This window comes from Cricetulus griseus, chromosome 3 (assembly GCF_003668045.3).
Source record: "Cricetulus griseus strain 17A/GY chromosome 3, alternate assembly CriGri-PICRH-1.0, whole genome shotgun sequence".
NCBI lineage: Eukaryota > Metazoa > Chordata > Mammalia > Rodentia > Cricetidae > Cricetulus > Cricetulus griseus.
Window position 1 is genome coordinate 20,849,381 of NC_048596.1, and position 72,089 is coordinate 20,921,469.

At 43.8% G+C, this 72,089-nt stretch overlaps 1 protein-coding gene and 1 long non-coding RNA gene across 2 annotated transcripts; both read right to left on the minus strand.

Moving 5' to 3' along the window:
* Positions 1-421: 421 nt before the first annotated feature.
* Positions 422-1,748, minus strand: LOC118238636. The gene is made up of 2 exons (XR_004769452.1): positions 1,556-1,748; positions 422-1,056 (listed from the first exon to the last, which is right to left on the minus strand). It is a non-coding gene; the product is annotated as an uncharacterized LOC118238636 (long non-coding RNA).
* Positions 1,749-9,526: 7,778 nt separating this feature from the next.
* On the minus strand, positions 9,527-38,057 carry Entpd1 (ectonucleoside triphosphate diphosphohydrolase 1). Its single transcript, XM_035441565.1, has 10 exons — positions 38,033-38,057; positions 37,665-37,870; positions 29,103-29,220; positions 26,143-26,293; positions 23,836-23,995; positions 21,562-21,801; positions 20,136-20,396; positions 14,632-14,751; positions 11,732-11,869; positions 9,527-9,806 (listed from the first exon to the last, which is right to left on the minus strand). The coding sequence occupies exons 1-10, from the start codon at positions 38,055-38,057 to the stop codon at positions 9,600-9,602; spliced, it is 1,626 nt and encodes a 541-aa protein (XP_035297456.1). The 3' UTR covers positions 9,527-9,599.
* Between the last annotated feature and the right edge of the window lie 34,032 nt (positions 38,058-72,089).

Consider the following 72,089-nt stretch of genomic DNA (forward strand, 5'->3'; position numbering starts at 1 on the left):
CTTAACATGCTTGTAACAGAACTTAGTTTATACTAGGAAATAGAACATTTTAAAACAAGTATACATAATTTACTTGAGAAATAAACAGGACGTTTTAAAAACAGAATTATCTTAATATGGTTAAAATTTTAACTTATGGTACCATTTTTAAAATTTATTATTTGTGGACATGAGAAGCCATAGCACAGTTTACAGTTTACATTTTTCTCTGACTTGTAACAACCTTTTCTCTGACCTTCTACAACTTGCTTTAACTCTTTATAAACTTTTAGTTCATTTCTCTGACTTTCTTAGACATTCTTAGACAAATTTTTTCCTTTCTCTCTTTATTATTTAAGTCTCCTACATTTTCCCTAATTTTTTAGTCAACATAAAAATTTTATCAAAGTCCCTTTTACAGTTCTTAATAACTTTAAGGCCGTTTTTTTTTTTTTTTTTTTTTTTTTTTTTTTTTTTTTTTTTAAGTCCGGATCAGGCCAGATAAGTTCATACGCTTGAGCTCCACGTGCTCAAGGTAGAGAGACCTGGGGTGGGGGTGCTGCTGGTAACCCCAGACCCTTGGCCAATGCAGGGGTGGGAAAAAGACCCCTGCAGCCCCCCTTCATACCATGTGCATGGGGCACAGAAAGACGGGCAGCCAGGCAGATGGCGGCCTCGCAGCCATGTTCCCTCAGAGCAGGCCTCAAGCCAGGACCCACGGCAGGACGGCAGCTGGGGCAGAAACAGCCCCACTTGGCATGCCTCATAGACCCGAAGGTGGGGATAGAAACGGGGTGGCGTGGTGGATCCTGAATTGAAAACCAATGATGATAACACAGAATAGACAGGAAAGAACAGACGCCAACCCAATCTTCGGGCGCTGCTTATAAGGCAATGGCGCCGGGAAGACGGGCGGCAGAACCCGGAGGCTAAATCACCACTAACTGAGGAGGATCCAAGTCCTTGGCCACCGTTCGTACCTCCTGGGTGTCCTCAGCGCAGCAGTCTGTCCTCCGGGCGCATCTGCCGATCACAGTTGAGGTGTCGCCACGTGCTCAGAGCATCAAGAAAAGACCCCTGACCCATGCATGCCATGTGCGTGGGCAGTAGGGACAGAAAGAGATGCTTAACAAACACACAGCACAAATATGAAACGTGGACAGACATTAGACAGCACAAACTGTGGCAAAGAAATGGTGCCCCAAACCAAAATTACAAACAACCCTTGGACTTTCCGTCCAGGGCGGAACCAAGGGTTCCAGAAATACGTCTATTTCTGGGCCCGAACGTCTGCTTACCCTATGGTTCAATTCAAGCAACCCTTGGACTTTCGTCCAGGGCAGGACTTCAGGGTCTGGAAGTCTGAATTACAAATTCCAAATACCAGTACAAATTACAAATACAAATTACAAATTCTGCGCAGGCTCAGATCAAATTCAAGTCATGGAACCAAACCAACAAAACAGCAAATTCAAATTCAAGTCATGGCACCAAACCAACAAAACAAAACAGCAAGAGACATAACAAGCAAACATATAACATTGAACATAGAAGTTGCGAGCTCGAATCATCTTACCTCCAAGATCGAATCCACTCAGGTGAGGGGTGGTTGCAAATCGCGGACGAGCCACCAAATGTTAGATCCCTGAAAACTCAAGTATCCGGGGTCCCAGGCCACGTTCAAGGTCACCCCAATCACCAGGCAGATTCGAGAGCTTGATGCAAACTGCACGAGGCTTTATTGTAATTTAAGGAGCTAACCCCACGTTAGCTAGGGTCTTTCACCCACCCGCCATGGTGGATGGCTAGCAAAAGACGGCTCCTAGGGGCTCCCGAGAGATCTTATAGGACAGCTTAAGGGGAGTGTCTAGGGTTATGCACAGACTCACGATTGGTGTGCCTCCAGGCTTGGAGGGCTTGCCCTGTGTTGATTGGTCAACTGGTTGTTATGGCCCATAAGCCCTCCCAGGGTGGTAGCTATGCTCTCTACGTCATTGCTGTGCGCTTGTCTGTAAAGCACACCCAGGGTCATAAAGCATAGAGCCACCAGCTAACTTCTGATTGGTTCCTTGTCACGAGACAGGCATCTGACTTTCTAGTGTCTAGGACAAGGTCATAGAAGCACATGTTCGGCCGTTATGGCTGCCAAAAGGGAAGCTGGTCCCTTCAGTCTCTCCATTTGACCTGAGCAAAATTTGCTCGAGTTCCTTCATGCCAGAATCTGTCTGTATCAGATTGCTCATTGGCATCCATATTTAAAAAGTTTAAGATAAACAGTGCATTCTTTAATGCACCATGTGGAGACTGGGGGCACAGCTCCCCCCTTTTTAACTTAAAAGCTGTGCTTTTAGGCCACTATGAGCCCACTCTCTTATTCCTTCTCTTTGGGGATATATAAGGAATACTTATTTTTTGATCAATTGTAGCTGGGCCACGACAAACATTCTCTTTCATCTTTGTTTTTTTTTTTTTTAATTTTTTATCCATTTTACAAACCAACCACAGTTCCTTCTCCCTTCCCTCCTCCTCCCTCCCCTCCTCCTCTCACTCCCCCTCATCTCCCCTCTCAATCAACCCCCCATCCACTCCTCCAAAATGGTGAGGCCTCCCATGAGAGTCAACAAAGCCTGGCACATTCGGTTGAGACAGGATCATCTTTGGAACTTTGCCTATGCCTTTTAAAAATTCTTATTTTGTGTGTGTGAGTGCTTTGCCTTCATGTGTGTCTGTGCATTACATGTGTGCCTGGTACACTCAGAGGTCAGAAGAGAGCCTTGGATCCCTTAGAGCCAGAGTCATGGGTGGCTGAGAGGCACCATGTGAATCCTGGGAACTGAATCTGGATCCTTTCAAGAGCAACAACTGCTCTTAAAAATGTGTCTGAGCATTTATCTGCATAAGTATCCGTTTGTTCAGAGTCCACAGAGGTCAGAAGAGGGTGTTAATATGCACACACTATGTATGTACAGAGTCCACAGAGGTCAGAGAGGGTGTTAATATGCACACACTATGTATGTACAGAGTCCACAGAGGTCAGAGAGGGTGTTAATATGCACACACTATGTATGTACAGAGTCCACAGAGGTCAGAGAGGGTGTTAATATGCACACACTATGTATGTACAGAGTCCACAGAGGTCAGAGAGGGTGTTAATATGCACACACTATGTATGTACAGAGTCCACAGAGGTCAGAGAGGGTGTTAATATGCACACACTATGTATGTACAGAGTCCACAGAGGTCAGAGAGGGTGTTAATATGCACACACTATGTATGTACAGAGTCCACAGAGGTCAGAGAGGGTGTTAATATGCACACACTATGTATGTACAGAGTCCACAGAGGTCAGAGAGGGTGTTAATATGCACACACTATGTATGTACAGAGTCCACAGAGGTCAGAGAGGGTGTTAATATGCACACACTATGTATGTACAGAGTCCACAGAGATCAGAAGAGGGTGTTAATATGCACACACTATGTATGTACAGAGTCCACAGAGGTCAGAAGAGGGTGTTAATATGCACACACTATGTATGTACAGAGTCCACAGAGGTCAGAGAGGGTGTTAATATGCACACACTGTGTATGTACAGAGTCCACAGAGGTCAGAGAGGGTGTTAATATGCACACACTATGTATGTACAGAGTCCACAGAGATCAGAAGAGGGTGTTGGATCCCTGAAATTCAATATTGTGAGCCACCCTATGTGTGCTGGGAACTAAATCTGAGTCCTCTACAAGAGCAGCCAGCTCTCCAGCCAGCAACAAATGTTCTTAACTGCCAGCTCCTCCTTCCCTTTTTAAATCGCCAACTTCATCAAGCCCAGGCCCGACCACAGTTTGTCACCATCAGCATCCACTGGACTGAGTTTCCTCCTCATCCACCATGCTACTTGGGTCTGTTTACTCAGAGTGAAGCTCTTCAACCCCAAATCTCCTTTGTTTCTCCCACCTTGTGGCTTTATTTAGTCCAGCCATTTGCCTTTTCATCTCACTGAAAAAGCAACTAGTTTTAAACTATTTTTTTATGTGTTTGTATGTATATGTGTCAGGTGACCTGGAGCTGGAGTTCGAGGCAATTGTGAACTGTTTTATGTGGGTTCTGGGAACCAAACCCCAGTCTTCTGTAAGAGCAGCAGATGCCCTTAGCTGCTAGGTCATCTACCCAAGCCCATGAAAAGTCACTAAATTGTCGTAGTAATGGTAATAATAATAATGATATGATGTGGGACAATGCTCTTGTTCACTGTGAAGATTTGTCACTTGTATGGTTTAATAAAATGCTGATTGACCAACAGCCAGCCAGGAAGTGTAGGCGGGGCTACCAGACTAGGAGAATTCTGGGAAGAGGAAGGCAGAGAGGAAGTTGCTAGCCAGATGCAGAGAAAGCAAGATGACAATGTCATACTGAGAAAAGGCACCAAGCCACATGGCTAAACATAGGTAAGAATTATGGGTGAATTTAAGTCGTAAGAGCTTGTTAGTAATAAGCCTTAGCAAAATACCAAACAGTTTATAATTAATATAAGCCTCATGTGTTTATTTGGGATTGAATGGCTTCAAGACCAGGTGGGACAGAAACTTCCATCTACAATAATATAAAAAATAAAACCACACAAGCAGAGCACACAGCACGGTCCATGGTGCAGCCCTGCCATCATTTCGTTCCCTGCCCACAGCTGCTGTTTAATTTCTATCACTCCTCAAGCCCACCCCACTGTCAGCCTTGACTTTTCAGTAGCTGGCTTTACTTTTCAGTAGAAGCAGCAGAGATCCAGACATGGATGCTAACCACCAGGCAAACTTACCATGAGCAGAGAGCTGTCTCTCCTGCTCCAAGAGAGCAAATATGCTGGTCCCATCACAGCTCATCTGTCCTGGGTCCCATCCATACTATCCCTTCTGGGTGCTTGTGTCATTAGGGAAATCTAAATCATCAGCTCACCCCTTCCCCACCTCACTGCACCGGTTCTGTCTCCCTCATCCAACAACAAAAGGAAAATGATTCTCAGGTTCCTTTCTTCTCCTTTATATCCAAACTTGTAGAAAAGCTAATCTTTTTCTTTTTCTTACATGTTACTGTCCTACCCAGTGTCTAAACTCCCACCACCCATCATGCCATCAAGGACTTTCTTTTTATTACATTTATTTATGCATTTATGTGTGTGTTTATTTATTTGTTATGTGGGCACATGCCATGACATGCATTTGGAGCCAAAGGACAAACTGTGGGAATCAGGTGACTTGCATATACATTTAAATGTTGTTAAGTATGGCCTTTTAAGGTTCATTTAAATCCTTACGATTCCATTTCAACAGCCACGAGCTGGAGGTGAACTGCTGGGTGGTGAACTACTCAGAAGCTAAATGATTTTCCCAGTAGGAAAATGTCCACGTGTGTAGGATAATTAAAGAAGGTTTCACTGTCCCATAAACTGAACAGTGGAGAAGTGTAGTTGTATCAAAGGCAAGCTCTAGGATGAGGTTTCTAGCTGGGGATTGCCTAGAACTGCTCCCTTAGGTTCCACTAAAATATCCCTGAGCCCTGCTTTTCAAGAAGGAAACAGGCTACACACTTTGTCTCAAGGAGCATATTCTGGCTAGAATGGTCTGAGCTTTCTAACGAAACTCTAAGACCCGGGCAGGACAGGAAGTGGCTTGGCCTGGAGACTTGGGGACAGTTTTGCATCAGGAAGGAAATCTGGGTTGAGCGTTGAAGGTGGAATGGAGTAAAGGTAGCCGAATCAGAATCAGCCTAGCTGGACAGAACACAAGGAACAACAGCAGGTGAAATGGAGTGTGAGCCCGAGCAGAGCTCAGAGCCAGGGACTGCCAGAGCCTCGGATGTTGCTAGGGATCTTACTGTAGGCAACAGAAAGCCACCTTTGACTTCAGTCAGGGATAATATGATTAAACTTGCAGTTTTCATTTCTAAAGTTAAACTTTTTGCTTTTTGTGAGAGTTCCATATATTGAGTACTGTATTTATACCATTTCTACTTTGTTTTTGTTTTGTTTTGTTACAGGGTGTCTCTACATAGCCCCAGTTGAACTTACTATGTAGACCAGGCTGGCCTCAAACTCATAGACATGCACCTGCCTCTGCTTCCCCATTGCTGGGATCAAAGGTGTGGGCTACAATACACAGGCTTAGTGGTTTCTAGCACTGGATGTTATTCCAGAGGACCCAGGTTAGATTTGTAGCACCAACATGGTGGGTCAAAACCACCTGCAACACCAATTTCAGGGGATCCGATGCCCTCTTCTGGCCTTGTTGGCCATTACATGAACGTGGGGCAGAGATATAATATGTAGACAAAATACCCATACACATAAGACTATTTTGAAAGTTCTAAAGAGGATCTTTGATTTTTATTTTGACATTCAAATTTACATTTTAAGAAATGCTAACATGAAGAATTAACTTTGAATCAGGTGGAATTTTATCCAGCTCACATCACATGTCTTGACCCAGTTGTCATACAAAGGCAGCAAAGCCATAGGAACACAGTAAAATGCTCGGCTGGGACTTAAACAGCTTGCTTAGGAATAACATTCATATCTATGTGTAATGGGAGAATGGCAGGAATATTTCAGTCTACCTAACCTACTTTTGTAATGCTCCCCAAGCAAAAGTCAGTGAGAGAGCTTACTTCTTTTTTGTTGTTGTTTTTTGTCTGTTTGTTTTTGTTTTTCAAGACAGGGTTTCTCTGTGTAGCTTTGGAGCCTATCCTGGCACTCGCTCTGTAGACCAGGCTGGCCTCAAACTCACAGAGATCCACCTGCCTCTGCCTCCCGAGTGCTGGGATTAAAGGCATGCGCCACCAACACCCGGCGAGAGCTTACCTCTTACCTACTTCGTAAGCTTCAGAAGTATTTCCAAACGTGCCAATATGCCAACATGTAGATAGTGGTGGGCACCTAAAATGTGGCCTATGGTGTGAATGCAATACACACAACAGATTTTGGATTTTGAAACATATATGAATAATTTTACATTGATTGATTATTGAAATGAGAATATTTTGAGTGTAGTCTCTTTTTAAAACTCTTCTTGGTTCCCATGTTGGAGTATACCACCTCTTTCCCGTATGGTATGGATCTTGGCTAACAAAACACTAAAATGAAATGTACTTTTGAAATTTTTGTTTATATCACGATATATTTCTTACTTATTTGGATGAATTGAAACTTTTCTCTTCCATACACACCCATGTGCACACACATTTAAAGCCTCGCTCTATAATTTCATGTTTTTATTTATATCAGATGAACCCATTTCTGCTCTTGTAGGTTCACAGAAAAAAAATCACCACCTTGCAAAGGAACAGGGTTAGCAGAACAGATCCTGAGTCCTGAGTAAAAGTCTAGAGATGAATAACAATTAACTATAACCAATGGATGGGCATTCCAATATTAAAATTGATAGTAACTCATTTTATTTGGCCTATTCCACCCAGAAGGACCCAAAGAAGACCCCTGAATTAACCCTTCCTCCAATAGAACTGAGATTAGGTTGTACCTAATTGTCTCCATTATTATTATTATTATTTGAATCTGGAAAATAAGACAAAAATGTGATTTTTATTCTCTGAAGGAAATTTGTTGTTTTGAATTCCAAATATTGGCAGTGGTGGTAGCAGGGAAGTGTTAAAAGGGGAGAAAATGACCAGTTGTAGAGGCCCATGCCTTTAATCCCAGGGAGGCAAGAGCAGGTGGAGCTCTGTGTTTCAGGCCAGCCTGGTCTTTAGAGTGAGTTCCAGGACAGCCACAGCTACACAGAGAAACCATGCCTTGAAAAGCCAAAAAAATGAAACAACAACAAATAACATAATAACAAAAACAAAAGAAAAAAGATAGACTTGAGGTGAGTTTGAGCATGCTCTACCATGAGCTTCAGGATTGGTAAAAGCTACCTTCTTCTGACTGTAGTGAGAACAGAATGGAAAGATGGACACAGCGCACCTAAGCACAGAACATAACCACAGATGCTCAGTCAATGGTCAATGGCAGCTGCACATTATCTGTGAATAACAGAAGAGACTCATGAAAAGGAAAAATGGCTTGACTACCCAAGAGATATGAGGGCACTTGGCTTCTAGTTTATGGGAAACTTTCCTTTCTGAGTGTCCAGTCCCCAGATCAGAGATGGATAGGCAGCTTGGGGGATAGGGTTAGAATACATCACTGCTCAAGTCTGCTCAGCAGTTAATTCTTGCAGCAATGCTCATAGGAAAGGTACAAGATCTCTCCACTCTTCCATAATAAAAGTCCATAACCACTTATTTGTTACCCATGAAACACTCCGTGAAGTAAGGAAACAATGCACGTGTTGCACAGCAGAGGGGTAGTAACAATTGATGTGTAAATACCCCAACAGGGCAAAAGCCTGCCATCCCTCACTAAATTCACTCTTGGGATAATAAGATGTGGTGTGACTCTCAAACCCAGTGAGCCTCTCTGTGGACCAGAGTCTACTTAGTGATCAATGGAACGGTTTGTGGTTTGAGAAAAACCATGTATGATCTTGTCCCCAGCCAACTTCTTGGTTATGGACTGTTATAAAATCCTGGCATAGGGGCCGGAGAGGTGGCTCAGAGGTTAAGAGCACTGACTGCTTTTCTAGAGGATCTCAGTTTGATTTCCAGCACCCACACTGGACAGCTCACAACTCCAGTTCCAAGGGATTGACACCCTCCTCTGGCCACCATGTTTGCTGTACTCATGAGCATAGACACACACATACACACACAATCAGAAACAGAATCTTGAAAATAACATTGTAAATGTACTAAATGCCATTCAGATGTACTGAGCTGAAGGTAAATATGGTGAAATTTGTGTCATATGCGTTTTTAACATAAAAGCCACAAACTCTAAAAGATGCACTAGAGGGTATACTTTCCCAGTCCTGAGTGGTAACTGTGATTTTCTTCCTAGCACATTCACTACCATCACATAGTATCCCCTAAATGCCTATGTGTGCATCTGCTTTGCAAAACCTCTGCCCAGTGTGTTCTACTTGAGAGCATTTTGGCATCACACAGGGACATACAGTGTGTTTCCACTCTTATTCTCAGCAGGTGATGAGCCACATAGGCTGCACAAGCACTTAGGCGCCTTTGCAAAAAGACAAAAACAAAAACAAACAAACAAACAAACAAAAAAACAAACTCTTTGGCTTTAGCACGTAATTTACCTACTTTAGAAAATTCCCCTATCCAAAGGGCAGGCTTGATTAGAATGGGTTTGTGTCTCCTCTCTGCAAAGGCACTGCATGGAGGTGGGGGAGGGGGAGTCCCAAAGCTCTGACCACCAGCTCACATAGGGCAGTGTGGCACTTGGGATTCTTAGTTCTTTGAGACAAAGTGGATAGATAGTGTTCTTTTTTGAAGCACAGACCATGAAAGTCATGGAGAAAGAAGGCAGCTGGGGATGACAAGGGAGCATCACCAGGAAGTCCCCAAGGAAAGCCTTCAGCAAAAGCCTCAGAAGCTTCACGCTGATTGAGACTGTCCCTGGAAAGCAGGGAAGGTGACTCTGGACTCACAGTAGGGAGGAACTGGCTCCCTGGGCAAGCTGCATTCTCACTCCAGACAGCAAACTTCAGCTGCTGCTGCTATACCGCCTCTTTCCAGAAATATGAAGGTTTGCTACAAATGAACAGGCCTATGATGGCCACAGCAAACAAGATCAGGGAGAAGAGAACCATGAGGGTAACGTAGGTGGAGTGAGGGAGAGGTGGGGACAGCGGCTGTTCAGCTGGGATCATGTTGGTCAAGTTCAGCATGTAGCCCAAAGTCCACCCTGCATTGCTGTCCTTGATCTGAAAACAGTAGGAAAAATCTTGTTGTTAGTGGTCCAGAAAGATGATCTGTAGGATTCATGTAACCCTCCCCAATAAACTGAGCAGCCTATAGAAAGAGAACACCTTGTGTAGTTGACACTACAGATTAACTCTATATGCTACTTTGGGAATGGTGTGTGTGGGTGGGGGGGAGTGGGGATCAAAGCAAATGATTAAAACAGAGTTTGGAGCCTCACCATCATATTCTAGAAGTTCAGGAAGTTTGCTGAATGCCTGTCCAGTTCACCTGCCTGGGAACACTTAATTCGAAGAGACCATGAGAGGTCTGCATTCTTTCTCCTTCATGAGTTAGGGAACTAAATGAGAAGTGACAGGAAATAGGCAAAAAGATAAGGGACTACTAACTGGCTCTAACCTTTTTCATCCTTGCCAGGCCAGAGAAGCCACACAGACCCAGGGCTTAATGAGGGAAAACTTAATAATTCCAGCAAGGCAACTCTATGAAGTTGGAAGGCTACGCCTCACTGCTAATAAAGAATTCCTATTAAGTTATAAGGTGTTCTCTGACCTTCTCACCTTTGAAAAAAATAATTTCCGGTCACTCAGAACTTACAGTAATATAGGTGATATTTGACTAATAGGTTTGGAAAGATTTTATTATAAGAACTGTCCGTGATGATATAGAGAAGTTAGCAAGTACAGGTAGGCCTAAAGAAGAAACCCAAAATTCTGCACACAGTGACACTCAGGACTTGCTGATGTCCTTTCTTTGTGACATTTCCTTCTGGTCCTCTGTGAACATGTTGCTGTTGCTTTTACAAAATAAGTAAGTAAATAATAAATGTATTCAGAATAATTCGCTTAGTAGTACTTTATCCCCGGTGTCTTAACATATTTCTGGATCATCATTTCCAGCATGGACTGCTTTCTCACCCATTTTAGCCAATGACTCAATACCCAAGTAATGGAATGATAGGACAAAATAATGTATACAGCCTTAAGGCTTTCAGTACCTATCAAAAAACCAAATCTCCTAAAAGGTTGTACCAACTTACAATACCCCTTTCTTCCAAACCGTAACCCATATTGACAATAATGTGTAAGAGGATTATTCTTCCCTCTCAATGTAGGATGGAAACCTTGTCTGACTGCACATCACCCGGACTTAGAGATATCAGATCATGAAGTACCATTCCAAAAATATAAATCCACACTGCCTTCTGTATCAACCAAATTTAACATAGATCCTTCTAGCAAATGAAATAGACTTATAGAATGGGAAGAAGCCTGGTATGCTAAAATAAGGAAAAGGTTTGTTTGAATGAGCAAGATCCCTAAGGAAGACAGTATTATCACATGAGTATCCCTAGAGCTGCCACAGTCCTGATTCTATGTTTTGGTTCGTCTGAGATCACTATATTTTAAAAGGTGGTAAAATACTTCAGGCGTTAGCAGTCATGGGGCTAGCAACACAGAGAACACTGTGGTATTTCCCTTCCAGCAAGGGTCGCACAGCTGCTTGCTTCTTTATTCCTGGAAGCCTGCAGGTGGCGCTGTGGCAGAGCACAGAAGGGGGGTTATTTCCTAGGTCTCACTCTGGGCCAGGTTGCCAAGCAACAGCTCCATTAGCAAGGCTGATGAGAAACCCATGACCATCGTTTCCTGGATCCAAAGGGGCACCTTTGGGGACTTCTGAAGTCAGGGCAGTGGCTAATGAAATACTAGTAAACGAATAAACTGGCTTTGAGAAGCACTAACAGCGGTGTGTGCAGAAGGTGAAATGTAGAGGGTGAATGCTGGTCATTAGAGACATAGCTGCTGCTGTTCCCAGAAGGGCTGGTGGGATGATGGATGGAACAGGACTCCCACCTTTTCTAAGTTCAAAACTACTTTGTCTCCAACTTCCACCCAACTTTTACACCTCCAACAGATTCCCAAGTTACCTTGCCCATAAAATGAATCTGGTTCCAGGAATTGGCTGTGAAGCTATAGCCTTGCAGAAGGAGGGTGAGGATGTAAGCCCCCGAGAAGCAGTATTCATTCAGGTACTTCTCCTTTACTGTAGGGCTAGCTGTTTTCACCTAGAAGTAAGGGAAGGAAATATCAAACCTGTAGAACAGACCCCACGTTGTGGCTCATTTTCACTGCTAGATGCAATAGAGACCAGGAAGTCCCCTACTCACACGGGCCTGAGGGTAGGGCTCTCCCACAGGCTGTGGGGTGGTGCTTCAGTCCTTAGGGGGTGCAGGGTTTTCAGTTAGGGTCTCCCAAGGAAGTTTTCCTCCTCAGGGCTCTCAGTGAGAACAGTAAGTATTCTAAGGAAAAGGTAATTCCTTCCTTCTTTTCCCCTTCCTTCCTTCCTTCCTTCCTTCCTTCCTTCCTTCCTTCCTTCTATCTAGGAGTTTCAGAAACAGCTTCAGTATCTCATTCCATCCCTTATCCTTGGAGTAACTTATCAATTGTGTTAGTGTATTAAAAGATGTGAAAGCATCGTCTGAAGGAAGTCCATTGGTCTCTGTTTAAACAGTCTCTGTTTACATACTGTTCACCTAGTCATTAGTGCAGAGCCTCTATAGGCATCTTAAGGAAATAATGTCCAACAAAGCCTTATCATTCAGGTTAGCCCATGGAGGACAGACAGCAATAGCATTAGCATCCCTTAGGAAGGCATCATTCTTCACCCCAGGGATACCAACTCAGGACCTGCATTTTCACTTGATTGTCTGTCTGTCTGTCTGTCTGTCTGTCTGTCTGTTTCTCTCTCTCTCTCTCTCTCTCTCTCTCTCTCTCTCTCTCTCTCTCTCTCACACACACACACACACACACACACACACACACACACACACACAGAGCATTTGACAATAAATAGCCTTGGAAGACGCCTTCAGAAGTATCCGGCTAATCAACGCTGAGCATGCTGACACCCTGCCTTCTGTCTTCAGTTCCTACTCTCCCTTTCACATCAACATTATACAAAGCAGCTGTCTTGTTGAGTCTTTTCATTCATCCCGTTCTCTAGAGAAAAGAGTAAGAGCTGCCTGCCACTCCTTAACCTTACCCACTCCAGCTGCTGAAAACAGAGCCAGAACGCTCACAGCCTGCTTGGCTCCTTTCCTACTGAGAGAGCAGGTGGCCAGGACACTGCCAGCTCAGCACATGGGTCTGTCTGCTGCTGTATTTCTCAGAGAGGCCTTTCCTTCTGGCCACCATGGGCTAAGAGACAACTACCATCTGATAACCATGTATAATGCACTCAGAAGCACGCTGAACATTCTATATGCAATACTCCCTTGCCTCATTGCTTTCAAGAGTTTGTCCACCAAACGAAATGTGCCATCAGTAAACCCTTTCAGACTGTGATCTACTAAGTGCAGGGGAAAACATTCTATAAGTTACAGTATTTCCTCATAATAAAAACTCTTAATAAATCAGGTACACAAGGAACAGACCCCAATGTAATAAATCTCTAAGGCAAACCAGCAGCCAACATCAGCCTGAATGAAGGAAAAGCTGAACAGTTTTTGCACCAGTGTTCATCAAGAAAACCGGCACCTCCCTCTCCTGCCTTCCTTTTTTTCTCTATCTAGTTTTGTTATCAGTGCCACACTGAATGTGCAGAATGAGTTTGGAAGCATCACTTCCTATTTATTGTATGGAGTGCTGCCTTTGGGTCTTCCTTAAAGGTTTAGTGGAATTCATCCTATGGCTTTTCTTGCAATTCAAATTCAATAATATACTGTAAAGATCATGTACCAGGGCTGGAGGAATGGCTCAGAGGTTAACAGCACTGGCTGCTCTTCCAAAGGACCCTGGTTCAATTCCCAGCACCTCCATGGCAGCTCACAACTGTCTTTAACCTCACACAGACATACAATTGGGCAAAACACTAATGTACATAAAATACAAATAAATACATTATTTTAAAAAAAGAAAAAGAAAGTTCATGTACCAGGATCAAATTTTGTTTCATTCCAGAGGTGTGAGAATGGTCCAATGTATGTAAACCAATAAGTATAATATAGCGTATAGACAAAAACAAGCACAAAAAGCCCACACAATCATCTTAGCAGATACATACAAACCTTTTGATAAATACAACATTCCATTCCCTCTGATACAATCCTGAAGGAATAGAAAGGATGTATCCCAACACATGAAGGCTGCTTACCACCAAGCCATAGTCTGCATTTTATTCAGTGGAGAAAAGCCGAAAGCCTTGCCTCTGTGCTCAGGACTGAGACAAATGTGTCCACTCTTTCTACTGCTGATCAACACAGTGTGTACATTCTTAGTGAAGCAGCATCCCGGAGCTGATAATTATGACCATTATTCTGATATGATAGGTTGAAATTGAAATATCTATTGTATATCATAAAATGTATCAATCAAAAATAAAACAATAGAAAAATCCACCTCTAAAAATAAAGGGATGCCTTTATCTTTTGTGAGGGTCTTCTGGGGTGGTCTTTGTCATCCTACAAAAGGATATGTGTATCTGCTTCTTCCTTCTGTTGACCTTAACTGTGAAGGCCACCCCAGCCATCCTGTATCCATGACAACTGAACTGAAGAAGCAATGGCTGAGTTAGAGAGAATCTACCCATGCAAGCAGCTGCTTGTTACAAAACTGTGTGTTAAGTAAGAAATGTAGGACAATGCTTGATAAAGCCATTATAAACCATCAGGGAATGGTGATAAAGACATTCCTAGGCCCACTCCACGGCCTTCTCTAACACATTTGCTGGCCATTTGTCAAATCAGCATGATGTCATGGGCAGATTCATACCCTCCAGGACATTGCGGGTACAGGGCCAATTTCACAGTTGTGGTTTCTGGTCACTTACCTCCTCCCAAGGCTTTGAGCAAAATTTTTTTAAGGTCTCCGTCGTCTTTTCCGGAGAGGAGACACTGTCTTTTGCCATCTTCCCAAAAAAATCCATCACAAAGTAGAAAGCTGAAAATGCCTGTGGGAGCAGAGTGCAGACTGTGAGGCTGTGTCCAATACATGGGGACATCAACCGGGACCCTTCCAGGGCTCAGGTCCCGCTCTAACGACAAGGGAGCCTCTACTGGCAGTCTCATGATGTGTTTCAATTTCAGCTAAGCTACACCCAATGGAAGTTTCTTAAAGACGCATGATTTTTAAAAGTTGGTTTTTAAAGCACGCATATCTAATGTAACAAAAACAAGTAACTGTGTGCCTTAGTCCATTTGTATGACGCATGGTCCATCTGTATGGAGTAAGATTTCTTTTCATTTTTTAACCTTGAATTTCCTTGCCTTTCCAGTCTAAGCAGATGTCTGGTAATACAGCTGACAGTCTACTTTTACCAACTTTCTAAGAAAACAAAGAAAGTGAACTCAATGTAAATTTGTCCATAAACCAATAAAAAGGTACAACAACCAAAATACTCTGAGAGGGCGCTGGCATTGTTTAGATGAAGCTGTGGTAGGCACATTTGTGGAAACAAAGTCCGGTCTCATATCTAGGATCAGGCTCTTGCCCCCAGACTGACCGACTGACACACCCCTACTACCTTCTGCTGTCTGTCTTCCCCATGCATTCCAACTTGCCTGTCCGCTTACCAAACACTAGGCGTTAGGTTGGCTCTGCCCCAATAGGAAGCGTTATAGAGGCAGGGGTGGTGTCAGGACTGGGTTCACATGTCCGGGCCCTTGTGTCTGAATCTGCCTTCCAAACTTTAATATGCCTGTGGGAGAGTTCATTCCTAGACACTGACCTGCTTAGTTGGGCTTAGGTTTGAACTTCAATCTCTATTCTCTGTGTGCCTTTTGGTGTAGCATAAGGGTCCCTAAACTGGGGATCACGGATCCACCACAGGGATTATATTATAAATTTTATGCTGATTTTTTCAGCTTACTTCTTGATGTCCGTTGTTCTAATGGGAAGACCCTTAGCTTTCATCAAGTTCTTCAGGAGCTTGTGGTCCCTTGAAGGGTTAAGCAAGACTGGACTGTTGAAGACATTATGCTAAATGAAATAAAGCAGCCACAAAAGTACAAATGGCTTTTGATTCTGCCGAGATGGTGGCACACGTGGAATAGCCTGGGTGGGGTGGGGTTGTCCTCATAGAAATGAAGACAGGGAAAGGGAATGGGGTCTGATCATCCCACCCCAGGACCTCCACCCTCTGACCTTCGGAGGGTGTTCAGCAGTCAAATGACATCATTCTGAAATCTGAGTCTCAGATCTCAGAGACTTTTGGACTGTGGAACATTGTGGATTTTGAAGATATTTCATCATTTACTACCACAAAACAGAGATAAACCTACGAGAAAAGATCACATTTTATGCACACTGACACTGATGTGTAACAGTACAGGACACTTTTAACATTCAAGGGAAACTTGAATGGTGCAGTATCAAGGCATAATCCCCAAGTCACTGGCCCGGTGTAACTGCTGTATGGTCCTTTGTGTTGCTTTATGGGGAGCTCCGGTGCTGCAAACCTCTGGCTGACAGACATGCCACATTGCGTTTTTGTTCTTCCCAAGAACTATTTATCTGTTTAGTGGAGTTTGTATTGCAGTAAAGAGCTATCTCTTGTTGTTCCTGCGTATTTCTACAGCATGTAATATTCAAAACATAGAAAATACACTTTACTTGACTGTCAAGGCCATTGGCAAGGCTTCTAGTCAACAGCAATATATTACTAGCAGCTAAGTTTTTTTGCGGGGAGCTCAAAGTCCAGTCAGTAGCAAGAACGGAGAATAGACTTCAGAGCACCTGACTGTCTAACTGTCATTATGGCCATCATGAGCATTGCCGCAAGGACCCAAAAGCCACCACTGCCCTCTAAACCAGCACTCAGGGTGTTCTGGCTCCGGTTGCTTCATATCAGTGGTGGTGGCAGCCGGTGGCCAAAAAGGACATTGTGAAAGACTCAGTGGCAATAAAATGGTTCCAAGTAATAAATGGATATGACTTTGTCAACAGAAGTGAGCAACATCAAGGATATTTGTACACCAGACGCCACCAAAGATAACAACCCATCAGGTAACTCATTGATGTTCAGACAGACAGACAGACAGAGTGTGGATCTTCATGTTGCTGGAGGAGAAAAGGGTGAGAGGCAGCAGCTGTGACAGGCTCTGTTGCAGTCCATCTCAGTGCAGGAAACATGCAGCAGACAGTAATTAGATGCATCCGCAAAACAGGGTTGCTCCACACTGTCCCCAAAAGAACCGCAGGGAATAAGCAAGGAAGACGTTGGAAAGTGCTCCTGGAGGACAGGCCCCACAGTACTAGCCCTGCAGCACAGGGGGTTCTGTTTCTTTCTTTCCAATTTTAGATTTGTTCAAATGTTCTGCCTGCATGTATGCTTTCACACCAGAAGAGGGCAGCAGATCTCATTACAGATGTTTGTGAGCCACCATGTGGTTTCTGGGAATTGAACTCAGGCCCTCCGGAAGAGTAGCCAGTGCTCTTAACCCCTGAGCCATCTCTCCAGCCCCTGCTTTATTTCTTATGGCGAGTCTATGAGCACTGACCACAGGAGTCCCACCCCGTGTGGGAATAAGTGAGAACATGTGACAGTGGGGTGCAGGACCTCAGAATAGACCAGTGCGGCAGAATCTCTACCGGGAATATGGGTTCACGGTCACTACTCCGCAGGAACCTTCTCGCCAGACACAAGCAGAGTGGGCAGCAGCAAAAATGATAAGAAAATTCCAGACGCGCCCCGAGATCAGCGAGCCCCTGCCAGGTCAGTATCACTTCATTTCAACCACTAACACAGGTAACCAGGAAACTCAGAACCACGGATGACAAAGAGACAAAATCAGCTGATCTGACAGCTGAGGATCCATGCATACCGAGGCTGGGCAGGGGTACAGCTGAGTAAGTGCCAGCCAGTCTTCTACACCATCCAACAGTCCAAACTCAGAGGGTGAACATAAAGCCTTGGCAGGAAAAAGCCAAGGGAGAGTGAAGCTGAGATCTTAGCTGTTGGATTTTGTCCCTTGACCAGATAAGGAGAACAGCATTATCTAGGCAGTGTGGGGCTTTGGACATTTTCTTAAGGATGTCTGTGTTTGTTAATAACAAATATGTCTCTGTAAGTCTTAATTTTCTCACTGTACCTTAAAAATATTAGGTTGTTTCATGTCTGTCACATTGAGATTCTTTCAGAACTTTTGTAATAAATATTTACAAAACTGACTTTTTTCAGAGGAGGAGGAGAAGGGGACATCTGGTGGCACACGTCTATCATCCCAACTAACTCCTTGGAGTTGGAAGCTTTCAAGAAAAAGGTCAGCCTGGACAACTTAGTAAATCCCAGATTCAAAATTAAAAGTCACCTGTCAATAAGTTCTCAAGTGACTTTTAAATTGCTGTATGTGGATTTTGAATCGTGTTGCTCATTGGCCAGCAGGGCACACATGTATGTAAAGCATTTTACATGAGCTTTTATTATACTTCTCTGTTTCTGCTCTTCCTTGTTTATGTAAGTTGTACAATGCGTTCTTAAGAAACAATTTCTAAATTACCTCATAAATAATTCTCAACAGATGTTCTCTCTCTCCTCTTGATGTTTCTACTTTGCTTTGACATTAGATTCGACGTAGATGCCAAGGCCACAGTGCAGCCAGACTAGAGAACACGGACTGATTTTAGTGCCGCACTCACAGGGTGAGATACAGAGCATCAGGCTGACTGCAACTGAAGCACAGCCTCCCTCCCTCTCCACAGATGCTCTGGGCTTCACTACTCCGGGCTAACTGGCTCTGAAAATGACAGGAACGAATTCTTCCCTACAGGAGTCCACTCGTTCCCTTAAATTTATCCTTCCTAGCTCCAACTACAATGAAAAGGTCCTTAGCTGGCTCCAGAGACCCTAGCCACACGCCTCCCTTTTGTATCTCCTTTCTTCCTCTTCTAAAAGTTTCTCTCAAGCCAGGGAAGGTCCCTCGGTCCCCCAAAAGCCCTATGGCAGGAAGCCAGTACCAGTTCAGCCACATGGTTTGGGGTTGGAATTGATACCAACAGCTGACCAGCTACTCAGCAGCCATTGCTGGTGCTGTACTCATCCCAGGAGCCTGCAAAGGGGAAAGCTGTGGTCTTGCCACAAGGCAGGCCTGGGTCCACGGCTCTCGCCATTGTTTCTTCAGAGGCCACTCAAACTGAGAGCACCTACAGTTCACAGAACAGGGGTTCAGTCAGGTCTGATGACAACAGACCCTGTGCTCTCTCCCTGGAGCTCTTTATGTGACAATATGTGACATTATGGGCATGTAGACCTTGCAAACAAACACATAAAACTCTTTCATGTGAGGTCCAGAGGCAAAACTGAACCTCCCCTTGTCAACTCTTCTGCTCTGAAAAGGGAGAAAGGAAGACAAAGGCCCTGGTCCTTCGATCAGTGCTGTGGACAATGGATGTATCTGTAGCCAGTGCTTTGCAATTGGCACTTGGTGGATGGTAGGTAACTCCTGCAATGTACTTCTCAACTGTAGTTACAGTCGTGTTGGGTCTCAGGAAACACACAGGCAGTGTGAATAATTAACAGGTCAAGGGGCATCTCTTTCTCTCAGCACCGGCACTTTATCTTGTTCTGGAGTGATTAGGACTAGAAGGAATGAGGAGTCAGGATCCACTAATCCCCCAGTCCTCCAAACTCTGAGGGATGCTTGTTCATTATTACTAATGAAACGGGTGCTTATTTAAGTTTTCTCTTGGTGGTTCCAGATTTTCTGCTTCCTAAATGCTTCTTAGAGAAGAAATCCCTCAGTGGCGTCGCCCCATGGCTGCTGCTACTCCGACACCCTTATCTGTGTGCTTAGCACTAAGAGCCCAGGTTTGCAGCCCACGCCTTGCAGTCAACTCTGAGGGTGTATATCGTGTAGCTAGCCTCTGTCTTCCTTGCTTATGGAACCTTCATTTTACCCAGGTAGAAAACACAGACAATAGTTAACCTAAGCCAAACATGCTATTAATTCCCTTTATCAGATGGCTTCAAGATGTGTGTTTCACCAAGGTCTGGCCAACAGACCCTGAAAGGTGTCTATTGTCTCTAGTACATGTCAGATGCATGAAGAGAAACCTCTGGCCGTCATTCTCTTTCCTACCTTGACTTGGCTGGTGAAGACGTGATGCTTGGAGCAGTAGCTCCACTCTTAGCACCATGACAAAATCAAGAAGACAGTGGAGAAAGTGATCCTGAACACTGACCATGGTAGGCCAAGCAACAAACCCTGAGTTGTAGCAAGACATTATTATGTGTAAGAAAAGAAGTTTATATTGTTTAAATACTTTATAGGCACATCTTGTACAACTTGTAACCCAAAACACTCTAACCAGTATGGCTTCTCGTCTTCACAAACTTACCCCAAAATTCCCATGGAGAGGTGGCAAGAAGACACCATTGAAGGCACAATGGGAGTAAGGGCAATAGCTATTGTTGAAGAGCTTGAGGATGCTCTGTTGGCACTGTTCGTAGTCTCCAGTGCCCTGGATTTGAAACTGATCAAATGGTAGCTTCTTTTCAAATCTCTTGGTGCAGGGGCTGCCGTAGAGTTCACTGACATTCACCACCTTCTTGAATCCCGGGTGAAAGCATGGGTCCCTGAGAATCCCGCCACTTGAAACCTAAATGGAAGAAGCATTTGAATGCCGAATGATCGTACCCAGAATGGCACCCCATGACCCTCTCCTGCCTTTATCACCCTTGAGAAGAAGTTTTTAAAATAAGCACACAGAGAAGGAGCAGGTTTGCAAGGACAAGAGTCCAGTGTCTCCAGCCTGGGTATAGCTGTTCCTGCTCCTCCCCAAGCAGATTGGGAGCTCCGGGAGTGGGAAGATGCCTTTGGGCTTTTATCCCAGCAATGAAAAATAGATTTTAGCCAGGAGGTGGTGGCACAAGCCTTTAATCCCAGCACTCGGGAAGCAAAGGAAGGCAGATCTCTGTGAGTTTGAGACCAGCCTGGTCTACAAAGAGCTAGTTCCAGGACAGCCTCCAAAGCCACAGAGAAACCCTTTCTTGAAAAATAAACAAAACAAAACAAAAAAAGAAAGAAAAAGGAAAACAGATTTTAATTCCCAAGAAAAAAGAGAGGCTGCGGTAGATAAGAGTCATGAGGACTTTGAGATGTGGACCACATCTCAGTTGTACCTGCTTCAAGATGGCAGTCTTGGTGGTGGTGGTTTTAGGGACAAGAAAGTGCATGAACGAGAGGGGAGGACTATCCTTTCTTAGAGACGGGACAGCTGGATGCGACAACTTCCCTCTGTGTATATTTGCCAGGGTGTGTCCGGTACTCTCATTACATCAAGTATTTATTCTTGAGTTGAAAATGCAGAAAACATCTGGGGACAATCTTTAAAGTGCTGATTGACAAATTCTGTATTTTCCCTGCAGTGTTTTCTCTCTCTCTCTCTCTCTCTCTCTCTCTCTCTCTCTCTCTCTCTAGTTAAAAAATGGTGTAGACAAACTTAGAAATGGGCCACTCCTCCCCCCAATAATACTCTAGCATGTATCTTGCATTATCAACACCACTGGGGCCAGAAATCAATTCCCAAGAAACAATCTGAGTGATGTCCTTGGAGATAGTGCAGTAAACAAACATGGGAGGGTTGTCCGGGTGGAACCATTCACAGGGGCCCACCAGATGGAGTTTGGTGTCCTGCTTGAGAAGTGTTGGAAAGTAGAATGACCAGCTTCAGACCAATTACTGAATTACAAAGGGGAAATAACAGGATGTGGGGGCTGAGGACCAGATGTGAGGAGAGCAGAACTGAATTCAGTTGTACTTGCCTGAATGTCCATGGCTAGTTTCTGCCAGAGTGCCTGGTCCTTCCCATAGCACAGGAAGCTGTGTGTGTACACACTGTAGTCCTCACCATAGAGGCGAAATTGCAGAGAGTTTTCTGGGGCCTCTATAGTGCTGTTTAGGGGTACGAAGGTGATTTGTGTAGAGGCGCCACCGAGATCCAAAGCACCAAAGGTTTCCTGTTTCTGGTGGTCTGTGGAGATGAGGGTTAGCCATCTCTGTTCCTGAAAGAAAGGACAGCGCTAGAAGTCTCTGGACATCGTATCTCCTAAAGATGGAGGACCAGGGTCAGAGAATGGGGCAAAGATCACTCTGGGTTCCCGAGTCTGTACCAGATTGACAGCCAGCAAGAGGGCTTTGAGGACAAAGCTCAGAGGACAACAGTGTAGTGCCAGGAAAGCCATGGCTCACAAACAAGAGCAAATCCCTTCCCAGTCACCAGCTAAATTCCCAGAGCCAGAAAAGATTCTATTTTAAGCATCATTATGGGACAGGGGTGACAATGTGCCGTGTGTGGGTGTCCTGAGAGTTGAGCTACACCATGGGAAGAATGCTAATCACTCCTTACTTAGCAAATACTATTTCATTTTGCTTTGTTTTAAACCTACTCTTACTATGTTACTCAGGCTGGTCAACAATTTGCCTCAGTCTCAATGGGTCTCTTCCCAGTGAGTCTTAAATAAGATTAAAATGATCTTAAATGAAATAGATGTGGGTCTGACAGAGGGCTGATCTCCAAAATATACAAAGAACTTAAGAAGCTAGTCTCCAAAACACCAAACAATCCAATTAAAAAGTGGGGTACAGAACTAAATATACAATTCTCAATAGAGGAATCTAAAATGGCTGAAAGATACATAAGAAAGTGTTCAACATCCTTAGCCATCAGGGAAATGTAAATCAAAACAACTCTGAGATACCATCTTACTCCTGTCACAATGGCTAACATCAAAAACACCAATGACAGTTTATGTTGGAGAGAATGTGGAGAAAGGGGAACACTCCTCCACTGGGTGGGAGTGCCAACTTGTACAGCCACTTTGGAAATCAGTATGGCTACTCCTCAAGAAAATGGGAATGAGTCTACCACAAGATCCAGCAATTCCACTCCTAGGCATATACCCAAAAGAAGCACATTCATACAACAAAGACATCTGTTCAACGATGTTCATAGCAGCCTTATTTGTAATAGCTAGAAACTGGAAGCAGCCTAGATGCCCCTCAACCGTAGAATGGATAGAGAAAATGTGATACATTTACACATTGGAGTACTACTCAGCAGAAAAAAACAATGGAATCTTGAAATTTGCAGGAAAATGGATGGAACTCAAAGAAATCATTCTGAGCAAGGTAACCCAATCACAAATAGACAAACATGGTATGTACTCACTCATATGTGGATTTTAGACATAGATTAAGGGATTACCAGCCTACAATCCACACTGCCAGAGAAACTAGTAAACAAGGAGGACCCTAAAAGAGACAAACTTTGTCCCCTGGAGAAGGGGAAAGGGTCACCATCCCCTGAGCAAATTGAGAGCATGGGAAGAGGGGGGAGGGAGCTAGGAGAATGAGAAGGGAAGAAGAGGAAGGATGCAGAGGTCATGAGGGAGCAGAAAGGTTGAGTCAGGGGAAGAATAGAAGAAAGGGTATGTGATGGGTAGGGTTTTAGATGGGTAGGTGGTAGGGGAGGAAGGGAGGGAGAAGGGATTGTCATGTAATTCAATCTTGTTTGTAATTCAAATAAAAAAATGATAAAAAAAAAAAAGAGAAATAGATGTGGTAGCTGGAGAGCTCAGTGACTAAGTGCACACACTGCTCTTGCCGAGGACTTGAATTTGTTTCCTAACATAGGGAGGCTCACAACTACGTGTAACTCCAGTTCCAGGAGATCCAACAGCCTCTTCTGACCTCCAAAAGCACATGCACCCATGTGCACGTGCCCACACAGAGGCACGTCATGCACTTAATTTTTAAAAATAAAAATAAAAACTTTAAAATAGATTTTCATTTCCTCTGTGTCTCCCTGGGATGAAGACACAGCTTCAATATTCTCCTGTAGTAACAGTAAATATACCTCTAGTGATGACTACAAATGTAGGAGTACATTTTGTTTGTTCACTCATTCATTCATTCATTCATCCATTCATCCATTCATTTATCTGCCCATCATTCATTTTGCTAAAGACCCAAATATTGCTTAAGACAGCAGTGGCATTGACCCTGTAGGAACCACCTCGTTGGTGTGAGGTATTTACCTGAGTGAATCTTCCCAGTAGGTAGTTGATAGTAATCCACCCGTAGGCACCTTCCTCTTGGCCAGTGATGATCTTGGCACCCTGGAAGTCAAAGGGGTACTTGCTAAGGCTTCTTGACACTGCAGCCAGGACCCTGTCTGCCGCTTGTTCACTTTCCATTCTACACAAAAGAAGAGGCGAGGTTATCATTTTTTGTTGTCATACCTACCCATTTCAGCTAGAGAACATACGTAACACACTGGTATGGGAGACACAGGGGCCCCTCGTGTGGCTTTCACAGAGGCTGTACATGGCTTTCACAGGAGCTGTGCATGGCTTTCACAGGAGCTGTGCATGGCTTTCACAGAGGCTGTACATGGCTTTCACAGGAGCCATCCTTTTGGCTCTGCCTCTCCAAAGTCCAAATCCTCCAGTCATTGAGTAGATGTATCTTTTCAAAGTACCAGTTTGGCTTTGCTCCCTAGCTCAAAAAGTATCAGAGGGTTTTAAACGACTGTGGTGGTAGCTTGGTGTTGTCTGGCCATATTAAGAGGGGGTATGTACTGCTTTAGCCATCACTGTGGTCCTTGCTTGCTTATACTTTAGACTCTGAGTGGTGTTAGTTAGGGCTGTAGAAATGAGTAACTGATGCCCCCAAAACCAACCTGGGAGAATCTTCCTCTAGTTATCATTCAGTTCTTAGGTCTGTTTGAAACGTTGAAACCTAAAGGGAGTCTTCAAGGTTGTCACATGAAGATGTGATTGTGCCCAAGACCCAGTCTGAACCCCCAAGAGCCCTGAGTGAGAGGATGCGCCTTCCAGCTGGGTCTCGCAAAGAAATAGTTTCCCAAGCCTTTCTGCTCCAGTCTGCCCTTTAGTACCAACAACTGTGTTATGTCCTAAAACAGCATCTTATTTCTCCAGCCTTCCTGGCATGGGCCACTTTCTAGTCTAGGTCCTGCCACTTTCCAGCCATGTGGCCTCAGGTGAGTGACGTCTCTAAATTGCAGCTTCACTCTCCAGTTAATTAATATCTTTGCTTCATAGTGACCTTGATTAAATAAATGCACATCAAGTACTTAGCAGGGTACTGAGAACACAAGCTTCTATTATTGTTTTACTGCTCCTCCCACCTCCTTCCTATGGAGACGCTTCCACAGATGACAGTTCTGTGATGATCCTTGCCTCTGCCCTGGTCTTGCTCATTTCCTTCTCTTTGCACATCCACTAGGGCACAAACCCCATGAAGTCAGGAGCTGTGTTTTGTTCGATAGTTTATCCGCGGCACTTAAAACCATCCCTGACACGTAATAGGTGCTGAATAGATGCCTAACTGAATGGATGCTGGGCTTTGCCAGCACCGCCCTTCCTTCCCCTCCGGCCCCTCCTTCCTGATTCAGCTCATGCAGCCCTGCTGTGGCCAGCCATTCTCACCACCTTCCATCTCGAGCAAGGCCAAGCACTCCCTCAGCAGCTTTGCCTGTTCCTCAAACAACACTGGCCCTGAATGGAAGTCTGATTTCCTTGAGGGCTGAGTCACCTACTCATAGATTGTGGACCGAGTAGGCAAGCACTCCCACACCCTGGATGAATGGAAGACGATATAAACAATTCACACAGATACTGATGGGGTGACCAACCAAGCTTTGTTACCTGCAATTACTTGTCTTAGGATATTGGTGGATCTTCTTTTGCCTTTTTCCTCCCAGACAAGGATTGATTCTATCTTCAGTCCCAAATCTCAGATTGCACACCCTTAATCTTGCTCTATAATACACTGTCCCCTTTGACTTCCCCAAGGGAGATACTTAAAACTTACCATATAAATACTTAATAAAACTTATTTCTTACCATGGGATTTGGTGTGAGGTAGCTATAAGTCCCATAACTCTAGACACCCTGCACTGCTTCTAAATTCTAGTACCCTATGATGGGGGATGTCCTTCTGTATATATTTTTCTCTTAATTGGTTGATGATACAACACTGTTTGGCCAACGGAGGCAGGAAAATAGGCAGGACAAGGAGACAAGAAGAATTCTGGGAAAGATAGGCAGAGAAAGACCGTGAGACAGTTGCCATGTAGACCACAAAGGAGTAATAGGTCCGGCCATTCTCCGGTAAGCCATGACCATGTAGAATTACATAGATTAGTAGTTATGGGTTAATAATTAAGACAGAGTTAGCCAATAAGAAGTCCTAGCCATCGGCAACCAGTTTACAATTAATATAGTGTCTCTGTGTGTTCATTTGGCGTTGAGGTGGCTGCGGAACCAGGCTAGCAGGACAGGAACTGTTAATCTACAACCCTTGTCTGTATGCTGCCCTACCTAAGTAAGCGCATGCCCGCTGTGGCTCCCAGGTAAACAGGTGTTTCACGATGCTTAGATGCTGGGATCAACTTAGTGGACATTTGCATGCATTCAGCTAGGTATGTGTCTATTTCATTTGTCTTCTGAGCATATTTTGAAATTCCAGGACCTAAGGAAAGATACAGAAGATGAAAAATAAATAAATGTATTTAAAATAAATAATAAATGCATTCATAAATGACTAAATAAATAAAGGTGTGGAGCATGCCTTGACCATATCACAGAGAAGAGGTTGCAAAGAAGATGGAAGGAAACACTTCTCAATATGACCTACACTGTGCTGTGCTACTTAGAGTTCTGGAACAGGCATTAATGTTGACTGTCAACTTAATTGCAGTAAGAAGCACCTAGAGAATGAAGGAGGCGCCTTTTGAGCATGTCTGTAAGGCTGGCTGGAGAGAGGTTTAACTGGAGGGGAAAGATGTGAGCAGCACTACTCTGGGGCTCGGGTTCAGGACTGACTGAACAAAAAAGGGGGAAGGAAGGAGCAAGCTGGGTGAAGCCCTTTCCTGCTTCATTTGCCCAGACGCAAAGAGCTTCTTCCCCAGGCTTCTCTGCCATGATGGACTGGTTCCCTCAGAACCAAGAGCCAATAGAAATACCTCTTCCCTTAAGTTGCTCTCTCAAGTATTTCATGATAGTCATGAGAGAGTAGCTAGTGCATATGGTATTGCTTATGATGTAGTTTTTAAACCTTGCCGGTAACACCTGGTTTTCAGCAATTTAGCCACAAGGTGGTGCAATTTCACATTCAATTGAGTAGTGTCTTCTTTCACTGCAGTGGCCTCTCTGTTAACCACTTTTGGGTGATCCCGCCACAGAGTTGTGATTAGCAACATAAGTTCCCAGAGGGCCAAGATAAAGATGACATTTAGCATAAAAGTTAAAGCAAAGCAACTTACACACTGGCTTTTCCTGAAAAGACAGAACATGTCACCAACAAGCTATGTCATACCTTATGCCCTAAAATTTATGTGGTTTCTTCCTTTGTTAGAATAAACAGAAACAGAATCTCCGTATCCTGAGAGCCCTTTCCCCTCCAGCACCGTGCCTCCCTACCAAGACTGTTATTCCAATTTTAGAGCAAACTAAGGTTGCTATGGAGAGTCCTGGAGCCAGACTCCTGAGTGTTAGGAGTTTAACACTGTCGTGTTTCCATCTCACGCTGAGGTGGATTCCAGAGTGCTTCCTAGCAAGAAGTTGCTTTCTAGGTGATTATTCAAATAGGCTTTTAAACAGCCTGTTTGCTTAACATAATGAGATACCCCATGCTGTGTTAGCAGCTCACTTCTGACTCAGGACATGGTCCTTTGTTTCATTAACTCTGTTTGGAGGAGAAACTCCAGCATTTGCTGGGCCAAACACCTGCATTTATGGGATGAGTCTCAGAAGAAAGGCATCTGCTGTAATAATTGTTTTTATTTTATTTTAAAATTGAAAGTCCGTGAAGTTAAGGATGGAATTTCTGGGACCTCAAGGAGCACTGCCTCACTGCAGCGAAGCCTAAGAGGCTCTGGGCAGAATGGCATTCTGTCTCTATCCCTGCCTAGTTCCTTGGCAAATTTGCAAACATGAGTGAAAGCCAGCGGATAAAAAGCCACTTCTCTTCTGGGATCTAGTTTACCTGTTTGAAAAGAAACAGTGTGTTCCTGGCTCAAAAGGCCAAGAGACAATGATCACAGAGATGGTGGTGAGATGTGGTGTCTGGTGTATGATGGAGAGCAGGGTAGAGGAAGCCAGGGAGCTGGGCATTCAGCCATCCTCTCATGTAACCTTAAAATTGACGTAGGCGGCGGGTGACGGTGAGGGTATGTAAAGCAGAACTTCTGAGTTGCATATAGTGCAGCTAGGGGTCTGGACCACCCACCAGATTCTTGCCACTTACGGGGCACTGATCCTCTAGGCTTTTGTTTCCTTCCCTGGAAAACAAGATTTAACCGTCCCCAGCCCTAAAAGCCTGTGATCTGCTCTTCCCAGAGACTGAAAGCATTTGAAATTTTCCTCCAAGTTGCAGATCTGAGTCTAAAAATAAGGAGAGCAGGAGATCGTGCTATCAAAATCACTCAAGGACTTTTAGAAACATAAATCCTCAGGCTCCAGCCCAGATATGTTGACTCAAGGAACTCTGGTAGTAGGGGGCCTACATCCATGCTCTGAGTCCCATCCCCACCCCTACCCCCACCCAGTAGTTCACTGGCTCCCATGTGGGTCTGACAGCCTGCTCCATCAGTTGCCAGCCTAAGTAGCTTTAAACAATCAATCGGCAAGGCCTGTCTTAATGTTACTGCCCTCATTTTTAAAACAGGGATGCTGGCTGCTTCTCACCCAACCAATCCTGCGAGGGAGAAAACACATGTTGCATTCTTAGTGCAGGACACACAGAAAAGTCCTATAGAGGAGAACTATTACTGCTCAATTCTGTGCGTGCACGAGTGTGTGTGGTGTGTGTTGCTGGAACTCTAACCTGGGACACCGTGACTATTAAGCCTGCACAACACCACTGAGCCATACCTTCTACACCTTTAGCTATTTTTAAATTTGCTTATTTTCCAAGGATTGGTTTCAATATTGTTGGTGTTGTTGTTGTTGGTAATAGGGATTGACCAGGTGAGGCGTATGTCTAATGCTGAGCTACAGCCACAACTTGTTTGAGGCAGAGTCCTCTACACTGTCCAGACTGGCCATGTACCCCCACCCTGTGGTCCAGGCTGACCAGAAGCTGTGAGCCTCCTGCTCACCAGCCTGTGCTCCTAGGCCTGGCTCAATGTCACAGTTTATATAGTGACAATAAAACACCAGCGAGAGCTCCACTGTGCTCCTCCCGTGGCTCTGTGCTGGCTCCTTCTGCTCTTGTGTAGCGTCGGTGCCTCCCCTGCTCTCGTGTCCCATTCTCCCCACTTCCCCGGCCTCCCTCATACCTTTCACTTGACATTCTTCCAACTGGTACACCACTCCTGTGTCATTCTCCTTTTCAGCCGGCCACTTGTAGATGTACAAGTTGGTGTGAGAGGACCCCGCGTCCAGCACAATCCCGTACTGAGGGTGAAGCACATTTAAAACGCTTATCAGCATGACACAGGCTTCTCCATAGTTAGCTTGCAAAGGAAATAGACAGGGACAGAAATGGTCAAACCATGAAGAGAAAGTACTCTAGCCGAGGGGGAACATTTGGTGCTGGGGACTAGAGTCACCCCAATCCCAAGGATTGCCAATGTACCATTCCTTTAGATAAGGACTCCTAATGCTGGCTGCACCTTACAAACATTTGGGCCCTGCGGGGGTTATTTAGAAAATGCTTGGTCATTCTGGTGCTGGAACAGCTGAGACACTGTGGAAGGATCAGAAAGTGGATCCAGTGCTCCTCAAACTTGTCCACACCCTGGGAGCTCCAGAGGCTGAGGTCCAGTCCCACCTTAGGTACTGGTTTCAAAGTGGTTTGGTCAAGATCGTATGGGAGCCTGGTGTGCAGACAAGCCTGCAAACCACTGAGTTAACCCATGGAGGCCACATAGATATAACAAATATGTTCATCTGATTCAGGTTCAGTGAGTCTGGAATTGTATTTTAAGAGAGAGAAATGCCAAGTGTGCTTGCTTTATTATTATTATTATTATTCAGAAAATAACTGTGAGCCAGGCAAAGGTGGCTTTAATCTCAGCATTCAGGAGACAGAGTCAGGCAGATCTCTGTGAATTCGAGGCCAGCCTGGTCTATAGAGCGAGTGCCAGGACGGGCTCCAAAACAATACAGAGAAACCCGGTCTCAAAAACAAACAAACAAAAACAAGCATGTGTAGTTGTATTCCATGTATTTTAAGACATATAAACTTGTTTGCAAAAAGGAAGAGGAGGTCACAGGAATAAATGGAATCAGGAGGAGGGGAGCACAGGAAAGAAGCTCAGGCAATAAAGCCCTCCGAGCCCCAGCACACCCATGAGAAGCAGGCCTGGTGGTGTGTGCTTGTGATCCCAACGCTGTGGAAGGAGGCAGAGGGCTGGGTCTGAGGCTCACTGGCCGGCTAGCCTGGCCTAATCAGCAATGCCTGGGCCCCAGAGAGGCCTCTGTTCAAAGAATAAGGTAGATGGTACCTGGGAGGAATGACACCTGAGGTTGCCTTCTGGCCTCCACATGCAAATGCACACATGTGTAGGTGTGCCCCTGCGCACGTGTTCCTGACACACAGAAAACAAGAGGAAACGGCAGTGTGAAGATGTGCTTGGTGGTTGGAGGAGAAAAGGGGAAGCGTAAAGTCCCCACACTGGGTTTCATGAGTGTGTGGATGACGTACCAAGCAGGGATCCTGTGAAGCACTGTAGATATGAATTATCTTATTTGAACTCAGAACAATGCCAGGGGGTAGGGGCTATTTTTATTCTTTCTGTATAGATAACAAACTACCAGGAGGTTAAACAATCTAGTTTGAATCAGACTCAGAATCAATGCCTTAGCCGTGGAGCATGGAGCAAAGGCTGAGTGCCAGGCTTCAGGGAGGTTCTCCGTCCTAAAGACAACCCGTAGGACAACTGGCATGGCATGCAGATGCGAGCATGGACCCAGTGAACTTCCGCACAGCGCACACTCATCTGACATCAGCAAAATCAAGATTCAGAGTGTTTGCTAGCCCCAGCAGACTTCCTAACACTCCTCTTAGTCATTTTCCCCAAGCGCAATCACTGTTTTGACGTTTGTCACCACAAATGACTTTTGCCTGTTGTGAACTGTAACAAAGGGAAATCACATGGCATGCCCACTAGGTGCAATCTCTTTTGCTCTACACCGTAAAATGCATCCAAACTGTGTCCTTTGTTCATGCTTTCCCATTTTTTTGTAGGGTACGCCTACACTATGTTTTTATTCATTCTAATGTTGATGGACATTTGGATTATTCATAATTGAGACTATTAGGAATATAGCTGCCTTGAACATTCTTGTGCATTCCGTGTTCATGGAATAAAAGCTTACATATATTGTTTTAGCTCTCTCTCCCCTGGTGTAGGCAGTCAAGTGTCCATTTTGATAAACTGATATTCAATTTTTATTATACTTCTAAGTTGGGGATAGATCTGATGTTGATTAGTGATGTCTGCCATGGGATTTGTGAGAATAACATGGCGGCACATAGAGTTTGTTTTCTTACATAACTATGTATAAGTGGTGTTCCGTGAGTATGTATGTTCATGTACATGTTGGCACATATGTGTAAGTACATGTGGAGGCCCAAGGATGACACCAGGAGTCTTCCTTAGTTGCTCTCCCCTTGTTCACTGAGGCAGGATTACCAATACAGCCAGTCTGTCTGACCAGTTTGCTATGAGGATCCCCTATCTCCACATTCTGAATGGTGGGACTATAGACAGGTTGCCATGCCCTCCAACATTTATGTGGTTCTGGGATTGGAACTCTGGTCCTCCTGCTTGCTAGCAAGTGCATAAACTAGAGCCATTTTCCCAGGCCTAGAACATGTAGGTTTTACTCATCTCTAATGGGGAAGCAAGAGAAGAAAAGCAGAGAAATGGTGCCATTTGAGCTGTGCAGTTCAAAATGTGGTCTTCCACTTGAAATATATATATATATTTGTAATATGCATTTATATTATGTAAGTCCATATTGTCTCATTCATTACTACCCAAGAGCTTACGGGCAAAAAAGACAGGAGAGAGTATGTAAGAGACCTCCCCGTGCCACTAGGAATAGCTAAAGGAAGAGACTCTTGGATACCTCGAGTCATTCCATTTCACTGTGAGGTACCACTGTACAGACCTCCTGAAGATTTTTGACACCCCCCTCCCCATCTCCTCAGTGTTTTCTGCCTCCTTGTGCACAGTGGGGGGTTTCTTTGATTATTAGCTCTTTGTGATCAAAAAAGTAGTATCTGTATACTTGCTCTAAGCATAACCAAGAAGGAAATAGGGCAGGCTCCTCTGGGTCATGGGAATCCAAGAACTGGCTTAGTTAAGTGATCACGGTGGGCGGGGCTGGGGGGTTTCTGACTGGGTTCTGGGGCCTTTAGACCCCAGGAAACCTCCCAGGATTTGAGAAAAGGCTCTCCAGTTATACAATAAAAAATTCCATTGCTCCCCAGCATGGCCCCTGAATTCTTCCCATGTTCCAGCCACGATGGTGTATGATAAAAGCTAGTGCGACAGCAGCAAGCAGCCTTTATATGGAACCAGGACATCATAGTCTTTCTATTTTTGTTATCACGAAAGCCTCCCTTCCAGGAGAGCCAAGGAACTGGCCTTGCTTCTGTCGGCCTGTTTCTCTAAGGCCCTATGCAGTGAGACAGTGGAGAGATGAAAACATTAGTACATTCACAAGTATTTAAGACGGTGACCCTGGGCATTCCACAAGGATGTGCACAGCACTGAAGGCTAACCTGTGAACCATGCCCACTGAGGGCTGGGTTAGGTTGCGTCTAAATTGTTTCATAGAACAGTTGGCATTCTGAGAACAGCTAAAGCTGGACAGTCCATGTGGTCAGTCTACACATTCGGGGGGGGGGGGGTTATCTCTTGTGGTTGCAGTGTCCCCCGGGAGACCAGATCACCCCTACCTCATGTCTGTGCACCACCACAGCATTCTCCAGAGTATGTTCCAGGAAGCACAGGGCCACAGGATCTCAGCAAATCAACCTTGCCACAAGTTCAGGGAATGTACCTTCTCACTCCCTCCTGGACGCACCATCCCATTAGCTAGTGAATACTTTAGGAAAATTTGACCATAACATGAGGGAAAAAAACAAACCAAAACAAAAAATTCCTGAGTATGACTTTTATATTAAAGAAAAGATTAAGATTCCAATGGTGAGGAAGAAATCTGGGAATTCCATTATTATTATCATTATTTTATTATTATTGTTTCAATAGTATTTTCCATTTTAAGAGTACCAAGGATCCATTAAACATCACCTAAAAAAAACTAGGGGAAAGGCATTTAAAATTCCTAGATGCTTTTATTATCACTTTATTACCAAATCTTTGCTTCCTTCCAGTCTTTTTAAACGTGCATTTTCCTGAGGATAGTGATCTTTCTGTGCAAACGACCTTGCTCTAAGCCACCTACAGCCTCATGCTAGAAAGCAAGGACACTGGGGCTGCTTTACACACTCTACCCCAAACCTCACTGCCCCGCTGCTGTGGCTTCATGGTTTCCTCTCCAGTGTGATGTGCCGGGAATTGACTCCCAGGTGAGTACACCGGGAGGTGGGGCCTGATGAGAGTGCGCGCTGCCTGCGTGCCTGTGGGACAAGAAAATGCTGCTTTGGTGAGTAAATCTGTGAGCCAATGAAGCGGGCTTTGGGAAGCAGACTGTCTTTTTCCTAGCCAATGCCATATGAAGAGGAGTGGTGTTCCCCTGCTGATAATGCAGAATCCAGGATATCATTTTGGAAACAGAGATTCGTACTTGCTAGACTTGAAGTACACAACTTCATGAACCTTGGACTTCCCACTCTCCAGAAGTTGGAGAAAGTGAATGTCTAGTCTTTACAAATTACACTTTTGTGGTAGTCTGTTAGAGCAGTTCAAAAGGAACTGTGACTCCAGCTACCAAGACAGCTTCACAGGGCCCCTTTAGAAATACTGTCTCTTTAAACCCTCCCCCTACCCCCTTTAAAGGTCTTTAACTTCAGCAGCCCTGTTGGTCTGGCTCAGGGAGCCTGGGTTTATAAACAAAGCTTATCTTTTACAATGTGTTTCTAATCCCTATAAACAGGCTAAGCTAGTCACAGAGACTCCAGCAGAGCTGATAAACATCTAGAAATTATTCTTTTCCTTTTTCTTTAGTTAGAGTTATTAGTTCTTGAATAGGAACGCTTATTTTGTTGTTGTCTTTAAACCTGTGGTAAAACATGCCTAATACAACATGTACTATGCGAACTGTTTTATGGTTGGCGATTACATTGTTTGTGCACCAATCATCCCCATCAATTTCCGTGTGCCGGCTTTAAACCTGGATAATGTTAAATTACATTAAAGTAAGAAATAATAACAGGTATTTTACAACGAGCCTTTAGGAGTGCAAGCCAAAGCAAATTCTTTTAAACTCTCCATAAAAAGATAGAATCACAAATGCCAATTCCAGAGCACCATTTTAGTCTGCTGTGGAAAAGCAGATCTGGGGAAGTGCACCAGCCTTCACCAGCAGTGAGAATCCCTGCAGAGTGCTGCCTCAGAAACCCCCGAGGCCCTAAGGGGGAAGGGGCTTCCACCAGTCCATCTTCTGTAAAGAGGTGTCCACAGGGGACCACCACTCACAGCTCGTGTTTCCAGCAATGTTCTGACAAGCCATCTCTTGCTTTGTTCCATTTAAGTCCAATCCATCCTGCAAATAGGTGTTACCACCATTCACTTGACATGTAGGGAAGATGAGGTTTAGAGGAAGGAATGAACCTGTTTAAACCCACTGTTACTGTGATTGAAATAAAGTGTCCTGACCCTTGAGCCTACTTTGCACAGTAAGGGCATCTTGAACACGAGTCTGAAGTTTGGTATAGAGCTAGCTAGCATATCAAATTGTGGGTGCTCGTGCTAAAAGGCACACCAATGGCCAGGGGATTCAGGAGTGGTGGACAAAGCAAAATTCAAAGCATTTTCCTCACCTAGACCCATGGAGACAAAAGCATTCTCTCAAGAACAAAATTAGACATGGCTATTGAGTGTCCACTCCACTGAGGTCTTTGTTTTTAGAAGCATAGATCGATCATCTAAAAGTGCATACTTAGTACTGATACTCAGTAATTCACTGACTTCCGTGGCAAGAGAATGCCTTAGGATGTCTGTGGAGGGTAGATTCCTGAACCTTCTTTTGGAACATTCACACGGAGGGGAAACAGGATGTCTGGAGGGTCCTGGGCTGGTGGTTTGCCACCTCCATTGACACACCCCTACGTCCAGGAAGGAAGCAGTTTTTTTCTGCAGATCCTGTTCACTCTACTGAGTCAGCGAATTTCTATAGTATCACCATTCGATTCGAGTTCTGAACTGGATGTGAGCTAACACTTACACTGTGATTATTTGATCAATGGTTATTTCTTCCCCCTCAGTGTATATATTTTTCCAGTGTTGCTCACTGGTGTATTCCCAGAACCTCAAACAAGGCAAACATTCAATGACTGTCTATTAATTGAATGAGCACATAAAATGTATGCAAAGACAGATGAAACCCGGTCCCTGTCTTTAGTATGCTTAGAACCGAGTAGTAGCTGGCCAAATAAGTGTATGGACACAATAAAGTGCTCTTGATGTGCTATGTGCCCCAGGCATGAGCAAGACTGAACCCAAACCACGGTAAGCAGAAATAAAACAAGGGTAGCTCACCTGCAGAAAACAAAGAGTCTGGGTACAAACAGTCAAATAAGTGCCTTTTTTTATATGGTCATTTTAGAAGTGAATATAATCAGTTCTGCATGTCTGTAGATTCTGCACTCAGGGAGAATGGCAGAAAAAAAATATGGCAGATGGCAAAGCCAAAGTATCAAACAGAAGAGCAAAAATATTTCCTAAAATTTGTTCATACTAAACCTGCACAGTTTCTTCTTGCCATTGTTCCCTAAACAATACAGCATGACAACTATTGTATTATATTGGGTTTCATGGGAAATCTTGAGATGATTAAAAAATATAAAAATTGTATCTCAGAACTTGATGGGTTTTATGCAAATGGTACCCTTTGGGTATCGTAAAGGGCTTGACTAGCTACAGATTTTTTTAAAGTATAATTTTTTATTGATTATTTGGGAATTTCACATCATGTACCCCAATCCCACTCATTTCCCAGTCCTTCCAAATCTACTATTCACCCTTGCAACCCCCCAAAAAAGAAAATAAAAATTTAAAATTAAAAAAGAAAGAAAAAAGGCTTGCCAACCCTTCTGGACAACGACCTGTTCCCTCCATCAATCACAACCTTCTCTCACAGCTGTCACAGCATCTCCAGTCCTCTCCATCACCACTCCTGCCTCTCCATCACATTTTTGTTTATCATAGTAGCATTGGGAACTGTGGTGTGTCATGCAGTAGACCCTCTTTTGCCCAAACAGCTTTACTTGCCAATGTTCATTGCAATGAGTCCTTGTTCAGGTTCAAGGCCTCTGGCTTCTGCTACACCATAAATACTAGACCCTCTTGGAAACTCCTCTCAGATACCCTGCTGTTGCCCAGAGTCATGGAGATCCTGTGCCTGTGGTTCCATGGGGCAGGGCCAGCTCTCCCACGTCCACACCATGAGGCTAGCCACAGATTGATACTCAAGGTGGGTATCTTGGAACCCATGGACTCTGAGGGCCAACTGTGCTTTTACAAATAAACTTCTCAACATAGTTTAGTAAGTTGTAATGTATCGACCACACAATAAAAATGGTTCCATTTTTGTTTCTTGTTTTAGATTTTAAAAATGTTGTCTCATACTCCCTATTCATTCAACTGAGGTTTGAACCATTTCAGAGATGTCATCAGAGAGTACTCTCCAAAGTAGCAATGTCCCTAGTCCCTTTGTAGTGGTGAACATCTGTCTGTATTGTCCAACATTTCGTTCCCAATATGTGATAGAAATCTTACTGAAATCAGTAAGGAACTTCAACAAATGGCCAGCTTTTGTATGTAAAATTATCTTTGTACAAAATGAAGCAGCAACATTTACTTATCCACTTCGATGGCAGTAGCTGCTCTTGCGATACTATTACCTTTTATTTAATAAATACCAAAGACCCGGCTCCCTTTTTCCAAACAACATAACAACACAGAAGCACAATAGACTTGAAGACCACTGCGAGTAAAGGAGCCAGCCCTGACCACAGCAAACACTGGGAACACAGAGCTCAAGTGGACCTCCTCAGCAGTCCTTTTCCCTTTATATGCAGAATATAGAGTCTACTCTGCATGCAATACTCAACATGCAGAAAGGTCAGATCAAGAAGGCACCCACTTGCTCTTGGAGCTGGTAAATAGCAAAACCAAGATGTCATGAGGCTTCAACTGCGAGTGAAGTCTTGCCAAGAGAACCAATGCCACTAAACATTAAAAGGCAAGAGACCACCATCAATGAGACAGCGCCAGCTTCTGTCCGGACAAAGCAGCTGCTGTACACAGCACAACTGGGATGAACTTGTGTGACAAACAGATGCCAATGGAACACCCACGCCTTTCTACACAGCAAGTGATGTGGGTGGGTGGCAAAGGTTTCAGAAGCAGGGTGAGCATCTGACTTTCCAGGCTCATAGGTCATCATCTTCTCATCAGTAGAATGAATATACTTCAAAATGCGTGTTTCAGGACTTCACTTCTGCACATGTCATTTCCCATATATACATAGGTGCTCACTGGCTCACTCATATGAGGTGGGCCCCCTATAGATATATTTACTGTCTTTTCAGCTTAAATGTAAAACGGTATACTTACAATGTATATATAAATTTACCACCTTTTAAATTAAAAGATAAAACAAAATAATGACTGATTACAAATATTTGTGATTTCACTTGCCTTAACATTTTCTGGCAATGGTTTGTTCTGGGTCAATCCCACAGCAAGCAAAGCTATCACGGCCAAGACAGAGGAGAAACCGAGGATGATCAGGATATTTTTGGAGCAAAATCTCTTCACCTTAGAATCTAAAACCAAAAATAAAACATGAGTAAGAAATCTATAAACAATGACCTTCCTTGCCTTTTTGTCTGGTTTTAAGATGGCTATCCAGAAACACCAGAGACATTAATAAGAAGCCTAACTGTATCACAAGATACTTCCAAACAATTGGAAATAATTCAAGAATAAAAGGTTTTGTGTATACCATGAAGACTAAGCCAAGCTGGTGATAAGGAAGGAAGAATGGGCAAAATTGGGCCCCTCACAGGGGTGGGACGAGGAAGACATCATGGCTGCCTTATTTAATGGACCTGATGTATCTATAAAAACAAGTCACAACTAACAGAAGACAGAATAGACATCTTCACCCTTAAAATATACACATACACATAAAATATTTAATTTTCTAAAAAAAAAAAAGACATCAAGCATAGGTACACCATCAAACATCAAATACCACCATTGCAGAACATTTTCTAGCTTGACACAGTTTTTGGATCCCAACACCTTTATATGGTAAGATGGCAGTCATCTTAAGACTGAGGAGTTTTGAACTCTTTAGACTGTCATTCCATTAGGTAATCTATTTTGGTTTTAATCATACCCTAATAAAGGACATTTTAAAAGCTCCACTAGAAGAATTACATAGGTAATTCACCTGGACTTAAATAGACCACAGAGAGGACATGAATCAGAAATGGAAGTTTGCATCAAGACTCGACCTCTTCTTCAATCAATTTCTCAAACTATCTGCAAACTTTTCCTTTGACTTTGGGGAAGGATGGGAACACTTAATACAGAATTATCTGAAAAGGAGATGGGTTCTCCAAAGAAGTTTACCTTTCTCTGATGACAGAGTGAGAACAAGAGAGGTGAGAGAGAGGCCCAAGCCTCCCTTTCCTCGATTCCCCTCTTTGTCAGCAGCAGCTGGCTAGGCCCTGACATAGGAATTCTTCCTTATGCTCTTGAGCAGAAACCTAAACTTTTTGAAGACTATAATGTGGGTGCTTAGTCTGCCTCAAACCCCAGAGTCTTCAAGAAGTCTCAATCCATCAGGCCAAACAGCACAAAACTCAGGACAAAAATGTTAGCAATACCATTACCTTTTACTCCCAAAGAAGGAACAGTAAATTAAACCCACAGCACTTCAGTCCTCTCTTCCAGAATAAACATACACCTTATTTAGATACCTGCCCCACCCCCTAAGCTAAGGGATGGCATCTCAGGTTGTGTGATCACACATCTCTACCAGTGAAGCTTTCTACAGTAGGTCGATACCTAATCACTGCTCCTGACAACCTGGCATCTGCTTGAGAGTGAAAAAGTGGGAACTGCCCTGCCTGGATGAGGTCACAGACACTGATGGCAAAGTTGAGAGATGGAGGGAACCTGAGTCTCGGTCATTTTGAGATGCTAAAGTGACCAACCTTGAGCTCATCTTCCCATAAAATTACAGTTTGACTCAATGCTAGATATTAACTAACTGAAGCTAAAACATCCATGCACAGATGCTGTAGCAGAAAAAACTGTCTCTTTGATGCCAGAATTCTAGAGTCTGGGGATCAGGAGGGATATCTCTGTGAGCAGTCCTCTTCTTCATTTCCAAAGTTATGAAATTAAAACAGTGCTATCAAGCATGGACTCTGGTCTATCAGTTATAAAGTGGATGGGTAGCATTTTGTAGCTATGTGTCACTTGTAATAGAATTTTAAATGGTATTTTTCCAATCCTGAGGCTGCTGTAAAAGGACTGACTACCCATACAGTTATTTCCTTTTCATAAATACAGTTTGGGTAACTCATTTTCCTACCATATCTATTATAAACATTATTCTTAGCATCTCAGCTACTACAATGAAAGAAATCAACATGATCTCTACTCTTTAGAATTAGCCTTTCATCGAGAGAGACAGACAAACCAAAAAAAGAAAAAAGAAAAAAAAAAGAGATTACGTGAATAAATGATTTCAGGTTATAAGTGCTAAAAAGAAACTAAAACCAAGAAATGTGGTCAATTGATTGCTGTAGAGTTGGGGCTTGAGGTAGATAGTGTTAGATTATATGTCAAGAAAAAGTCTCTGATGTTTGTGTTAAGAACAGGGTGATGGGAAAATACCAGCTATGAGAAGGGATAGGAACATTCCAGAAAGAAGGCACAGGAACTGCAGAAGCTCCAAGGTAGTAGGTTATATAACTTTGCTTTTCCTTTTCCTGACCAAATATTTGTTAATCGCTTTCCACATATACCTGGCTCTTATAATGATATCCACACGTCTAGAATATATCAGAGTCCCTCACCATATTTTTATTTCTTATTAAAGATAAGCAAAAGAACTTAAGTATATAAATTTTCCACGTGAAACTTTCAAAATCTTTACTACCAAAAATATGACTGTTTGTTTTCCATGTAATTACCCCAAGAGGAGTAACGAAAATGCTGTGTCTTCTGCAGACTTCTCAAAAGCCCTGATCACAGGCAGGAAACCAGACATTTCACAGGAAGTGGTACTAGATGTGGAGGTCCAGGCTGGCAGAAAAGGGAAGGAGAGGCTGCAGGGGCACCCCTGCCCAGCATGTGGAAGTCTCTGGGTTCGATTTCCAAGAGAGAAAAGGGGAAAAGGGTATGGGGAACCACCTTCGTCACTCTTGCCTTTGGCCTACAGATCTTTCAGATCCGGTTTTACTAAAACAGTCATGTTTATTATGAAAATCCACATCGACTATCTTCTGCATAGAAAGCCTCACCTCACTGACTCATGGGTAACAAGAGGAGGTTTCCATCACATAAACATAAACATAAATTGGTGTGTGGGTTTTTTGTTTTGTTTTTGTTGTTTGTTTGTTTGTTTGTTTGTTTGAGACAGAGCTCAAAGAACCCATGCTGGCCTTGAACTTGCTATGTACCTGAAAATGTCTTGAACTTCTGGTTTACAAGTATAAAGAGAGGTTCTTTGTCCCAGCAGGGCCTCACGCCCCCCCCTCCTTGAAAGCCCCAAATGAACACACAGATGCTATGTTAATTATGAACTGTTGGCCAGTGACTAGGGCATTTTATTGGCTAGCTCTGTCTTAATTATTAACCCATTTCTATCAATCTATGCATTGCTATGAGGCTGGGGCTTACCCAGTAATTCCTGGCAGGGTGTTACTTCTCCGGCAGCATTGCGACTCTGGCAGGCCCCTGCCTACCCTTCCCAGAATTCTCCTTATCTCCTAGTCCTGCCCATCTTCCTGTCTCATTGGCTGACCAGTGTTTTATTCATCAACCGATAAGAGAAATATATAGAGAATGACATCGCCCATCACACAAGCTTATGACATTTACCAGTTTTATATGGTTCTGGGGATCAGACTCAGGGCCTTGTACATGATAGGCAAGCACTCTACCAATTGAGCGACATCCCCAGCCCATAGCATGGTACTTTTTAAAAGTTCAAGAAATGATTTTACCAAAAATATCCAAGCACAAAGTGCTGCTTTTTTCTTTGAGTTGATTATACTGTAAAGTTCAAAGCTGCCACCTTCCTCCCTTTCATATGACAGGTGAGCAGGTTTTTCTGTTTAACATCAGAGCCAAGTACCAAGTAATAACTTCCACTCTTCATTTGACAGAAAGATCTGAAAAAAGCCCAAATTTTAGTAAAATACAAACTAATTTCAAGCCAATAAGCTACAGAAAAAAAAAATCCTTACTTCAATTCTTCATTCTTAAGATATCCTGTTAGAATTTTTCACTTTAATAAAAGTGAAAAATCACAATTAGTTTATCAAACTGACACTGTAGAGAGAAATCCTAAGATCTCTGTTACATGCTCCCAAAAATATACTCTTTCAAACATTTTTCCACCCATAAAAAGCTTTTTTATGTTGACAGATGTGGTGAGTCTCAGGCAAAGGCAATTGAGGAGATTGCATCCAATTTCCTGGGGGCCACATCTGGAGCACATCCTGGCTTGTCATGGGAGAAAACAGCACCCATGGACAAGTGCTGACAAGAGACAGGGACACACTGAGGTGGCCTGTGTTCCCAGCCAGGAGTGCAATGCTCATGGGCATTCAGAGGCATGCTGTAGTCTCTTCCCCTCCTTCCTGAGCCTGTCTCCCCACTGTCTCTGCCACTCTCCTCTTGTCCGTCAGAGGACACACACTTAGGCCACAGTCATATTTGGAGGCTTTGTGCCAGGTTCTTCAGATACAGCCACCCCGTTGGCTTTACACTCCCATCTCATGTGATCCAGAAAGGCCTTTCTGGGACTCCCACACTTCCTGGTTCCCTTCCCTTCAGAATCCATCCTTGGGATGATTGTAGAGATTGTCTATAACCCAGACTCTTCCTGACCAAGACTCTATGGCAACTTCCTGCTGCCTGCTGTGTCCAAGATCAAATGACTGATACCCTAGCACTAATGACTGATACCCTAGCACTATCAGTAGCATGTGCTCCCTGAGGACAGGAACTATTTCTCTGGCTTGTTCACAGCTGTGAGCCCATGGTGAATGAATGAGTCAATTTTGGATTCTCAGATTTTTTTTTCAATGTGACATTTCCTTCACTTGGAATTGTATTCTCCCCATTCTTCTTCAGGTCTTTTTCTTTGTTGCCCCAACATAAGGCTCAGGTGGAAGTTAATCTCCTCTCCATACTTTTCTTTCCCCCTCTTAAATTGATTTTTAAAAACTTTAAATTGCATTTGTTTAGTGTGTTTCTAGGTGCACAGGAGCCATGACACGTGTGTGGAGGTCAGAGGAAAACTTGCATAAGTCAATTCTCTCCTTCCATGTCAATTGTAGAGACTGAATTCAGGTCATCAGGCTTGGTTGCAGGTACCTTTCCCTGCTGCTCCAACTTGCTGGCTCCAGAAGTGTCTGTTCTTGTGTGCTGTCTCTAGGTAAACCACTTCTGTTTCAGAGTTCTACAGTTGTCGGATAGCAGGCTATGGTTTGTCCAATCTTTCAATTAGTTATTCAGTAATTATTGAATACACCGCACTATGAGGCGAGACTTGCCTGTGGCTCTGTGCTATAGTAGTGAACAAAACACAAATGTTTCCCAGATTCATGGAGCTTATACTCTAGTTTGGAAGTAAGACAAAATGGTAAAATTTGGAGGATGCTACATAATTATAAGTGCTAAAAAATGGTACAAAGAGAGGAATGAGGCAACCATGGAAGGCCTTTGAGATGATCTTGAGTGAGTCAAGAGGATAAGAACATTTAAGTCAACTGGAGCTCTATAGCAAATAGCTCCAAGGCAGGACAGTACCTGGCCAGGAGGACAGTGTGGCCGGAAGAGTGATAAGAGGAGGAATGGCAAAACATAGTCAGATGTGTAATAGGGGACTTTGCTCATAAGGCTTTGGAAGTTCCAGTGAGGCCATTGCCCTACTCTGAAAGATACAACTTATTCCAGAGTAATTTGTATGACTTATGCTCAACAGTTGAGAGACACACACAGTACCATTAAGGGCCATTGAAGTCCTTGGGGCTTGAGGATGTGGCCATCATGAGGATGTAGTGATGCAGGGCAACATTTCCCTGCTTCTTGTTTCGATACAGTATAAGCCTACTCAATGGGTCAGGTCTTGGGGCAACTCCATAGGCAAGTTTGGCCAGACCAGTATCTATCAGATTGAGCTTGTTCCAAAAACAGTCAGGCAAGTAGGTCCAGGAATAGACACCATGCTCAGGAAGTCTTCTTAACGCCATCTGTACTCTGTTAAGAGAGAGTCCTCAGGGGGAGTCGGAGCTAAAGTCACCAGAACCCACCAGCAAGAAACCGACTCCACAAAGATGCTTAGGCTAGTACTTGCCTGTGCAGCCCTTCGGAGGGACCTTCTAGGTCCTTGTGTCAACATGGGCAGTGGTGTGACAACTACTTCATAAGGTTGCTATGTAAGATGCAGTGAGTTAACAACATAACCTACACTGAAGAACTCTGAGGAGCAGATTCAGGTTTTAACCTTCCAAATAATAATGCATCTACCACAAACTAACCCACTTAATCCTATAAGAAAATATACTGCTATTATTAGGGAGACAAGACTTCCATAAATTATCTAAGATGCCTCAACAAATGATCACAGGTTTGGTGGCTTAAAACAATAAAAGTGCTCTTACAATTTTAAGGAGAGTCCAATATTGGGGTGTTGGCAGGGCCACAGTCCACTCAAAGGCTCTGCAGGAGATGCTCGTCCCCTCCAGCCCCTCAAGACTCTTGGCATTCCTTGGCTTGTAGCTGCATCACTCAGACTCCTGCTAGTCTCTTCATGTCCCCTTTTCTAGTGTCTATCTAACTACCAATTTCTGCTTTTCTCTTATTAGAACATCAATCATTGACCTATTTTTACTTTTGGCCTTTTGTTTTTGAGACAGGGTCAATGTAGTACAAGACTGCCCTTCAACCCTCAGAGACCAACCTACCTCTGCCTCTTGAGTACTGAGATTGAAGGTGTGCATCACCACCCCAGCTTGGCCTATTTCTAAATCTGGAATGACAGCATCTCAAATTCTTTAATTAATGGACTGGGAGATGGTTTAGTCCGTTGTGTTTGCTGTGAAAGCATGAGGACCTGGGTTTCGATCTCCAGGACCCATGTAAAAGCCAAGCACAGTGCAGTGGTGCACATCTGTAACCCCACCATGTTGGGCTGGGATGTGCGGAGACAGCAAGATCTCTGGAGCTTGCTGGCCAGCAAATTTGCTAAATTGGTGAGCTCAGGATTCAGTGAGAGACCCTGTCTCCTTGGGACATGACATCACCCAGAAATGGAAGTGACTAGTACCAACAACGATGGGAGAACTGTCTAGACTGCGCTGACAATGCTGCCAATGTTCTGCCCTTTACTATTGCAGCGTCTTCGATCCAGAGAATGAGAAGCTTACAGTTTAGTGGCAAAGACTGTGGTTGGCAAGAATATTTGGGGACATACTCAGTCATAAATGTCACAAAAGGGATTTGATTTGGATCTTCTGCCTTCCTGCACTAGAGACCTATAGAAATCACTCAGGGTCAACCATTCTTGGTTCCCAAGTTCCATTCAGTTGAGAAGTTCTTATTCTGTTTATATCCCTCACATTCCTCCAATCAATCAATCCATCGATCGATCCACACTCAGTTCAAGGATAAAACAGTTAACTTGGTGGGGATGTTCCTGCCGAAGTTTCACTCCATGAAGGCAACAAAGATTCCACTGAAAATAGAAGCTGAAAATGAATGTTAGGAGCTTGAGTTTGATCAGTCGGTTAAAGGACAGAAGGTAAAAGGATAGGAAAGGAAAGGAAAATGACAATGAGCTGAGACAGAGAGACAAGACAGAGAGAATATTCAGGAAGGGTGGGGGTGGGGATGAGGATAGCAAAGGAGACAGAGAGGAACTGAGTAACTAACTGTGCAGTGCTTTTTTCCAGGGTTGAAGCCCACTGATCTCTTGAACCATAGCCCTCAGAGAAGTAATTACCGGTTTGTGTTGGAGTTCTAATTAGCTGATTATTCTTCTTCTCAGCTCACAGCTCTTTAGTTGGAAAATAAGTATATTTATCTTAGCCACGTCTGGCAGATGCTCTGAGGATCAGTCCTGGCTGGGGAGCCTATCTAGGGACAATCAGGCAACCGGGATGGGGCAGGGTGCAAATCAAGGTCTACTGAAAAGCAGGCTCAGCCAACCCTGGGATGCCCACTCAACAACTCTTGGGTGATGTGCTCTTCCTAACCAGTCACTGTCACTGGCATGGTATTTGACTGCGCCTGACTCCAAAAATGCTAATGGCTGCAAAACTCAGTTGCCAACGGAGTTCTCTGGAGGAAGCAAGAAAGCAAAGGAGTTCCTTCCCACCCCCGCTTCCCTCACTTCTTCCCACCATACCACCCACTCCCTTTCTGGCTTCCCCTGAATCCATTTTCCCACAGATTGCACTGAACATAAAAGGTCTTTGTGATTAGCACGGAATCCCCCATGTTTAGGGGAAGGGTTGGCAGGGAGTAGGGCTGTTTCCGGCAAAGTGATGTCACTGAGTCTGCACACTGGAATTCCCTGTGTCCAAGCCAAAATGCATAACAATCTGAGGTCTCTGCACATTGCTTCCACTGAACAAGTCTTCTCCACAGCTGAAATCAAACAATTGCGCTCTTGGGACGCTACTCTTTCTCAGAAGCAGCTGCATATGTCAACAAGCTGTGGTTATTTGCCAACACACAACACACACACACACACACACACACACACACACACACACACACACGAACACACAGAATGAGAAAGAGAGTGTCACAGACAGACAGACAGACACTGGGAAAATCCTTTCTGGTCACGTATGCCTCACCTGGGCAACAGTGGAACCAGCATGGACTGCCTCACACAGAATATGCTGCTCTGGTTGGCTCTTGTTTTCTATATCTTACATGTGTAAATCCTCTCATTCCTATTACCTCATATTTTTAGCCATGAGGCACAAACACAGAGCCAGCACCAAAATATTAATGTGGAAAATTATACTGTAAACAAAACTGTAAATAAAATTAAAGTGATGTATCAGGGTAAATGTTTTCAAAACTATCAAATATTTTGTTTCCTAACATGTTAGTCATTAAAGTCATCAACCCAGCTATAAGAAAAGTGGAAAAAGAACATGAATTTAAAGAAAAGGACATACATGATGTCAACATGAGAAATGTATTAGAATTATCTTTCATTAAAAGGAATGTAAATGAAGCCAGAGTCACGGAGGCACATACTTTTATTCCCAGCACTTGGGAAGGCAAAAGCAGGTGAATCTATAAGCTCAAGTCCAGCCTGGTCTACATAGCGAGTTCTAAGCCAACCAAGGCTACAGAGTGAGAATGGTGGGAAGCCTTCTGAAATCCAAGCTCTGAGACACAAGCCAAGGCTGTGCAAGTAGGCTCATCCGAGGAGCTCAGTCCTGATATCTCCTCCTGCACAGTCCAGCACTTGTGACCTTCCTTGCTCCCAGTCTCTATACTTTTCTCTTCCTATTTCTCCCTTTGTCCCTTTCCCTCTCTTTCCTCCTTCTTTAATTACCTAAACAATTTAAAACTTGTAATGGAAATTTCTGAAAACTCCAAAGGCTTTGAAATGAAGAGGAAAGTTTAGAGGGCTACCAGTTTGAGTCAAGTGGCTATGACCAAGGAAGGCGAGAAATGGGTAAATGGGAAGCTGAGCTTTAGTGGTCTGGTGTGGGCTTTGCTGACTCTCCACTCTAGTGTCCTGCCAGTCACTGGCCAATCCAATTAATTCAAGCAGCCACTTGTGGCTCCCACTCATTCAGGCTTTCCAGATCAATGTCATGCCTTCTACACTCTCAGGAAGAACTGTCAGCTCTTATTTTGAATGGATTCAAAGCTTTGAGGGAACAGTGGTACTGTCCCTTTGAGCACCGTCGATGTCAAGAAAAGGAATGATCCTCCAGTAAGACATGGTCAAGCTTCCAGATGTCCGTGGTAACTTCATCATAGGTCATTATGTGACCCTTCACCTTTCAGCCCAGAGTACCTGAGCTTTCAGGTCAGGAGAGCTCAATTGTAAATTGGTTAGACAACTTCCTGTCAAGAATATGATAGATATAACTGATAACTCAGAGAGACAATCTACGGACCCCTTAGAATTTTCTCTAATTATATTTTCTGTATCCATTTGGATGAAAGGGAGGCAAGAAGAGTTAGAGGAAGATCCCTGGACCTCAGAGACAGCAGTATCCTCTCTTGTTGGTAGTCATTTTATTGTTTTGTTTTGTGTTTTGAGACAGAATCTCTAGGCCGGGCTGGCCTTACCTCCCTATCTAGTCAATGATGGCACTGGATTTCCAACCATCCTACTTCCCCCTTCCTTGCTGGAATGACAGGCATATGCCACCACACCCACTTGAGGAAGTTCTGAGGTCTGAACCCGGGGCACACTAGGCAAGCATTCTCCCAACTGAGTTCACTCTGACCCCATAGAAATGTCCTCGGAAAGCAACACTAAAAAGACAAATACAACAGACGAGAATGTCTTCTACCACATTTACCCACACTTAAAAAGAAAAAGTGTGTTTGGTCTTGTGTCTTGGAAACTTCATTAAATCTAGACTATGACTAAGAAAGTGGTACCCTACTACTACTGGATTCTAGATAAAGAGTATATGAACATGTTGGGAATAGGGCCAACTGCATGGAATAAAATCAGCAGTGCATCCCCAGCATGGTCTGAGGGAACTGTCATATGGATGCTGGGAATCTAACCTAAGTCCTCTGCAAGAGCAGCCAGTGCTCTTAACTCCTGAGCCATCTTTCCAACCCTGACAAGATCAGTTTTTCTATAAAGTAGAAAATGGGCTGGCCATTGTTAATAATAAATGAACACTACAAATTACATGCCCATCTTTCAAATGTTGGTTTCACAGAATGCATTTTCTGCTTATTCCACAAAGTATGGTAAATTGTCTGTCCCTCTAATACCCAAAGGACAACTAAGGTACAGTTTTTGAATGTATTAGTGATGTCTAATGTGGTCTATCTGTGGGTATCCTGTGTAGAATTTGTCCTTAATGCAACAAGGTTATACATAGTTATGAACTGTAAAATTGAAGTCAGTATGAGCTATAATAAGTATCTGTAGCTTAAAAAGTAGGTTCACATGTACAGATAAGTTTGTAGTATATGTCTGTTCGTTTTCTGTTCATAGAGTTATATAATAAAATGTGATTGTTTTTAAAAAAAAAAACAAACCGAAGGCCATGAAAAGACAACATGGAGACCACATGAATGACAGAGAGCTCAACCTCTGGCTTCCTGCTCACAGTCAGGCTGCCTGTGTGCTCATTTCCTCAGGCTCACACAGGTAGGCAGGGTGCCAGACCAGGAAGTCCCCGTGGTAGGGCCAACAGAGACAAGAATGATTTCTCCTTCTCGCTTTCTTTTGGAACTACACCCATGTTCTCAGTGGAAGGAAATGAGTCTCCACCTTAGAAAAAGCTCAGGATACCACATCTGAGGGAAGCACAGATTCCGATACTAGGAAATGAGTGCCAAAGAGATGGAATTCTTTAGGAGACTCCTAAAGGGTCAATGACGAGGAGGAACACACTGAGTCAAAGAGGAAAATTTTATTCCACCTTCTGAGAAAAATCTGTTATCTAGAACTGACCTTTAGGATGACAAATTGGCAGAGCTGTCCTTAAGGTCGGACAGTGAGCAAAGACAATACTTGGATGCCAAAGGCAACACAGGACCCACCCTCCCAGATTCTCTCAGGATTGAGTGGGGTGAGGTCACTGTTCCACAGAGCTTAATATGATGCTGTTCCAACCAGCAGTGAGCTAATTCCTGAAACACCAGTACTTACAACTCTACCGCCTTTAACTCCTGGGGCTTTTGCTTTTACTCTTCATATTATGTGCATTTACTAAACTCCACGTCCCTACAGACCACTCACTCCTAAGGCCATCAGCTTCTGCCCCACTCTTCACACTAAAGTTGCTCCACCCACAATCTTGTGTTGCTAAATCCAGTGGGTATATTTCAGTGCTTATGTTTCCTGCAGAATTTGATACCATTGACTTCTTAAACTCTTCTTTCCCGGCTCCCATGGTACCAGACTTTTGTAACAAGCCTCCTACTTCTCTGGTCCATGCTTGCTGATTCTTTGTTCAATATCCATGAATGGATGCCCCACAACATTCCATGTTGGCACCCTGGTTCATCCCATTGTATGTACAGGGCCCAGACTGAGTGGTGATGGCTTGAAATACCTGCAGGATAACGTCCTAATCTCAATGATTACAACTCCATAGTCTCAATGGCTGTGACTCCTGATCCACACCACTAGCCCAAGCCCATCTCCTGAGCTTTGGGTTTATAACACAGCTACCACCACCAACCACCACCACCACACCACACACTCACATCAGCTTCAGTGTTCTGCAGGCAAACTCACCGTGTCTGGATGTAGCTCCCCCCCCCAACTCAATCTTTCCATAAAATCTATTCATTAAGTCCATTACCCCTTGACCCTACATCTTTCTAGAATCCATCTTCTCCCTGAAAACCCCAAATATTTTCCTTTTAAATGTTACCTGCTAAATATTTCTTAAATCTATTTATTTTCTTTTTATTTCTTCCCTGCATTCCTACAGAATCTTCTACAGGGGTCCTTCCATGTCTATGCAATTCCCTTTCCAAGCCATCCTTTTCAAAGCTAGCATGGTAATCTAAAACTTAAAAGCTTCAAAATAAAATGTGAATGTTTTTCTTTTTGAGACAGGGTCTCGACATATAGCCCTGGTTGGCCTGGAACTCACTATGTAGACCTGGTTGGACTTCAATTCACTAAGATCTACCTGCCTCTGCCTCCTGAGTGTTGGGGTTGAAAGCACAAACCATCACACCTAGCTAAATAAATCCAGACTCTTTAATAATAATGTTAAGGCTAGTCTAGTCTAACCATCTAGTTACAGAAGCCAAAGTTCTTAACATGCTAGGCTTTGAAACTAGGCTCCTGGGACTAGAGAGATGGCTCAGAGGTTAAGAGCATTGACTGCTCTTCTAGAGGTCCTGAGTTCAATCCCAGCAACCACCTGGAGGCTTACAACCATCTAAATGAAACTAGGCTCCTTCCATATATATATGATACGACAGGGATAGTAACTTATGTGTAGTGGTTCCAAGAAGTCTTCCCAGAAGCCTCTATTTGCTGTCCTCAGGGTAATCTTACCACAATGCTATGGCAACCTTTAGCTAGCATCAGTCTCTCCTTGAGGCTGGACACTTTAAGAACCTTTCCAGAGCCCAGCAAGAGTCTGGCCAGCAGCACATTCCATTGTCAGTAGGAGCAATGAATGGATGAGGTTGATTTGGATTTTCAGTTTGCAATGCTTCCCATAGAAAGAGAGACCGATTGTTTGACCATCCCAAATGTGTGCTAACTTCTCAGCTCTGTGCTTCTATTTTTAGTGAGCTGCCACGAAAGCCCAACTTTTGTTTGTGTTTTGTAGGAATCAAGGGGACAGATGTTTGGGTAGTGAATCCCAAACCTGAATCCCAAGGCTTAGTCATCCCCTCCACCGGATATGTTTTTCAATGAATTACCAGCAATAATAGACTCAAATTCTATGTTTATAATTGAGAGGACTGCACCCATAGCTAGTCATTCCTTAGCAAACATGGCTAATTACTCGTTGTTTCTGAAAATCGGTCACCTGGTTGAAGACTATGCTTAGGTAGCAATGCGCCATCACCTACATGGTGGAATCTCAACCCTGTCTATTCCTAGCAAGTTACTTAATCTTTCAAAATCTTCATTTTTACACTAAAGAATAAAGCTATTACTTTGGTAAGCTGACAGAAAGACAGAGCGAGCTTTATATGAACAGGGGTGACTTTAGTGAGCTGTGCAGCCCTGTGGGCTGTAACAATCCACACAGGAGATACTCTGTGCAGACTTATGTATGTGTAACTTTTTTGCTGCCCCCCCTTATCCTTTCAGCATGCATCCCCCCAAACACCTCCAGCATATTCCACCAAAGAGAATTCAGGCTTCTCTCCCTACCCAGCTTGTTCCTCCCTGAGTGCTCACAGTTCCATGAGTGCTCACCCAACTACTGACAGCAAGGAGAGCAGCAGCCTCCTGCACTCCTCTCAACATGACCCTCCCTTTTCACATCGACACAACTTGCGCACTCAGCAAACGCTGTGTAGTCCTTTGCTCCATCCTGGGGTTCTGGTTCCCAAATATTCCCATGCCATAGATCTCTCTTCAGCACTCTGCTGCTTTCTTTTCCAACCACAACATCCTCCTAGGGCTGGTTCCTAATTGGTCCCTGCATCTACTCTTGCCTCTCAACAATGCACTTTCCAATTGCAGATGAAGTGAGCCTTTCAAAATGTCTCTGTCCACACAGAACACATTAGTTTCAGAACACTTCATAGCTCCCTGCTGCTCTCAGTAAACAGAACAGAGTGCTTAATATAGCCCACAGGTCTGTTTGGCCCATCCCTAGTCTCTAGCCTTCCTTCTCGTTATCACCTTGCCTTCACTCTGTCACCTTTCATGCCTTCCATCCCCAAGTTGCCCCTTGCCGTTGCATGCTAGCACGATGTGTTTTCTCAGCCTGGAACATTCATCTCCCGCCCCCTTTGCTCAACTGCCGTCTATTATTCTATCAGATTCCAGCTGCAAATTGCTTCCTCGAGCATTCTTTGGATGTTCCTTCTCTAACCCCCTCAGAGCACTCTAAACTTCTTCACAGCACACAGTGAAATCTAATAGTTTACTTTCCTGTGTACACATGTCATTAGAGCGGTCTTTCCTAGATCTGCTGTGCAATAGATTCATGCAAGAACTTGAGAAAAAAAAAATCCACTCCAGGGTCCCACTCAACTGAAATAAATCAGAATTGAGGCTATGGCCTGGGCCTTGGCATTTTTAATGACCCCCTGGGCAGCCACAACTGGGAACCACTGGTTAGAAGGTCAAGGGGATGGGTGGGATGTAGGTCAGCTCTTGTCTGGCATGTGCAAGGCCCTGAGTTTGGTCCTCACTGCTAACCTCACTGCTAACCCTGCTTTAGACCAGGGCCAAGCACACAGCAGTGTTGCTCAGAACCTGTGTTTGCTGTTGCTGTTATTGCTGACGCGGCTGTTATTAAAGTCAGCATGTCTGAGGGCTTTCTTTGTACATTTTTCACTCCCCTGATTCCTTACTACAAAACTCAAAGTAATTAAAATTGCAGCAGCCAAATCACTTCATGATTTAGATCTATTTATTTTTATTTTATGTGTATGATGTGCAGAGGCCTTTTGCCTGCATGTGTATCTGTGCACCACTTGAGCCTTGTGCCTATAGAGGCCAGCAGGGGTCATCAGGTCCCCTGGAACTGTAGTTACAGAAAATTGTGGACAGCCATGCGGGTGCTGGGAACTGAATCCAGGTCCTCTGGAAGAGCAACGGTGTTCTTAACCGCTGAACATCTCTCTAGTCCCCCAAATCACTTTCTTAAAATTCAACATATTTCTCTTTCCCTGTCAACACAAAGCTTTTGACCTATGAACTGTGGACTAGGGGCACAACAGAGTATTTTCATAGTAAGGTAAAACAGAATACAACACATTTAAAACTACAGTTCACACCACGTCCACTCCCTTAGTGTCTAGCTCTGTGTTAGTAACGCCAGAGGCTTCGTACCGACATTCTAATTTTGGAAGGATGTGAATTAATTAGACTGGCCACCACCTTGTCACTCTGATGTTACTCCTCTTTCTCAGTTGCCTCCTCTCCTGCCACACGAACCCTTTTATCGAGAAGATGTGAACTCCACTCTCTACCCAGTTCAGTGGCCAGGACTGAAGGGTCTTCTGTTTAGACCTATGACATAAGGTGAGCCCCAGAAAAACCCTTCTTCTAAAGAATCCTCTAAAGACAGGTCATAAAACCCGGTTCTTGGCCACCAGGCACATCTAAAGGCTTGGGAGAGCAGTGGCTGCCAGTTCCTTCAGGTTTCTGATTCTGCAAGTTGGAGGTAAAGCCAAAGAATCTGCATTTCTGACAAGGTGCCAGGTGATGATGGTGATGCTGATCTAGGGACCATAATTTGAAAACCATCCAGTTCATAGTATATTATAGCCACTCCTACCTAGTTATGTTATGTATTATCTCCCGAGTACATGGAGAAATGCTTCCTACAAAGAGCTGCATAAATCTAGATGGAGACAGGTGTATAAAGATAGAGAGAGGAAGGGGGGGAAGACTTATGGGGCCTTCCAGAAGTACAGTGGGTAAAGACTGCTGAATTTATTCTTTATGTTTTAAAGTACAGTTATGAACCTTCCCCTGTGGTTCCAGAGGGGTTTTCTCTGTACTATTTTTGTAAACAGCCCCACCCCGCCCCCATACTTCTCCATTTAGAAGAAACTGTGAGGGTATGAAAGACCAGCAGACCTCCAGTCAGTTCCTTATTAGGTAATTTCCTCAGTCATCACTAGCTTATTTTTAAAAGGCAGCCCAGTTCCCCTTCCCTAAAGCCAGATAGCTTACTGAAATCACTTTAAGCATTGTTCATCAGCGTGGGAAGAAGGCTGAAGTAACAGGTGGGGACCGCATGCTGGTAAGAAGCTGGTCCAAGCAGTAGGCAAGGCTCTTGGATTGGGACATGGGAACGTGGTTGTCTCTGCCTCGGAACACCACATTACACTAAAGCCGTGCTCTCAGATGGCAGGGAAGTCACTAGGACAGAGAACTCTCCCTGCGCTGCCCTCTTCTGAGCCTGTGGGGCACTCTTGAGCTCTGGCAACCATCCCAGTTTCACTGCAAGACCCAAATCCCAACAAAACTCCTAGGAAGACATGCCCATCTTCTGTTACACTCACTCTGTACCAGCCAACCCAGCTTCACGCCAGTACTTGGTCAACATTGTAGGTACCTTCTGTGTTCTCTCCTGCTAGCCCTGGCACTTTTAGCCTCCTCTGTTCTCCCCTGAGCTCAGGTGCTGCCTGACTTCACGGCCATAGTGAGGCTTCCTACCATTCAGACTTTTAAAATAGCCCATGAATGGCAGTTACCATCTTTCACCATTGAAAGGATCTTAGCGCTCACCCCTCCAGTAACTCCCAGCACTGACTGCACAAAGAATACCCAGGGACTTCCCCAGTCCTTTCCAGGGAGGAGCCCAGGCTATGGCCGTGCTTAATGTCCCCAGGTGATTCTAATGAATGGCTAGGGTTGCAAACCTGGGACCCAGTCCAACTGCTGCCACAGGGCAAATTCATTGTAGAATTCCTGAGAGCTAGGTTTTAACTTCCGCAGTAAATTCCTCCCTATGGTGCACAGGATTTCAAAGTCATCCAGGCTAACAACAGACACCTGTAATTGTCAGGAGGGTCTGATCTCGACCCAGGTTTAATTTCCTTCTCACGTCCACCAACCCACCCAGCTCTAGACCACCAAACAACTTACAATGTGTTTATTTTTTCATTATTTTTCCCACTTCAAAGGCAGCTGGTATGCGTCCCTCAAGTTTCCTGTCTTCCAAACCTCAAGCCCCCAGTTCACATATCATGACTTTCAGATTATGTCACCCTAACTACACTCTGGTAGATGCCCTCTAGCTTGTTAACCACCCCATCGAGACTACTGATGTGACTGAAGGCGTTGAGGTCGAGGTTAATCCTAGCATCTGTAATCTGAAAACCAACACCGACGTGACTAGTCATTTCCGATATCTAAAGGTTATACCTGATATATATCTGAACCGGTATAACCTTCAGCTCTTTCCCTCCACAATGATCATCAAGTCAGGATCCTCACCTCATGGACCCATTTGCATGTCAGCTCCCCTCTCCGTGGCCTGCAGACGTCCCTTGTTTATGTCGTACATTGCTGTCTCACAGAAAACATCATCTCACTGGCTGCCTGCGTTTGTGGCTCTTTCTCCAATGCCTATTTCTCTAACTCACTTCAAAGCACGCCATGAAAGACACTGCCATCCATCTTGCTCAGACTGGAGTATTGACAGCTAAAATTACAGAATTTCCAGATCTGCTTCTTCCGATCCCAACAGCAAAAGAGTGTTGCAGGGAGAGAGAGAGAAAGGAGAAACAAAGCCCTCAGAATATTGACAATGGCTGAAAATGGGTAACAGCCCACAAGTCGATCATACCACCCTTGTTTTTGTTTGAAATTCTTATAACTAAAAACCCTTTAAATCTCTTGGTGAAATAAAATATACTATTTCTATGAGTTGAGAGACTGCCAAGTTTCTTAATCTATCACCTTCCTGCATGTCCACCACACTATGGTTATTTGTTACAAGCTGATTTGGTGAACCCAGGCCAGTTTCTTTTCCAAGTGGTCATGGGGCTTCCATAGTCATTTCCATAGTTTTCTAAATATGAAAATCAAGGGGAGATTTTTCGCAATCTATTCTCTTCCATCTTTATGATGTGGATTATAAATTCCTAGAATTTAAAGAGCATGCATAATCTCTGTAAAGCTCTTTCAGTGGATTTAGAACTATTGATGACTCTGGGCTCAGCCCATCAAAGCACCTGCTGCCCACCTGATGGCCCGAGTTTGATCACCACAACTCATGGTGAAAGGAGAGAAGAAACACTGGGAAAAATATGTCTGTGACTTCCTCATGTGTGCCAGTTATCCTCTGGCCTCCCCACAAGTGCCCTTCCCCCAACACTCAATTATTGTGCTAGTTAGAGTCACATGAGAAGAGGGAACCTCTGATGAAGAACTGCCTAGATCGGACTGTATGTCTGTGGGGCATTGTCCTGATTGCTGGTTGATGTGGGAGGGCCCAGCCCACTGCACAATGCCTGAGCAGGTGGTTCTAGGCTGCAGGAGAAGGCCAGCTGAGCATGAGCAAGCCAGAATGAGCTAAAGAGCAAACCAGGAAGCAACTGTGCCACGGTTTCTGCCTTGAGTTCCTGCCTGATTTTCCTCAGTGATGGACTGTGACCTGGAAGTCTTCCCCAAGTTGCTCTTGGTATGGTGTCGGTCACAGCAACAGCAAGCACTCAAGAGCAAAGATGCATGCTCACATTGTACAGACGGCGACAATTTTTCCTAGATGACAGTAAGATCCTTCTGAGGTGCCAGTGCCTCTGCATCCTTCATTCCCGAACTCCTACTGAGCCACATCAAAACAACTCGTGATCTCTGGCATTCTTCCTGCCTCATCTGCATCAGATACTTAGCTCAAGTGGTGAAGAAAAGAATCCTCCTAGATTTTTAAACATTCTTCTGAACTATTTGCTATCTCCTTTCCCTACCACACAGACACCATTTTATAAATGTCACGTTTGCTGCTATGGTTTGAATTCAGTTGGTCCTCCGAAGAAGGTTCGTGTGCTGGGATTGTAGTCCCCAGTGTAGTAATGTAGGAGCTCGTCAGAACCTTTAGCAAGTGGGACCTACTGGGAGATCATAAGTCATGGGTACTCCATTCTTAGAAGGGATTAAGCTGTTTCTCACAGGATCCCTCCATAGTTCTCATGGGGTTTTTTATAAGGAGCCGTGGCCTGGCCCATACAGCTCTCTGAATCGTTTTGATTGCTTTTGTTCTTGTTTTAATGGAAACCTAATGGCTTGCTCCCACATTGATGTCCACCATGGTGGGAAATGTCTGAAAGGGTCCTCATTAGAACAGAGCAGACACAGGCATCATGTGTCTCTTCATTTCTCATTTTATGGGTGAAGGGGCTTGGGACAGAGTCTTGGGAGCCCAGACTAGCCTTGATCTCACTCTGCAGCCAAGGATGAGTTTGAACTGATTCTCCTCAGTCTAGTGGCTCATACCTGTAATCCTAGCACTGGAGACAGGTAGATACCAGGGGCTGGCTGCCCAGCCATTCTAGCCTAAACAGTGAGCTCTGGGTTCAGTGAAAATACCCTATCTCAAAAACTCAGGTAGAGTCTGTAGCTGGAGGGATGGCTTAGGAGTTAAGAAAGAGCACTTGTTCTTGAAGTGGACCTGAGTTTGGTTCCCAGCACCCACATGACAGGCGGCTCACAACTACCTGTATACGGTTCCAGCTTCAGAGGATCCATACCTTCTTCTGGCCTCAGTAGACACATTCATGTAACCCTACATATATATAATTAAAAGAAAAGTAAATCTTTAAAAAAAATAAGGTAAACAATGGTGGGAAGACACACAGTGCAGACTTCTGGCCTCCATGTGTGCGCACACATGCATTTGCCACACGCAGACACATTTAATTGAGGCCATGTGTTTGGATACCTTACATGTCCTGATGTCTAAATGACCTAGTCATCCCTCCCACCCTCCCAGCTAAATCTTTCTTCTGAATTAAAATTAAGTCAGGGAAGAAGGCCACTGACATCTTCCTTTACAAGGGAGAGCTGCAAGGAAAAGCAAGGAAACAGCTCACGTTCTACTTTGGAAGTTTGGATTTCTAATTAATATCCAGATAAAGTTATTGTGTTTCAGAATTTCCACAACTGAGAACAGTCTGGGAAGGTAATGAAAAAAATGAGGAACCTTTTTGTGCTTTGCAATAGCATGCCGCATCTTTAAATTTTTATTTAATATTTTCTAATGTCCTCTGAGATAAGTACTGTTTTATCCCATTTACAAATAAGAAAATAGAGTTTAAGCAATGACATGGATAGGAAAAAAATCATCTTTTCAATAATAGTGTATTTATTTAGTGAGCAAACCATCCTTGAGTTTAGTTGACCTTCTCTGGGACAGCCTGACCGCTTGTCTCAGCTTTGTAGTTCATAAAGAAGCACCTAGTCGCCAGCACCCTTTCACCTGGCATGGATCAGTTACACGATGGCCCTTTCCTTTCTTCCTCCTTGATATCCTCACAAAGTCCTGGCATACCTGCCAACTTCCTGCTTCCAGGTTTTCATGCAAATAAAAACGTTACCTTGACAGTTGCCCTCCATCCTTAAATGTGTCCACCTTTGGATAAGGAGCAATATTTCAGGAGCTGGGGATGACCCAGTCAGCAAAGTGCCTGCATGAAAGGATGAGGACCCAAGTCTGGCTCCCCAGCATCCATGTAAGACGTTGGGCTTGGTGGGACTCATCTATAGCCCTATTCTGGGGAGGGGGAGGGATATGGGCAGCCCCCAGAACTCAGGGGTGGCTAGTCCAGCTAATCAGTGAGCTTTGGGGTCAGGGAAGCGGCCCTACCTCAAAAAAAAAAAAAAGTAAGGTAAATAATAGAGGAAGAACCCTAATGTCAATGTCTGTCCTCTACACAATACACACCTACGCAAACATGTGCTCACACTTGCACTACACAGACAAACAAACACACATAAAAAGTCCGATCTTTTCCTCACTGGATATGGTGCTATAAGAACTTCCTTCTAACAGTAACATTTGGGGCCCAGAATTCAACAGACCTTGGCTTGGTGGGTACCAATCCCGAGCTGCCCTTTTCCTGGAAGAACAGCATTAGCATTGGGTTCTAAAAATCAAGGCTCACTTTCTCAGACAGAGGAAAAGACATAGCAGGGAGGCTGGGGGCATGCATACCTCCCTCCTTCCTTCTCCTCTATGCTTATTCTTTATGGTTGTGAGCCTAGCCTTTAACGGCTGAGCCATCTCTCCAGCCCTATGCTTATTCTTTTAAAGCTGATATGGATGTCCTGGACCCCAGGTGTCCTCCAATCCTCCATTGTTTCTTGTTATTGCTTTTAATTGTCAATTTGGTGAAGTTAAAGCAAAAGATCCCTGGTGACTTTTAGATAAAAGAAAACTGTGTCATCCTATTACCCAAACCTGGCTGCGGCCCAGCTGAATGGGGAGAACAAGATTTGGAGTCACCATGAAAAAGGGAAAGAACTGCAAATCAATCCAAGGAAAGTGGGAATGAAGGTCCTCAGCAGTAAAGTATGGGAAGCATTGGGCTCAGACAAATGCAGCTACTTCTCCAGCACCCACTGTTAAGTGCTCACTATTTCCTTAGACAAGTGCTGCGTCACAGAGCCGTTCAACACTCACCATTTCCTATTCACCGTGTTACTGTCTCTTGCTGCTGCTCCCAGGGCACTTTGCATGCACTGCTCTTGGAAGCCTGGCAGCAGCAGCCATCTGTTATTAGGCTACTTTGCACATGGGAAAGCCCCAGATCAGAAAGTTCCCCAAGGTGTTCACGATCACACAGGTGCTAAGCACGAGAGTGGGGAATGAAACCCAGGCTTGGTTCACTCTGGGAATTCTGTGATTTTGTTTCTAGAAGAAACGGCACACGTTTAACTCTTCTCTTTCCATTCTCTACACCTGCTCACACCTACTTCCTTTGGTCAAGTATAATCAGTTTACACAGCCATCTTCTGAGAAACTCGAAGTGGTGGTTTCTGCTTCAGAAGTAGTTGGTTTTACTTTGTGCCCAATTTTATTTCCTGTGATTTTATGATCTTGACCAAAAGAGACTATTCTAGAAAACAGCTGCTAGAATCAAGAATAACTATGGGCCAGGCTTATATCCATTACATCATTTAAAGCTTTAAGCTAAGGGCAGATACTAAAGTCATCTTGTAGGTGAGAAAACTGATAATAGTGAAATTAAGTCACCAGTTTAGAGGAGGTGAGTTACCTGGCTAACACTGCCTGTCCAGTACCAGTAAGAAACAAGCCAGGATTCTGACAGCCAGTTCATCTGAATGCCTGGTGTTCCGCTTCTCTCTCTCTCTGTGTGTGTCTCTCTCTGTCTCTCTCTCCCCCTCTCTCTCTCCCCCTCTCTCTCTCCCTTCTTTCTTCCTTCTTCCCTCCCCCCTCGATGCGATGCCTTTCTATTCTTTCCTACTCTCAAGCAAGGACTTTATTGAATGCCAGTCATAAGAAATAAGACAAGGACCGACCCAGGAACTAGAGCCCTCATCCAGTGGCTGATGGAAGCAGAGACAGACATTCACAGATATACACTGAGCTGAAATCAGGAATTTAGTTGAAGAGAGGGAGGAATGAAGAGCGAAGGGGCTGTACCAGGTTGGAGAAACCCACAGGAACAGTCGGCCTGAGCAAGGGAGAGCACATCGACCCCAGATGCTGTCGGGGAGGCCAGTACAAGACTGATCCAGACCCCTGAACATGGATGTCAATAAGGAGGCCTCTGCACTCCAGGGAGCCTCTGGTGGTGGATTAGTATTTTTCCCTGGTGCAAGAAGGGACTTTGAGAGCCCATCCCACGTGAAGGGATACACTCTGGCCCTGGACACATGGGGAAGGGCCCAGGACCAGCACAGGAAGACTTGGTGGACTTTGCAGAGCCCCCGTTGAGGGCCCTACCCTGCCTGGGGAGTGGTGGGTGGATGGGGTGGGGGGTAGGCTGGGGGTGGGGGAGGAGGGATGGGGGTGAGGGGAGGGAGAGGGAGAAGGGACTTACATGTGAAACAAGCTTGTTCCCTAACTAGAACTAATAAATAAATTAAGAAAAAAAAAGAACTAAGACAAGTTGTCCAGTCACTGCAGCAAGAGATACAGAGAGACAAACAGACTCTCAGAAGAACTGAGTCCTGAGGACCAAAGAGTGATGAAAAAGGAAGTGTGCAGTGGCTGTCTGGTCATTTGGGCTGTGGCTGCTACGCCCTCATAAAACCTCCTCCTTGAGACACCAACATACAGCTTTACCTGTGTTTCTGACTCTCCAGTCTGTCAGTCCTCATCCCTTCTCCTCACACTCACTCTCCTCCATTAACATCTTGATCTGCTGGAGTGTAGGGGAGCTTTGGAGACCCTAAAGCTCATTTCCTGCTGTCACTTCCACAACCTCCAGCCAGACTTCCTCCCCGGAGCAGGTAACTCATTCCTCTTTCTTCATTGTTTTCTAACTCGGCTCCAGGGCAAAGAACGCTGGGGCCTGTGCAAGCCTTCCAAGGGTGCCTAAGTATTCTGGGCCTACATTAAAGGTTTGCTGAGGGAAAAGCAAGACATAAGCACTGTGTCACTTGGAAGGCCACACAGCTATTGCCCTCCAGAATGGCCACTTCCTGGGTCCCTCAGGACTGGGGAAAAAAGTCAGAATGTTCCTTCAGGGTCATCGTACCTTGTAGGCAGTCCATTCTCTACACAAAACACCACGGCACATAGGAGTCTCCAGGCCTCTGAGGTTCTCAAGGATACAGAGCTGAGGGTGCCAGCTGGTGTTAAAAGTGCTGACAGCAGTCCTTAGGTCACTTTTAGTGTCTCCATAAAGTCAATAAAAGTGCTGACAACAGTCCTTAAGTCGCTTTAAGTGTCTCCATAAAGTGTATATGTCCTAAGTAAGTAAGCTGTATTTGTTCGCTGCAGGGCCACATCACAAGACTGGTAGACAGTTTCAAGAAATACCCAAGACAAGACACTAGAACTCCTGACTTCACTTTCCTTGCATTTGCAACACCAGATGATCAAATTACCAGCTTTTTCCGGTTTTGAAAAATAAACACAAATTTGGTTATATAAAGGATCCAACTCCATTTCTCCCTCAGGAAGGCAGGATATGATAATCAGAAACAGACAAGACAACAATTGACTAGAAACCTATATGTTCCCAAAGATCTCTACATCTGTTCCACAATTCCATAATCAGGAATATCTAGAAGCTAAGTTCTCAAGGCAACCACAAATATTTGTTATTCTTTCTTCCATGTGATTTGTCCTTAAAATAAATTCAAACATTTTCCCTAACACCAAAATGCCAGGAAAAATATAAATGGATATTGCTTTTTTTTTCCTCCCTGAATATCTATGAAATAAGAAGTCCAAAAATACTTAGCTAAAATTTCTAGGAATAATGTCAAGTCCTAAAATAGAAGATATAATATAAAACACAGAGTGTTGGATCGTTCTGTATTTAATATGGGACATGCCAAAAAGAGTTTGGGAAAAAAATGGATTGCAACAAGCTGCAACACGGATGTAACGAACAGCAGACCACTGGGGAGTGCCAGCGTATGGCAAGGGAATAGCAGAAATTGTGTGTTAGCTCTGAACTCTGGTGACAGTGTTGCCTGTTTTCTTTGAAATGCTCCCCTGATGTGCCAGCCAGTGACACTCTTGGAATCTCGTGTGAATTCAGGATAGAATACTTCTGGGAAATCACAGACAGACAAAGTCTTCATTTAAGGTTCCCACACAGTGAGAACCCACTATACAAATCATTAGGAATTAGGGTGCTTTTAAGGTGAAACCAGGAATGTGAATGGACATGTGGAGGCAAGTACAGTAATACTCACAAAACGTCACATTCTGATTGTCTCAACAACCGCAAAGAGTACGCATTGGCTCTCTTCTTGGATTTTTCAAATAAACTCCCTAAGACACATGCTCCACAGTCACACACACACACACACACACACACACACACACACACACACAAACACACTTCACAGGTATAAAAATCTTGATGCCCAAAGCAGGGGAGCATGCCCAGCCCACATGGAACCCAAATGGTGCTGAGTACCAACCAAGTTCAGCCAAATGTCCACCTCCACCTCAGTATGCTTATCCTAGACATCTGCCCAGTGCTTTCACCCCAAAATAGCTACTATCTCTGAAGAACTCTCAGACCAGTAAGATTTGTGGTCCAGGGGGACAGGAGTTGAAAAGCAGCCTTAGAAATTCTAGATAATCAATTCAGAAATTGGTAAAAGAATGGAAAGGCTGGGGCTGGAGAGATGGCTCAGCACTTAAGAGCACTGGTTGCTCTCCCAGAGGACCCAGGTTCAATTCCCAGCACCCACCTGACAGCTCACCGATGTCTTGCAACACCTCTTCTGGGGGATCTGACTCCCCCATACAGACATGCAGACAAACACCAATGTATGTACAATAAATAAATTATATTTAAAAAAAAGAATGGAAAGGCTGTTGGGGGAGAAAAGAAACAATGAAGGGGAAGGAAAAACAGAGATGAGATAACTAACTCAGAAAGGAGGGACTCACTGAGGCAACATGGGAGTTTTTTTTTCTTTTCCTTCACACATCTTCCTTCCTCATGACCACTTCCCCTCCTGTCAACAACAAAGAGCTTCCTCCCTCCAGTGTCCCTGCAACAACTTTTACTCCAGCACTATATTGTTTTATCCCAAGCTCTTTACATTTTTAATGAAACTTTCTGAATGACCAGGAGCAAGTCTGCAATTTTTGCTTGGAGCTGCTACCCTAACCCCAGTCACATTCACTTTCACTACCTCTTTTGACACATGTCCCTCCTTATGCGACATGGGCTCCAGATCTTGCTGCACTCTGTAAGACCCATGCAGTTTGTCACTATCTGACTTGGAATGTGAAACAAAAAGGATATCTGCCACTAATAAAATAGAAACAAAAAGCAGACATACCAGGAACAAAGTACATTTCAGTTCTTCACTTAGCAAAATGTGCAAAATGAATAAATGGATACTGACTCACAAAGGGCTCCTTTACTTGCTTGTGCCAGGGTCTTATTGTGTAGCCCAGGCTAGGTTTTGTTTTTGCTGTTGTGTTTTGTTTTAGTTTTGATTGCATGTATCTAGTTCGTTAGTTAATGTGTTGTGTGTGGGCACCAGTTGTAGAGGCTGAAGGACATTTGGAAGGATGAGTCTCTCTTTCCACCATGTGGATCCCAGGGTTTGAACTCGGGTTGTAGGCTTGGCGCCATCTTGTTGCTCCCTCTCTTAGGCTGGTCTTGGGCTCACCAGCCTCCTGCCTCAGCCTCTTAAATGCAGGGATTATAGGCAAGCTCCACCACCCTGGCTATGAGGAATGTTCTGGTGTGATGGAAATGTTCCATATGGGCAACTTGCTTTGGGGTTAGTGGGGTGGAGAAGGCCATTGTTTAGCATTCATCCTCCACAGCTCTCTAGATCTGCTGGGCCCTCATCAGATCAGACAGTGTATTCTGAGAGTGGCTACCAAACAAGAGGGTTCAGGGCCCCAAGGAGGCAAGCAGCTCCTACTCACAGAACTCCCACTGGCCATCTGTCTTTCATTTTGTCTTAGCTAGCTCTTCCCATCCTATAGAAGACATAGAAAGTTTGTCTTCTGAGGATCAGTCCCACCTAATTGCTGGAATGTATGTTAGACTTTCCCCCACTAGCTAGGAGGCATCTGAAGACCAGTTGTTCATGTGTTAAAGTCTTGGGATTTAATCTCTCCTTTGGGAGGATCCAAGAAAATGTCCTTGGCTCAATCTACTCCCCAGTGTGTATTGGAACATATAACCAACGGTCTGTCTGCTTATCCAGGTCCTCGCCTGAATTTCAATTCCACCCTCAGATCCAGAGCCTAACCTTGAATGCTGACCAAATTGGTAGCGTGACTCCTTCCACTGGTTTCTGTTCACTACTTTCCCCTAGGGCCTGAATTCAGTTGCCAGAATCCCTGAGAACAATTCCCCTGCTCCAATAACTTGGACACAGACCAAGACTATAAACTCCCAGATGACCCTGCAACTAGACCCCACACCTTAGCTCAGAGTCTTTGAATACATGAGTCATGGCCTGCATCAAGCATGGCTTTGTTCCTATCCCTTGGACATTATAATCTGACATGCCTTGGGCAACTTCCTCTTACTCTCTTCCATGTGCAAAGAGCTTCAGGCACAATTCATGTCTATAAATACTCTATTGAGATCACTAAAAACAAAGAAGGGAAAAATACAAAGAGCAAACACACAAATAGCAAAAGCCAATGGAGTCTTTAGTGCAGGGATTACATTTCTAAAAGCTGCTGAAGTCAAAGCACTTCCCAGCCTCACTTTTGTCCTTGTTTGAGCTGACCTGAAGATGTCTGGTTACCTGAAGTCCACTCAATACTAGACATAGGGCCAGAGATTTATTAACATGTAAAGGGCCATAAAAATTAACACTGAAATGTCAATGTTGACCTATAAAATAAATTCTTTTACCTTCAGCATGTTCTATTAAAGAAAGGAAACACATAGGACCTCTCGTTAGACTAGATAAATCAGAAATGGTTGTGCTAATTAGCATACACTTAGCATAACAGAAGGGAATTACATAGGATGTCTCATTGGACTAGATAAATCAGAAATGTCAGTAATAATTTGCTAAAATGTAACGTGAGAGCTTGACTTCCTTAACTTACAGCACAACTAGGCTGTGGTACTAGGCCTGCATCACACCCTCAGAGCCCTCCTAGTTGTGTGACACTTGCCTCAATTCCTCATCCATGAAATGGATATAACAGTAGTTCTCATGTCAAAAGGTTGTTATAAAGGGCAAATAAGATAACACAAACTGAGTGCTTCACATGATGTCTAGAAAGTTCCTGTTTATATTGTGGTTTTGAAGGGAGCAGGCAAAGCACCTTGTCCTAAGTACTGCCATTTTAACTTCAGACTCCATTTTACCTCTAGAGAGAAACAAAGTTCAGGTTCCCAAGCCTTAGGGGAGCTGGGAAACTTCCAATAGCTGACCAACCTCCTCCTTAGACAATAGAAATAGCCTGCTATGCTCCTTAGTCCTCTAAAACATCATGGCTGTTTCTAACAACAGAAAGAACAAATGAATCTGATTGGTTGGACTGAAAAGCTTACGTTCTGGGTCTGTCGACAATGATGGGACACACAAGACTAGTCCCTATTCTCTGAATCCTGATTGGTGAAAATTATACCTGTAACTTGGCAACAAAAGTTTGTGATTTCTGTGCTCATAAACCCTGCTTCTGCCCTTGTTCAGGGTTGCCAGGAGAAACAAGGCTCCCGAGTCTTTGTCCTGCAACTCCGATTGATCAACCCCACTTATGTGGTGATTTATTAAGGACCTTGGAACCCATAAGTGTTGTCTCTCTCCTTCCTCGCTGTGCACAATGGGCTGGGTTTGTAACATACATCTGATAGTTTTTATGAATTTATTATTTTACATTAACAAGATTTTTCCTTCTTTTCAAATCAACTTAGTACTTTTGCTTGTGATTAGCTGGAAAAGAGACCCCAAAAAAGCAAAGTAGTAGCCAACGAGGATGTCAAATACACATAACCCTAATTTAGAAAGCATGTGAAATAAGAGTCCCAGTGAGTAGAATGTGTGAGAAACGTATCAAAACTAGGGAAGACGTTACATGGGAAATTTTCCCAGGCTAAGCTACAGGACACAGTAATAAGATGACAGACCAATCCAAGGCTCTCTTTCAAAGCAAATCTGAATAAAGATCCAGGCATACACTTAGAGTGAGCCCTTCCCAGCCAGGAGATGGGGTCTGCAGGCATGTTCACCAAAGACAGACACAACTCAAGGAAGGGAAGATTTGTCTCTGGCTCAGTTCCAAAGGGGTCACCTGACTGTTCGGCTCTAGAGCTGGGGCAGAATAGCTTGGTAACAGGAGCAGGTGGGGAGTGTTCCTACCTCACTGCAGACAGGGAAGCGGGGCAGAATACAAGGGGAGGACCAGGTCAAGAGAGAGTGCCCAAGGACAGACCCACACTGACCTAACCCTTCAACAAGGCTTCCCTTCCTACTGTCACCACTTCCCAGTAACAGCACCACATATTTATGAGTCCAACAAGAGATTTATTTACTGAGTAGGACTCAATTATTCCCTAAGCCCATGAGCTGGAAGCCGATCCCAACACCAGAAGCCAAAACCACAGCAAAGGCCTTAAGAAGAGGGTTAGTTTGGGGCTTCTTGAGGTTAAGGGAAAAGCCAAGACAGCATCATTTCAAATATCTGAGGACCTCACTCTATGGAAAGGGATTTACATGTGGTGGAGGCTCTCTATAGTGCAGAGGGACAAACGAATTCTAACAATGGAAGGAAGATGAAGGGGAAGGGAAAGAGTTTAATGTAATTTGGAAAAGACAGAATTGTCTGGTTTAGTGAGAAAACCAGACAGAGTGAGGAGAGATTTTTAAGAATTCAGTAGGAAAGCCAACTAGATCAAGAAACTAAACTGTGGCTTTGGTTGTTCTGTGATGAATTGTTTAGACATTGTAAAGGTTAATTCTCATGGTCAACTTGGCTGGGTTTAGAATTGCCTAGGAGACACAGATCTGCTGAGTTTGTGGGGTCAATCTAGAGATTAACTAAGGTATGAAGCCCCACCCTGAACACAGGTGGTTCTAGCTACTCTCTCAGAGAATAAAAGGGAAACACTGAGGCCTGGTGGTCTTCCACTCTTGCCAACGGGCACCTTACATCAAGATGCTCCTCCCACCGAGGAAACTTCATTCCTCTGAACTGTGAGCCAAAATAAACTGCTCCTCCACTGAGCTTCTTTTCAGTTGGGTGTCTGGTCATGGTGATGAGAAAACTAATATAGACATCTATGATAAGAAAAAAAATTAAAAACTGATGCATTTTCTATGATCTACTAACTATAAAACAAGGGGATGATTTGTTTGATATATAGGACAAAGATTAAATAAGAATGAAAAAATTAGCTGGGTGGTGGTGGCGCACGCCTTTAATCCCAGCACTCAGGAGGCAGAGGCAGGCGGATCTCTGTGAGTTCGAGACCAGCCTGGTCTACAAGAGCTAGTTCCAGGACAGCCTCCAAAGCCACAGAGAAACCCTGTCTGAAAAAAAAAAAAACAAAAAAAAAACAAAAAAAAAAATGAAAAAATGTCTATAATATCAAATTTACAAAAATAAAACACACATAGAAATAGAGCAAACAAAGGAAAAAATGTCAGTCACTATACCAAGAGATGCTGCATCTGTGAGAGGAGAGAGAGTATGGTTCTACTTAAATAAGCTTTTAGAGATTTATACAAAAATAACCAAAGTAAGTATCTTCATAAAATGTTGACCGTAAAGTCAAAGGCATATCCTAGAAAGTGTGAGCACATGTCAGACAGCTCGGCTGTAACCCAGGAGGCTTGGAGGAAAGAACACCAACAGCGATGGGAATAAATCAGAGAGAAGATGAGAGAAATGTTCAGACCGCAAGATGAGAGTCTCTGGCTGGGAGGGACAAATTCTCCCACACAACACACAAAACAAGCGGATCCCAGGGCATAGAAACTAACTTGTGCCAAAACACATCACCATAAACTTTTATAGTACATAAAGGACCAGAAAGAAAAGGCAAGACTTTACATTCTTCCTGGAAATAGAGGGCAGGATGGGAGCAACAGATGATATAAAAAACACTTGGGAATAAGAGCTGTAACTTGGAAATCCTAAAAGATCCAAGCCTCCATTGCATGTTCCCTGCAGCGTGCCTGTTTCAGGGACACTGTTACTGAAGGGTGTGCTCCACAGATGAGTGGGAACCTAGATAGAGGAAGAGAGGTTAGTATGAAAGTCAGGGAATACTAGCCTACCCAGATCTGTCCATCACTGCAGTGGGAGGGTTTGGAAGGTGAAAGACTCGGCTGTCATGATAGGAAAGCAACAGCTATCTCAATGGACGCTGAACAAACGTGCACACCAGATGACATGTACAAAGGTTAAAAGCAGCAGTCCTGGACAGGACGAGCGCAAGATGGGGCAGTGGCGGGGAGGGGAGAGTGCACTTCTTTGTTATCACTGAGTATACTCGAGTTTAAGTTATAGAGTTGTATTGCTGACACAAAATACTGACTTTTTTAAAATAAGAAAATATACGTCACCCAACTATCAGAGTAAAAGCCCTGAGAGCCTCTGAATTAAGGTCTGCTCTGCCCCAAAACAATTATTAGATTCCAGTGTCCTCTAGTGGGGCTGTTGTTCGGGCTGGAGGCTGTTTGTAAGACAGGGAGAGGTGGCCGCTGCTAGTTGTTTTGTGTTAAACACATAACTTTTTTCTTCATTGTTCTTGAGCTTTATTCTACTGATGGTAAAAGAATTAGATCCCCGCCTCTGGAGCAGCCCCGCCCTTTTCACATTCCCATTGCATCAAAATATGTGGCCCCTTCATTTCAGTTCCTTCGATGCCTTTTTTCTTAATTCGAATCCAATTCAAATTTTCTTTTAATTTCTAGAATATTTTTCTGAACCACATCTAGCTAAGTTCTTGATATTCTGTGATGATACTGACTCTCAAAAAGACAGATTTTATATGCTTATAGAACAGTAGAAAAATTACACATGTAGTTGAAAATAAGGCTAATAAGCAGGTTACCATGTTTCATACAGTCCTTTTAAACCTCCTTACTTTTTGTGGTTGTTTTTATTGTTTTTCAAGACAGGGTTTCTTTGTGTAGCCTTGGCTGTCCTGGGACTAGCTCTGTAGAGATCCAGCTGCCTTGGCCTCCTGAGTACTGGGATTAAAGGCATGTGCCCAGCACATCTGATTAATTTTTACTAGTAAATTAATAACTTTCCAGTTAACTTTTAAATGAGGGATTTTGTAAGTATCACTTAGTATTTCTTATAGCAGGAAAAATAATACATGCTTGTTAAAATTCAGATGGTACAGAAAAAAAATCTATTTTAATATTTCACCTTTTTAGTATTCCTTCTGTACATATTTGGTATCAAGGTAATTATTTCTAACCAATGGGTCTTGCCTGTTCACTTTGGTAACCTGTTTTTCTACTTTAAATAATTCCCTTACTCTCACAAATTTTCTCACGCTCTCTTTTGAATATAGTTATATGTTAGGTTATTTCCCTCTGTTCACTACTGCAGACAATGCGCCAGCACTTGCCCTCCAGGGAACATCTATGCACACACTCAGGATAGCTTACTCGGACAATTTTTGTAGTGGTTATGTTGGGTCAGGATAATAACATTCTTCATGCTTTAAATAATCATAACCAAACCACCACTCAGAAAAGTTTAACCTATACTTTGGCCAATGTGAGAATGTTAATTTTCCTGTACCTTCAGTAGTACTGATGATTAAAACAAACAGGAAGAACAAGAGTAGCCCTTCCCTTCGGCAGGTAAAAACAGTGCCTTACTGTTGCAATTGTCTTGCTTTGATGGTGATGCTTTGATAGTTATTCTTTTCATAGTCTTCAGCCACTGAGACTCCCTCACTCATAAACCAGCTACTGAGCTCTGGCAGGAGTCTAGTTTCATCTGCCCACCTATGGACTAGCAGTTTGCTTGCTGGGGAACAGAGTCTGTGTGCCAATCAATTGGGCAACAGTGGTAAATACAAAGCACCATGCTTGGCTTCCCTCCTCCCAGTCGTCTAGCTTAGCAGAGTTGCTTCATCCTTTTTTTGTTAGTGGTTTGCCTGAGTCTTGCCAATTTCCTTTGTCTTATCATTCATTATAAACACTTTAAAATAATATTCATGCAGTTTGTGAGGATGGGTGTTTGTAAGAGACAATAAGGCACACACACACACACACACACACACACACACACACACACACACACACACACACACACCTTGAACTGGAATGATGTTGTATAAAAATCTAGCAACTTAGTAGCAAAGGGCCTACTCATAATACCCAACAATCAGGAGGGCATCCAAGGCATTCATTGGTAGATTTTGATTTAACAACTGATTTTAGGCTCAGAAAGAAAAAAAAGGCATGCTGCAGGTTGCATGACATGTAACTCAAGGGGTGCTGTTTACATCATAGACCATTCAGACACCCTGAAGCTAACTCCCCACAAAATACCCATTGTACACAGCAGCTCTGAGTGCCTGGGAGTCATAGGAAGTACTTCCATACCATACCTGGGGATAAGCCGAAGTATTTTCCTTGATTCTTTGAAAAAGTGTATATAATAGGATGACTCATAAGAAATGTCAATCATTTAGTTTTGACATGGAAGATCATCTATTTAAAATGGTTTAACCCACAAATATAATATAAATAAATATATTGTAAAAGAGAGGAAAGCATTGTGGGTGACTTCAGATCTAACCAAGCTGCCATTTCCCTTTCAGGTTTCTTAGCTGTGGAAGAATCAACAGTATCACCTGCTCTCCTGTGCAGACAGTGGTAGATTTTTGCAGACCTAGCTGAATGGGGAAGGGTGAGTCAAGTAAACCAGGACCGGGGTAAGCTAGGTCTGAAGAGAGTTTTTTAGTCAGTAAAACATGGACAGCATTCCTACAAGGAAGCACTACAGTTGTGGGAGGTTGCAGTCCTTGTGCTCATAGATAACTACCAGGCAACCTGGAATGCTAAACACAGGGTTGTCCCTTCAAAGGGAAGGATGTATAACCTGTTACCCACTCAGAAGGCTGGAAGTGGATCTGGTTAATAGCCTGGTGACCTTTGTGATATCTGTGTGTCCAAAAGAACATTGGATTTTCCTCCAGGCCCTTATTCTGAGCTTGCCAATCTACAGAGTATCTTTTTAAAGGATTTGTTTTTTATTATTTTTAAATGATGTGCATCAGACTCAGAGCTACAACTAATAAATGTGACCTCCTGAAACTGAGAAGCTTCTTAAAGCAAGAACATGGTCAACAAGACAAAACGGCTCCCCACAGAATGGGAAAAGATCTTCACCAACCCCACATCTGACAGAGGGCTGATCTCCAAAATATACAATGAATTCAAGAAACTAGAAATCTAACTACCAAATAATCCAATTTAAAAAATTCAGTACAGATCTAAATAGAGAATTCTCAGCAGAACAATCTCAAATGGCGGAAAGACAATTAAGGAAATTACAGAGCCTATCTTTATGGAAGGTGTCACTCGTACTTTACAAAAAGTTTCAGTGTAGTCATTCATGTCTTAAGCTTTATTGTGTTCATGGGACTGAGTTATTTATCACTAGCAGAGTTGCCACCAAATCCTGATGTGCTTAAATATGCCTAAAATAAACTACTTGGGGTCAGAATCTTGAAGTTTGAACCAACACCCGCTACTGAGTCCTGTTGAACTGAACTACCTTTTTGCCTCCCACAGATGCTACTCTGCTGGTTGTTGTGGTGCAGAGACCCCAACAAATAGTGAAGAGGAATTTTGGAAACAAAATGCACTAGATTCCAAGAAGGTTAAAAATCAGAGAGCAGCCA

Bases quoted from the DNA above. Each gene is read 5' to 3' on its own strand.
- Entpd1 (XM_035441565.1), bottom strand. From the start codon at position 38,057: ATGATGTCTTCCTCGTCCCACCCCT. The intron at 37,871-38,032 runs GTGAGGGGCCCA...GTTTCTGGATAG, and splicing joins GTCTTCCTCGTCCCACCCCT to CCATCTTAAAACCAGACAAA. The intron at 11,870-14,631 runs GTAAGTGACCAG...CCTTACTTCTAG, and splicing joins GCTCAAAGCCTTGGGAGGAG to GTGAAAACAGCTAGCCCTAC.